Raw genomic sequence first — 72089 nt, 5'->3', positions numbered from 1 at the left:
TCTAACTATCCAGCTGGATTTGTAGCTCATAAATTGCCTCAATTGCAGACTAATATGTTTAAATAACGGTGCAATGTTTTCCCGAAGCCACAGAACACGACCTAAGATGACAGCGACAAACTCATGGGTTGAGTAAACATTGACAGACGGATTTGAAATTTGTTGAAATTTGTGCTTAAAATAAGACTGGGACCACTGCTTGCTTTCTTATACAGATCCCTGCTCATGCTGGCGAAGCATTGACGATGCAGCCAGAGTAATGCATTGTCCTGCAGGGGGATCTGCCGAAGACGAACGGGACACCAATGCAGCTTGCAACGCTGTAAACCATAATTCCGTCACACCTTCTCCAGTGATGAGAGAGAGTGTGGAAATTGTACGCAAGGACAGATGCAGATTTAAGTCATTTTTTAAGGGCATAATATCAATACTCTAGGAAATGTTTTGGAGAAATAAGGAAACTTCTTAACTTAATGAGCAGCTGGCATGGAAAGCTGTCTATATCATTCTGCATCAGGACAGTGACTGAACTGGTTTGCTGTGATTTCGACGACAGAGAGGCGCTTTCGGGACGGACTGTGGGTTATGAAGGCTTGCAACGACCAGATGACGTTCGAATCATCGAGTCCTTTTGTACTGAAAAAAACAAAGGAGGAATTGTGCAGCAGTCCCTTAAGGCAGAGTTGGGGCATGGTCCTTGTTTGATAATGTAGAAAAAGGTGGATTCTGGATACAACTCAACTTCAAATGAATTTTGGAGGTTGTGAACATTATTTGTCTTGAGGCTCAGGCATTGGGCAGTTCGGGGGGAAAGGGCATTGATGGGTAGGACACAATTGTCGTGACCGGAACTTTACAAAGTGCATCTGGTCTTCCCAAATAAAATGACAGAATCATTAAAAATATGCTATAATTAATGGAGGGATGCAACCACTTACCAGGGACGCCAACAATAGCGAGGATGGGATAGTAACCTGCCTGAATAATCAGCAATGCGAAATAGATCCGGATGTCGAATGACATCCAATAATAATATGTAGAAAGTTGGTAAAGAGCTCCAGATAAACCCCTGCTCATCGTTGGAACATTCAAATCTCTGATTTTCCAATTATGATCCATTGGTGTACAATTCCAATCTGTTGTGCTCATATTGGGGGTCATTGTTGAAACATTCAAATCCATTGTCCTCAGATTATGAGCCACTGTTTTAACATTCCAGTCTGTCAATCTGAGATTGCGATCTCTCATCACCCTCCGTCTCCAGGCGCTGATTCCAGATATATCCAGTGGTCTCCAACAGCCACTATGAGATAAGGGATTGAAAGGAGTCTCGTTTTAAAGAAGATGGAATCCCTCAAGGGGAAAAAAAATAGGATCTGTTTTCATTCTCTAAAAAAACAGATTGAGTTAACCCCTGCCGATGAGACAAGTTTTGCATCACAAACCGACTTCAATCTGTCAACCATTCTTGGATTTTGAAGTGACGCCAGGGGAATTGAGGAATGAACATGTTAGTGCATGACGAAAAGGGAGGCAAGGTGATACGCATTGTACAGCGCTGTACTGGCTTTGCAATGACACCGTGCTCAATTTCCAGACATCATTATTAAGGATAAAATTATTCGTTTCTTCGAAAATATAAATTAATAAATGGCGAGCAGTATGGCTTCATTCATGGAAAAATCATTTCTGACGAACCTAAAGGACATCAGATGAACTAATGGAAAGGGTTAACGGCCATCGTGTTGTTTCTTTCGGCGTGTGGGTTCAGGAAAGGCAGGTGGAGGATCTCTCGGTGGGTGAGCATCTTGGGGATAGCGATCATAATTCTATTCTCCCTAGAACCCAACTGTGCCTCTGGAGTGATTGCCACGTCTATTAACAGGTCGAAGAATGAGGTGTGGCTCAGAATCTGAGGGCAACCGACTCGTATTTTACAACATCGGCTGAGAATCTGAGAATAGTCGATCGAACGGTTCAACAGCGGATCAGAATCTTCTTCACTGTCCACTGTGCCACAGATTTTGGTGTCATCGGCAAACTTACAAACCATGCCTCCCAAATTCTCATCCAAATCATTAATATAAATGACAAACAACAGTGGACCCAGCAGCGATCCCAGAGGCAGACCGCTGGTTACAGGCCTCCAGTTTGACAATGAAACAATCCTCTACAGCCACCCTCTGTCTTCTGTCATCAAGCCTATTTTGTATCCATTTGGCTACCTCACCCTGGATCCCGTGAGAGTTAACCCAATCCTGTCTGCTTATGTTTTTAATTTTTTACATTTTTAAACACTGAAACCTCTTGCCCTTGTTGGGAATATCAGTGCGGTTTGAGAAAAGCAAACACTGATCCCACACCCAACACAGGACTGAGCAGAGTTTCTTGTAAGTTATACAGACAAAACATTCCGTACATAGAGTACATAGTGGTGGAGGAGAGGAAAGGGTGCAGAATATAGTGTTCTAGTTACCGATAGCGTGTAGAAAAAGATCAGCTTAATATATGGTAGGTCCATTGAAAAGTTGACATTCTCCCCAAGCACTAAAGCTTTCCACAAAGCAAGGCTCACAAATTCGACACCACTTTCCATTGTCCGCTCTCTTCCATCATGCTGTGTTCGGAGTCTCTGATCAATGGGGAGAGAGGGGGTAAATGGAGTTGAAATCAACCATGATTGAATGGTGGAGTGGACTCGATGGGCCGAATGGCCTTACTTCCGCTCCTATGTCTTATGGTCTTATGGTCTAATGCTAAGGGCCTAGTATTTGAGGATCTGAGCTGAACCCACAATCTGTCTGATTCTGACGGAAGATTACTGCCCACTCAGACTCAGCTGGCTGCAATATCCCCTTGAAATATATCTGTTGTGTAAAGAACAAAGAACAAACAAAGAACAAATAACAGTACAGCACAGGAACAGGCCCTTCGGCCCTCCAAGCCCGCGCCGCCCCCCGGTCCAGGATTGAATCCTGAATCCAGGATCCCCGCCCAATTTTCCAGCCTATCTACATCCTAATATCCTATCCACCGAGCTGTCCCTCACAGCTACGATGCTTTGTTCATCACAACCTATTAACTCACCCCCACCCCCCCCCCCATTCCAGACCATGTGATCTCCAGGGAGAGGCGAAAACCCAGAGTGAAAAACCCAGGGCCAATATGGGGGGAATAAAATCTGGGAAATTCCTCTCCGACCCCCTGTGGCGATCGAAACGAGTCCAGGAGATCACACTGGCCCTGATCAGAAAATGCTTCCCAACCCTATTCATTTCCACTTCTGCTTTACGAACACCATCTGAATTCCCTGCCCCCGAGACAGGTTCCCAACTATCCGCAGTCTCGCTCTGTACTGGCACCAGCAAGATGATCATAGAATGAAGCCTTGAAACGAGAAACAAAGAACAATTAGCCCGCGCCGCTCCCTGGTCCAAACTAGACCACTCTTTTGTATCCCTCCATTCCCACTCCGTTCATGTGGCTAACTAGATAAGTCTTAAACGTTCCCAGTGTGTCCGCCTCCACCACCTTGCCCGGCAACACATTCCAGGCCCCCACCACCCTCTGTGTAAAATATGTCCTTCTGATACCTGTGTTAAACCTCCCCCCTTCACCTTGAACCTATGACCCCTCGTGAACGTCACCACCGACCCGGGGAAAAGCTTCCCACCGTTCACCCTATCTATGCCTTTCATAATTTTATACACATCTATTAAGTCTCCCCTCATCCTCCGTCTTTCCAAGGAGAACAACCCCAGTTTCCCCAATCTCTCCTCATAACCAAGCCCCTCCATACCAGGCAACATCCTGGTAAACCTCCTCTGTACTCTCTCCAAAGCCTCCACGTCCTTCTGGTAGTGTGGCGACCAGAACTGGACGCAGTATTCCAAATGCGGCCGAACCAACGTTCTATACATCTGCAACAGCAGACCCCAACTTTTATACTCTATGCCCCGTCCTATAAAGGTAAGCATGCCATATGCCTTCTTCACCACCTTCTCCACCTGTGACGTCACCTTCAAAGATCTGTGGACTTGCACACCCAGGTCCCTCTGCGTCTCTACACCCTTTATGGTTCTTCCATTTATCGTGTAGCTCCTCCCTACATTATTCCCACCAAAATGCATCACTTCGCATTTATCAGGATTGAACTCTATCTGCCATTTCTTTGCCCAAATTTCCAGCCTATCTATATCCTTCTGTAGCCTCTGACAATGTTCCTCACTGCATGTTTTTCCCTGTGTCCCTTAAAGAACTATTGAATAATCTTTCAACATCTGCATTAATAATCACAGAACAGAGCCAACATGGTGGAATCTAGTATCAGGGAGGGCACAGTTTAAAATTCATGGAGCTCCCATTAAAGATGGAGATAAGGAGGAATAATTCATTCTCTCAGGGGGTGGTTAGTGTTTAGAATTCCCTTCCCAAGAGAGCAGTGGGCGTTGGGACATTGAATGTATTCAATGGAAACGAGTTAAAATGTGCTGCAAAATGGAGACCTTCTACACCTCTCTCAATCTGTGTTTCTCTCTCTTTCTCACTCTCTATGCCTGTGTCTTCTGTCCCTCTCTCCATCTCGCTCAGTTTCTGCCTCAATTTAATTTGTTTTTTTCATGGTCATTTTAAAACATGACTGCTGTGACAATGTTAAAGATATGTCCTGTGTCCAGTTTTAATGCCGCTTCTTGTAAACCATTTAAAAATATGTTTGTTGTGTCTGCTCAACTGTTCTTTTGTCCTTTTATGGACAATTGAATGAGAGTCTGTTGTGATAAGCTGTGACGATAAACAGCATGATCATTTTCAGAGTTGTTAGTTCTGTTCAGTTTTAGAGATATTTGCTTTGTACAACTGAAGTGATGTGTGCTGTGCCAATTCTAAATGACATTTGTGGTGCACATTTCAAACAATATCTGTTGTGTATATTTTAATTGAGAAGAACACTTTATTTTAAATGCTATTTAATTTTAAAATGTCTGACTGTTACTTTTCTGACGTTATTAATTTGTACTTGCATTCCCCATTTAGAATTCAATTTGTGTCCATGTTGTTATGAAGTTGCACATATACGGTTAAAACGTGGTGTTTGACAAATGTACACATTGAAAAGAAATGCTGAAACTAAAAGAAGAAATCATATAGCATTGTCTCTTTTAAAAGCATGTGTCTTTGTGCTGGGGGTTTAAACTGCAGAAAGCAGGCTGCAGAAGACAACATTGCAACATTTGTATCCAGAGCAGCATCCAGAGTCCCAGCAGAGCAAAACAGCTTCTGAATTTGGAGCAAGAAGCACTCAGAGACACGGAACCAATTGAATTCAAATCTGAGTGTTGTTGACAGCCTCAAGCCTATCTCACTGTATTTCTCTGTGTATCTGCGTGTCTCTCTGTATTTATACATACAGAGAAACAGGCAGATACAGTGCAAAACACAGAGAGACAGGCAGATACACAGAGAAATTCAGTGAACACGCAGATACACAGAGAAATACATAGAGACTGGAAGATACACAGAGAAATACGGTGAACAGACAGATACACAGAGAACTACAGAGAGACTGGAAGATACACAGCTTACCCAAATCACTGATGTATTTTGTGAAGAGCTAGGATCCAAGAACTGACCCCTACGGGACCCCACTAGTAACTGGCTGCCACTTACAAAAAAGATTAATTAATTCCAACTCACTGTTTCCTGCCTGCTAACCAAATCTCAATCTGTGCAATTATACTACCCCCAATCCTATGGACTTTAAGTGAGCGCACTAATCTCCTATGTGGCATTGGTCCATCCATTTGTGTGCAGTGTAGATTTATCAGAATGATCCCAGGATAGCAAGGGTTAAATCACAAGGTGGTGAAATAACACATCGAGGATGTTAGTCCCCGGACAGAGAGTTAACTTCAACGCTGAGAAATGTGATGCATTTTGGACAATAAGTTGAGGAGAGAAAATATAAACAAAATGGGAACAAGTTAAAATGTGCAGCAAAAGGGAGAACTTCTATACCTCTCTCAATCTGTGTCTCGCTCTTTTTCTCACTCTCTGTGTCTGTGTCTTCTGTCCCTCTCTCCATCTCGCTCTCCCTCTCTGGGAATCTTAAAAATATCCACAAACATCAGTCAGCCATTTGGCGTTTCTTCACAGTGGCCATTTTATGTGAACGCAGCACTGACATATTTCTGACAGAGTTGTCTCCTCACTAAGGTAACGTTAGGACGTTAAATGTGACAGAGAAGCAGCTTTAGAGACAAAAACGAGGTTTATGTATCTCTCTGAGTCTGTGTGTGACAGTGTATGTGTGTGTATCTCTGTCTAAGTCTGTATGTGTGTGTGTCTCTGTGCATGGTGTATCCGTGTGTCTGTGTAAGTGCCTTTGTCTCTCTGTGCATGTCTGTGTGTGTGTCTGTGTATTTGTGTGTCTCTGTGTGTGTGTCTCTGTGTATCTCCGTGTGTGTGTTACTTTGTGTCGCTGTGTCTGTGTACGTGTCCATATTTGTGCATGTCTCCGTTGTGTGACTGTGTGTGTGTGTGTGCGTGTGTGAGACTGTGTGTGTGTCTCTGTGTCTGCTCATTTGGTGCGTCATTCTAACTAAATTTTTTGTGGGGTGTTTTACTTGCAATCTTGTCTTCATTTGAATTCAGATTATCTGTGCGAGTTAATATGGCCGTTTAAGGCAATGTGCTCTGTGGTCATTTTAGATAATGTTTGCTGTGTTAGTTTCATATGAAAATGTAATTTTATTTTTCCCGTCGAAATCATAAGATGTGATCATTAATCATATTTTCTGTGTTCATGTTAATGGATATTTTGGTGGATTTCTGCATATTTTCTTTTTTGCCGTTTTGAATAATCATGTACACCTCGATCAGGTCGCCCCCTCAGTCTTCTCTGCTCCAACGAAAACAACCCAAGTCTATCCAACCTCTCTTCATAACTGAAATGCTCCGTCCCAGGCAGCATCCTGGTGAATCTCCTCTGCACCACCTCCAGTGCAATCACATCCTTCCGATAATGTGGCGACCAGAACTGCACACAGTGCTCCAGCTGTGGCCTCACCAAAGTTCTGTAGAACTCCAACATGACTTCCCTGCTTTTCAAATCTGTGCCACAATTGATAACTTCCTCTGTAAATTTAAAAACCCGACAGTGCTGAAGGAGGCCATTCGGCCCATTGTGCCTGCACCGACAACAATCCCACCCAGGCCCTATTCCTGTAACCTCACATACTTACCCTGCTAATCCCCCTGACACTAAGGGGCAATTTACCATGGCGACTCAATCTAAACTGCACATCTTTGGACTGTGGGAGGAAACCGGAGCACCCGGAGTAAACCCACTCAGACACGGGGATAATTCTCTCTGGACCCTCACCAGTGGTGACCACAGCTGTATACTCGATCCTAACTGTGGTCTACACTTTATATGTCCTGTTTTTATATGTGTCTCTATATGCCCTGTTTCTGAACTGAAATCCCACTCACCTGATGAAGGAGCAGCGCTCCGAAAGCTAGTGGCTTTTGCTACCAAATAAATCTGTTGGACTTTAACCTGGTGTTGTGAGACCTCTTAATGCATTCTATACATCAGCCAGTAAAGGGAAGTATTCCATCTGCCGGTCGAAACCACCTTATGGAGCTGTCCTGCTACCCTAAGGAATCAGTGGACACTCACTCTAAGATCCCTCTATTCACACACAGGGAGATCTTATTAGAGAGAGGGGGGGATTGTTATGGGAGATGAAAAGGCCCAATGTGTCATATGGTCTCAATCTGATGTCTCTCTGCCTCAGAATTATTCAATACTGGCTCGGAGTGTGTGCATCACCAGAATCAAACACACGCCGCTGTTCTTTACATCCAACTCTGTAGCTCGGCCTGGTGTCCCCTTTGCCACATCAGGGTGTGGTGTGAGTTTGGATCTCTCCATCATATTGGGAGTCACCGGTAATGTCCCATTTCAGAATAAACTTCAACTTTGTTCCAATGATGTTTACCCTTGGACTGAGCCATTGTTTTAATGTAGACCTGATCACCGACCATCACTGAGATTGACCTGAACATGTCAGTAAATGTTCCATTGTTTTGTAAATGAAGATTGCGACATTTGCAGCGTCTCTGCCTCTGGTTTGTGTCTCTGTTGGTTGTTCACAGTTGGCGATGGGGCAATGTTAAATGGACAGTTTAATGGGATTGGATCACCATTTGGATTTATAAAAGTGTTGCCCCGGGGCTGGGGAATGGCGGCGATGGGGAAAGATTGGATTGGCCAGGGTTGTGTTGCTGGGAACACAGGAGGCTGAGGGGTGAGTGAACTGAGGTGTCCAGAATGGTGCAGGTGGGAGACAGGGTGGAGAGGAAAGGGCAGTTTCCCCCGAGCAGAGAGAGGTGACTTACCCGGGGGGGGGGGGGGGGGGGGCAGTGGGGGGGGCTGCCACAGATTGAAGGGGATTGCTGGCAGCATTAGAGGGGACATTAGGAAGAAGCTTTTCACTCAGAGGCTGCTGCCTGTCTGCAATTCGCTGCCTAAACTGGAGCTTCAGATACAAAGCCCTCGGCTTCACTCCATCAGTAAGACGTTTCACAACACCAGGTTAAAGTCCAACAGGTTTATTTGGTAGCAAAAGCCACACAAGCTTTCGGAGCTCCAAGCCCCTTCTTCAGGTGAGTGGGAATTCTGTTCACAAACAGGGCTTATAAAGACACAGACTCAATTTGGGGAATGACAGAGCGGGGGGTGGGGGGGGGGGAGTGGGGTGCAGAGCCTGTCATTATGGCAACAGAACGGGCTGAAGAATATCTCTATTGCAGTAGAGATGGAATGCAGGCAAAATGATGGTAGCAGAGCAGGGCGGAGGATTGCCGCTAATCAAACAAAGCATGGAAGGTGCCAGCACTGTGCTGGCAGAGCATGGGTCAGAGCGCGATGTGTTTTCACAGAGCAGGGATGGGACCTATAACTAGGGTAACATGTTGATGAGCATCTGTTTGGGGGCACGTTTGGAATGATGTTAATCTCTTAGTAACGCAATACCATTTGTGCTGCCATTGTGGTGAAACGTGCAGCCGTGGGATATCTCTTTAGTTGCAGCGATGTGTTGTGGCAGTTTTCAGCTAGAATTGGAGGATCTGCTTATGTTGGTATGCGTTAATAATATTTCAGAGTCGAAGTTAGATTTTGTGTCTATTAGATTCAGGGCCCCCATTAGTTTCAGGGTCTTTGTCAGTATAAAGGTCTTTCAGTTGCAGCAAACTTAATTGCAGTCTTTCCGAAGAGCCCCCATTCCAGACCCCTCTCCCTTCATTCACTGCAAATCACAAACACTTTTAGAACAGTACAATTGCATCTAATGGGAACTCTCTGCTTGGACATTGTCATGTGAGTGTACATTAAAGCAAGTTATTTTTGTAAATGCCACGCAGCTTACAGCTTCAGTGATGTCATTGGGGGGCTGCAGCTAAGCTGTGGCAGTCGGGTGATCAGGTTTGTTTCCTTTGGGCTTTCAGCTACGTTTTTGGAAGCAGTTTATCAGCAAGCTAAGAAGCAGACTGCTTTTCTCCCTGTTTTTTTTTTCTCTTTGTTTGGTTCTGCCTTAAAGGATCTGTGTTTTGGGAAAATAGATTCGACTACAACCTCTTCGGACTTTCTTCACAAGGAAAACGTGGCAAATAGGAACAGGAGGAGACCATTCAGCCCATCGAGCCTGCACCAACAACAGTCCCACCTAATCCCGTAAAACCTCACACTTACCCTGCTAATGCCCCCGAAACTAGGGTCAATTTGTCATGGCCAATTCACCTAACCCTCTCATCTTTTGACTGTGGAAGGAACCGGAGCACCCGGAGGAAACCGTGACCAGCCATGATCACAATGGTTGGCACAATGGATCACCATTTATCACAGGCATTGAATTGAGGCCTAGTCACATCGGCCTTGAATTGAGGACTTGTCACATACTACTGGAATTGAGGCCTAGTCACTCAGGCCTTGAATTGAGGCTTAGTAACGCAGGCCTTGAATTGAGGCCGAGTAACACACAACTGCAGTTGAAGCCTGGTCATACAGGCCTTAAACTGAGGTCTAATCCGCAGGTCTTGTATTGAGGTCTAGTCACACAGAACTTGAATTGAGGCCTAGTCACACAGAAATTGAATTAAGAACAAGTCACACAGGCCTTGAATTGACGCCTGGTCACACAGACTTTGAATTGAGGCCCAGTCAGAAAGGCTGCATTAAACCTCAGGTACAAAGAACAAGTCCCTCTCCCACCGCCCCCCCACCGCCCCCCCCCCCGCCCCCCACCCCCAGTGAAACTGAACAACCCTTTCCATCCACAAATCCCACCACCCTGTCTAAAAACACAAGTAGTACTCTGCCTTTCCCCAGGCACAGGAATTTGATTTTCAGCTCCCTCTCCCTCCCGAGTACTTCGCAGTGAGAGAGGGAGACTGAGAATGTTATAAAGAGAAACTCAGTGAAAGTAGATTGAAGCTCTGCCCTGAGCTCTCACACAGCACCGTGACATTACTGAGAGTAAAACACAGGCAATGTCCAATTGGCCAATTAAACCGGGTCCCAATCGCAACCTTTTATATTCCAGGCCCTTGTAAGAACTCAATCGAAATGTCCTCTCTACAGCTCTGCCTTACCCTGTTCCTATCTATATCCCACCCTCATTTCCCTCAGTCTTTTATATTTAAAATATAGACACTGTTGTAGTGTGAGGAATATGGGGCGGGGATAAGGAGGCACAGAGCATGAACACACAGCAAGATCCCCCCCCCCCCCCACACACACACACAGTCTGAACATGTCCAGATACAACGTGATTTTAAGTGTGGATTTCGGCAAAGCGAGTGGGCAATGAGGGACCACACCTCTCCCTCTCTCTCTCTCCCTCCCTCCACCCCTCTTCCTTCCACCCCTCCCCAGTTAAAATAATGACAAGTCACTCCAGCTTTGGTGCTGTCTCTACATTTGACTTGAACAGGGAACCTTCCACTTCTAGCACAGTCACTCCTCTCTGTTTTTCTCTCTCTCATTCCCCCTCTCTCTTACCTCCACCATCTCTGTCCCTATCCACATCCTCCTCTCTCTCTCTCTCTCTCCTGCACTTGATGATCTATCTCTGTTCTCTCTCTCTCTCTGCCTGTTTATCTCCCCCTATCTCTGTACGTACCCATTGCCCTCCTCTCTCTCTCTCTCGCCTGTTCTGGATAATCTCTCTCTCTCTCTCTGACGATGAATCTGGATTGAAATGCTCTCTAAAAGGTGTCTGTCTGACCATTTTAAATCATGTCACCCTGTGACCACTGTTTGTGTTGATCACTGATTCACATCGAGAAATGAGGCTGGGGGCAGTGGTGGGAGATGGAAGCAATCACAGTCAGTTGTCAGTACACTGAACTTGCGGAGCGGAACCACAGTCTCCCAGCAGGATAGGCTGCAGGGAAAATACACACAGGAAGATCCCACAAGCAACTGCTCTGTTACCCTCCAGTTTCCCTCCGCCCCTCACTGTTACCCTCCATTTCTCATTTCTCTCTCTGATAACTCACAATCAAAGGAGAACGATGGGGGAGAGATAGAGGGAGAGAGAGAGAGAGAGAGCAGGAAAACCCACAATCACATCCTGAATTAAATGAATTATTTTTTTTAACCATCGAGTTCTCCCACTTCAGCACTGACACTGTTCAGGAATGAAGCAAATACAAAAGGACATTCTGAGGCCCCTCTGAGATTAGGCCTTGAATTGAGGCGTAGTCGCAGAGCCTGCATTAAACATTGGGGACAGAGAACAGTTTTCTCCCCCCTCCCGCAGTGAACCAGAACAATCCTCTCCAGTCCCGAAACTGCCCCAGGCACGACTGGAAGGAGTGAGGGGGAAAAGGGAGCCATAGAACCATAGAACATTACAGCTCAGAAACAGGCCTTTTGGCCCTTCTTGTCTGTGCCGAACCATTTTTTGCCGAGTCCCACTGACCTGCACTTGGACCATATCCCTCCACACCCCTCTCATCCATGAACCCGTCCAAGTTTTTCTTGAATGTTAAAAATGACCCCGCATTTACCACTTTATCCGGCAGCTCTTCCCACACTCCCACCACTCTCTGCGTGAAGAAGCCCCCCCTAATATTCCCTTTGAACTTTTCTCCTTTCACCCTTAACCCATGCCCTCTGGTTTTTTTCTCCCCTCGCCTCAGCGGAAAAAGCCTGCTTGCATTCACTCTATCTATACCCATCAAAATCTTATACACTGGGGAGCCAGTGATCCCCAGACCCTGCCCCTTCCACCCTCCCCCCACCATTAAAACAACAAATCACATTGGGATTTTCTCTGACATTTATACAAGATGCAACATCGAAACAAATGGGTGGAGCAGCGGGGAAGGACTGCAGGAAAGTGACTGGAAAAGAGACCCACATCTTTCTCCCCCATCCTCTCTCCCTCCTGTTCACTCCCCTTCCCTCTCTCCCATGCTTTCTCCCTCTCTCTCTCCTAACCTCTCCCTCCTCCTCCAACTCATTCTCTCCCCTCACTCTCTCTCAAAACCCTTCAATCTCTCTCCCTTCACTCGCTCCCCCTCACACTCTCTCCCCCCCCCTCACAATGGCTCTCCCTCACCTTCCCTCTCTCTCCCCTTCAATCTCTCCCCCTCACACTCTCTCCCCCCTCACACTCTCTCCCCCTCACACACTCTCCCCCCTCCCACCCTCACTCTCTCTATCACCCCTCAATCTGTGCCCTTCACACTCTCTCAATCCCCTCACTCTCTCACTCCCCCTCACTCACTGTCCACCTACTCTCCCCAATCTCCCTCACCCTCTCTCACTCTCCCTCCCCCTCTCTCACTCTCCGTCCCCCCTCTCTCACTCTCCCTCCCCCTCCCTCCCTCCCCCCTCTCTCACACTCCCTCCCCCTCCCTCCCTCCCCCCTCCCTCCCCCTCCCTCATTATCCCTCAACCCTCCCTCACTCTCCCCCCTCCCACCCTCACTCTCTCTATCACCCCTCAATCTGTGCCCTCCAAACTCTCTCAATCCCCTCACTCTCTCACTCCCCCTCACTCACTGTCCACCTACTCTCCCCAATCTCCCTCACCCCCTCTCACTCTCCCTCCCGCTCTCTCACTCTCCCTCCCCCTCTCTCACTCTCCCTCCCCCCTCCCTCCCTCCCCCCTCTCTCACTCTCCCTCCCCCCTCCCTCCCTCCCCCCTCCCTCCCCCTCCCTCATTCTCCCTCAACCCTCCATCACCCTCCCTCCCCCTCCCTCACTCTCCCTCCCCCCTCCCTCACTCTCTCTTCATCTACTTCTGCTCCCCTCACTCTATGTCCATCACTCTTTCCCCAACACTCTCTCTCCCCCTCGCTCTCTCCTCGACTATCTTTTACCGTCACTATCTCCCCTCATTCTCACTCCCCATTCACCCTCACTCATGTGGTGATATAAACAGGGCCTAGTTTTAAGGCTGATAAAATTGAATATCCTAAATTAAAGAATTGGGCACATTGAAATCAAACACAGTCAAACCGCAGGCAGGCCAATTGTACAAATACAGAAACGTGTCTGCGCCTGACCCATCAACCACCCATCAAAGGTTATTAAAATCTATCGCGACTTAGCAGGAGACCATTGCACCTCATTGAAATGCACCGGCCTATTGTTAGAAGCCCAGATCGGGCCAGACTTTCTGTCACCAAGAGTTCCTGTAGATACCTTATCTGATAACACGTTATACATCAGCAACAGCATGGAGATGGACACCTGGGGGCGGACCCTGGTGTCCTGTCAGGCAGACATCAAGAAACCCACTGGGTATTGGAACCCCCTCCTGGAACCTCATTGGCCGGAAGCCAGAGAAATTTCTGGAAAGGCAAGCAGGCCGGGGGATAAACGGACACACTCAGAGGCACACTGCAGCGAAGACTCGACAGGGGAGACGGCTGTGACCATTTGGAAGGCTGACCAGAGAAGGAAGGAAGGAAGAATCTGCCATCGAGATTGACCTTCGTGACGACGGACCAGAGGGACTCAGAGAATTGGGCCTGCAGTTTAACCAAACCATCTTTACGGGTAGTATACTTGAATCTGGGGTATCCTCTTGTTTTATGTGGGTAATTTAAGGGTTAATTGTGTTATTATTAATAAACTTGTTGAACCTTTACTTGTGTTTGTCCTTTGTCTATCTTGCAAATAAGGACACCGGGGTAAAACCTTAGATTAAGCAAACTGGTCGAAAGTATCTGAGAATTAACAGGTCCAACAATGGCACACCAGATGGGACTTCGATAAGAAGTAATACGTTGCTGCGAGGTCGAACCTTCAACCCGGTATTCTCCAACATTCCGTCTGAGCCTGAATTAAGAGGGCAGCTGTCCCACGTGACGGCCATCTTAAGTGAGTGAAGGACTAATACAGATTCAACCAGTAAATTGGGCCATAAACCCGGTGTCTGTAACACAAGGTGGACAAACTGTGTAGTTAGAACTAGAACAGTCTGGGGAATTTGGGTAAAATCTACGGGAGGGAATTTAGTGAAAACCGGACCCCTACCCTGATCCCTTACCTATACTCAAGTGACGAATCCTAAAAGGAAATAATCATGGCCAGTCATGCTGCATGGGAGGACCTCTGGGATTGGGGTTCAAATGTCCAAATCCACCCATGGGTCCGCATACTGTCACAACTGGCCGTAATTGGAATCCTACTTATGATAGTGTACCTCACCATCCTCACATTTAAGTTCGCCCGATGGTAGACCGAGCGCATACAACAATTGGAAGTGGAGGTAAACACACGAGAGGAAAGGAACCAAATCAACATGATACACATGAGCCAATTGCAGGCTCAATGTGATAAAGCCTACCTAAAGGCACAGCGCGCTGTCCGTGAGAGAGAGGCTGCGCTGCAACAGGTAGAGGAAGTTAAACGTAAATGCAGCGACCTGCAGGCTGCAGTAAAAGTTTTGCACCAAGCAGGAAAAGTAAATACAGCCCACGCAACAGACCACTCCAAATGCCTGCATGAGATTGAAGATTTAAAAGCACAACTAGCCATAAAAATGGGGGTAATGTGTGCATACACGACTGAAACAGGGGATAGTCACCCAGGGGTAGAGTGGGGGGATTTTGAAGAGGATGCCTGCCATTATGCAACAGCTAACGTCACTGGGGACCCCCACCTCCCTTCCCAGTAGTTGAACCAACGGCACCACCTAATCCGGCTCCCATCTGGGGAAACTCAGTCTCAGCTCCTAGTCCTTTTACCACACCAACAAACCACGATAACCCACACTCTGTACCCGAGTGCACCGCTGTAACTACATAGTCGGCTTGAACCTTCTCACTATACTTACAGAACACACCCCCATACAACTACTGCTGAACGGCCAAATTAAAGATGGGACGGTTAGTCAAAACCGTATTGCACGGTGGACACTCATGTTACAGGGTCGAGACATTGCGGTCAAACACACCCGCGTCCCCACATTCCTGGCAGACAACCTAACCTACGGCGGTGGAGCCCCATGAATGCCAGGTTCCAGCAATAAAAGACCACAAGGGGCCATTATTGCCAAAACAAAAGTGGGGAGGATCCAGGGGAATCAGCCAAACCCAGGCTCAGGACAGTTTTAAAATATTTGTAGATGGGTCATCCATGGTGGAAGAGGGAAACAGGAGGACACGATGTGGGATATACGTGGAAGACCAAGAAGGCAAGCCCCTGAGGGAGAGAGCCTTAAAACGTCCAGCACACATGAGTGCACAAGCTGCAGAACTGGCAGCGATAGCCTACGTAGTCAGCCATCCTGAGCTGTTCCCCACAGCCGCGGACATACACTCCGATAGTATGTATGTCTGCAACAGTTTAACAGACTTCATGCCCCTATTGGAAGCAAGGGGATTCATATCTGCAGATGGGAAACCTCTACCATCAGCCCCACTGTTAAGATATATTTTCCAGGCTGCCCAAGACCGGGAGTATGGCATAATTAAAGTAAAGGCCCACCGCCGCACCTCCCCACTTGGGAACATAAGGGCGGATGAATTAGCCAAACAGGGTGCTGGAGAGGGGGAACTTTGGCAACCAATAGTTACAGAGCGAATTGAAGCTGCGACAGTTAGCCGGACTAAGGTTGATGACCTAAAACAAGCCCAGAGCAGTGACCAGGACCTGAAACAAATTCAGGAAGGGGCAAACCCCGCCTCCTTTGGAAAATGGCGAGACGCAATATTGGTGCAGGATGGGCTTGTCCTTAAGGACGGCCTATATGTGGTCCCAACCAGGGACCGTAACCAAATCATTTTCCAAACCCACCATGTCCAGGGCCATCAAGGGGCATGAACCATAAGTGAGCGAATCAAAGGATTGTGTTGGTGGCCAAACCTGAAACAGGATGTGAGGCATTACGTTGATAATTGTATCATCTGTGCACAGAACAATCCTGATAAATATGCCCACAAAGGGGAACTGAGGCATACTCGCCCTGTGGAAGGTCCCTGCACAAATCTCCAGACTGACTATATTGGTCCCCTACTGCCCGGAGTGGGAGGTTACAAATACATCCTGGTCATCGCAGACACTTTTAGTAAATGGGTGGAAGCCTTTCCAACCCGCACTAACACAGCCAAGGTCACAGCTGACATCCTAGTGCAGCACATATTCATTAGGTGGGGCCTTCCCCACAGCATCGACTCAGACCAGGGCACGCACTTCACTGCCCAGGTAATGCAATGCGTAATGGAATTGTTCGGGATAAAGCAACAATTCCACATTGCTTACCACCCCCAATCTAGCGGTGTAGTAGAGAGGATCAACCGTACCCTCAAAGATATGATCCGTAAGACCATTCAGCAGAACAATCACTCCTGGAACAAAGTCCTTCCCTTCATATTAATAATAGTGCGCAATTCCGTATCTAGTTCCACCGGATTCACCCCCCATGTCCTGATGACTGGGCGACCTATGTCCATCTTGCAAATAAGGACACCGGGGTAAAACCTTAGAGTAAGCAAACTGGTCAAAAGTATCTGAGATTTAACAGGTACAATCCTTTTCTTCACCGATTCCCGCCTCACTCTCTCTCATCTCATGCTCTTTCGCCGGCACACTCTCCCATCTCTTGCTCTCTCCCCTCACTCTTTCTCCATTCACTTTCATCCCCCTCAGTCTCCCTTCACTCTCTGTCTCCCTCATTCTCTCTTCATCCACTCTCACCCTCCCACCCTCTCCCCTCACTCACCCTTCACCCTCCCTAACCTCACTCTCTCCCCTCACACTATCACCCGTTCAATCTCACCCCCTCATTCTATCCCCCCTCACTCTCTCCCCTTCACTATTCCACTCACTCTATCCCCCCCCACTATTTCCCCTTCACTCTCCCCCTCACTCTCTCTCCCCTCAACCTCTCTTCCTCTCACTCTCCCTCCCAAAGCTCTCCCCCTCACTCTTCCACTCACCCTCTCTCTTCCTCAGTACCTCCCCCTCATGCCCTCGCACACTCCCCCCTCACTGTCTCCTTCCCACTTAATTCCCCCTCGCCCTCTTTACCCCTTACTCCCTCCCCTTCATTCTCACCCCTCAATTCCTTCCCCTTCACTCTCTCCCCCTCAGTCTCTGCCCTCACACTCTCCCCTTTACTTTCCCTCCCTTAGCCTCTCTCCCCCACACTCTCTCCCCTCACACATTCCCCTCATTCTGTCCCCTCACTTTCTCCTCCTCAATCCCTTCCCTTCACTCTCTCCCCCTCAGTCTCTGCCCTCACACTCGTCCGCCTCATACTCTTTACTTTCCATCCCTTAGTTTCTCTCCCCCTCACTTTCCCCCTCATTCTCTTCCCCCTCACTATCTTCCCCCAGTCTCTCCCCTCACACTATCCCGCCTCAGACACTCCCCTTTACTCTCTGTCCCCTCAGCCTCTCTCCCCTTATTCTATCTCCCCGTCTCTCGCTTCCCCTCACTTTCTCCTTCTCAATCTCTCTCTCCTCCTCTCTCATTTCTCCTCACCTTCTCTCACTTCCCATCACCCACACCTCCTCAATCTATCTCCCCTCACTCTGTCTCCACTCACTCGCCCTCCCCTCTCCCCACTTGCTCTGTCCATCACTCTCTCCCCTCCCTATCTCTCCCTCACTCTCTCTCCACTCGCACTTCACCTACTCTCCCCCACTACCTCTCTCCTCACTCTATCTACCCTCACATCCTCCCCCTCACAATCACTCCCCTCACCCTCTCTACCCCCTCACAATCACTCCCCTCACCCTCTCTACCCCTCACAATATCTCCATCTCACTATTCCCCTAAATATCTTTCCCCCCTCTCTCTCCCCTACACCCTCCCACTCACCATCTCCCCCTCACCCTCTCACCCCTCAATCTACGTCTCATTCTCTTCTCCCTCGTCCCCTCACTCCCTCCCCCACTTTCTTCCCCCTCAATTATCCCTCACTCCCGCCCCTTGACTCTCCCCTCACTATCTCCACTCAACCTCTCTCCACCTTACTTTCTTCCCCTCACTCACCCCCCCTCACTCTCTCCCCTTGAGTCTCCTCTCACTCTCACTTCACCCTTTCTCCACCTCACTCCTTCCCCCTCACTCTCTCATCCCTCACTTTAGAATCATAGAAAATTACAGCTCAGAAACAGGCCTTTTGGCCCTTCTCGTCTGTGCCGAACCATTTTATGCCTAGTCCCACTGACCTGCACTTGGACCATATCCCTCCACACCCCTCTCATCCATGAACCCGTCCAAGTTTTTCTTAAATGTTAAAAGTGACCCCGCATTTACCACTTTATCCGGCAGCTCATTCCACACTCCCACCACTCTCTGCGTGAAGAAGCCCCCCCTAATATTTCCTTTAAACTTTTCTCCTTTTACCCTTAACCCATGCCCTCTGGTTCTTTCTCCCCAACCTCAGCGGAAAAAGCCTGCTTGCATTCACTCTATCTATACCCATCAAAATCTTATACACCTCGATCAAATCTCCCCTCAATCTTCTACGCTCCAGGGAATAAAGTCCCAACCTATTCAACCTCTCTCTGTAACTCAGCTTCTCAAGTCCCGGCAACATCCTTGTGCACCTTCTCTGCACTCTTTCAATCTTATTTACATCCTTCCTGTAACTAGGTGACCAAAACTGTACACAATACTCCAAATTCGGCCTCACCAATGCCTTATATAACCTTACCATAACACTCCAACTTTTAGACTGGATACTCCGATTTATAAAGGCCAATGTACCAAAGGCACTCTTTATGACCCTATCCACCTGTGACGTCACTTTTAGGGAATTCTGTACCTGTATTCCCAGATCCCTCTGTTCAACTGCACTCTTGAGAGTCCTACCATTTACCCTATACGTTCTACTTTGGTTTGTCCTTCCAAAGTGCAATATCTCACACTTGTCTGCGTTAAATTCCATTTGCCATTTTTCAGCCCATTTTTCTAGTTGGTCCAAATCCCTCTGCAAGCTTTGAAAACCTTCCTCACTGTCCACTACACCTCCAATCTTTGTATCATCAGCAAACTTGCTGATCCAATTTACCACATTATCATCCAGATCATTGATATAGATGACAAACAACAATGGACCCAACACCGATCCCTGCAGCACACCACTAGTCACAGGCCTCCACTCAGAGAAGCAATCCTCCACAACCACTCTCTGGCTTCTTCCATTGAGCCAGTGTCTAATCCAATTTACTACCTCCCCATGTATACCTAGCGACTGAACCTTCCTAACTAACCTCCCATGAGGGACCTTGTCAAAGGCCTTGCTGAAATCCAGGTAGACAACATCCACCGCCTTCCCTTCATCCATTTTCCTGGTAACGTCCTCGAAAAACTCTAATAGATTGGGCAAACATGACCTTCCACGCACAAAGCCATGTTGACTCTCCCTAATAAGTCCCTGTCTGTCCAACTATTTGTAGATCCTATCCCTTATCACACCTTCCAATAACTTGCCCTCCACCGACGTCAAACTTACTGGCCTATAATTTCCCGGATTTCTTTTGGAACCTTTTTTAAACAACGGAACAACATGAGCCACCCTCCAATCATCCGGTACCTCCCCCGTGAATACTGACATTTTAAATATGTCTGTCTCTTGCCCCTTCCTCCCTCCCTCCTCCTCATTCTCTCCCCCTTCATTCTCTTCCCCCTCAGTCTCTGCCCTCGCACTCTCCTGCCTCACCTTCCCCTTTACTTTCCCTCCCTTAGTCTCTCCCCCCTCAGACTTTTCCATCATACTATCCCGCCTCCGACACTCTCCTTTACCTTCCCTCCCCCCAGTCTCTCTCTTGCTCGCGCTTCCTCCCCTCACTCTTTTCCCGTCACTCTCTCTCACTTCCCCTCACTCTCTCTTCTTCAATCTATCTCCCCGTCACTCTGTCTCCCATCTCTTTTTTCCCTCACTCGCCCTCTGCTCTCCATATGCAGGAACACACTCCCTTACTCTCAGCCTGCTCCTGTCGAACAATGAGGCTGAAACCTCCAAGCTAAGCACTTTTTAAACCTTCCCAGGCTTTTCCTGGGCCTACTTCCTGTTTTGCAAAAAAACCCTCCGATTTTTAACACAAATTTTACTGAAAAATAAATAAATAAATCACATGCAGGAACACACTCCCTTACTCTCAGCCTGCTCCTGTGGAACAATGAGGACTTCAATGCCAGGAGCATCCGGAATAAGGTGGGTGAGCTTGCAGCATGGGTTGGTACCTGGGATTTCGCTATTGTGGCCATCTCGGAGACATGGATAGAGCAGGGACAGGAATGGTTGTTGCAGGTTACGGGGTTTAGATATTTCAGTCAGTGCAGGGAAGGTGGTAAAAGAGGGGGAGGTGTGGCATTGTTAGTCAAGGACAGTATTACGGTGGCAGAAAGGACGTTTGATGAGGACTCGTCTACTGAGGTAGTTTGGGCTGAGGTGAGAAACAGGAAAGGAGAGGTCACCCTGTTGGGAGTTTTTTATAGACCTCCGAAAAGTTCCAGAGATGTAGAGGAAAAGATTGCAAAGATGATTCTGGATAGGAGCGAAAGTAAAAGGGTAGTTGTACTGGGGGACTTTAACTTTATAAATATTGACTGGAAAAGCTATAGTTCGAGTCCTTTAGAGGGGTCGGTTTTTGTCCAGTGTGTGCAGGAAGGCTTCCTGACGCAGTATGTAGATAGACCAACATGAGGCGAGGCCACATTGGATTTGGTACTGGGTAATGAACGAGGCTAGGTGTTAGATTTGGAGGTAGGTGAGCACTTTGGTGACAGTGGCCACAATTCGATTACGTTTACTTTAGCAATGGAAAAGGATAGGTATATACCAAAGGACAAGAGTTATAGCTGGGGGAAAGGAAATTATGATGCAATTAGGCGAGATTTAGCTGGCATAGGTTGGGGAAGGAAACTGCAGGGGATGGGCACAATTGTAATGTGGAACTTGTTCAAGGAACACCTACTACACGTCCTTGATAAATATGTACCTGTCAGGCAGGGAGGAAGCAGACGTGTGAGGGAACCGTGGTTTACTAAGGAGGTTGAATCTCTTGTGAAGAGGAAGAAGGAGACTTATGTTAAGATGAGACATGAAGGCTCAGTTAGGGCGCTTGAGAGTTACAAGTTAGCCAGCAAGGACCTAAAGAAAGAGTTAAGATGAGCCAGGAGGGGACATGAGAAGTCTTTGGCGGGTAGGATCAAGGAAAACCCTAAAGATTTCTATAGGTATGTCAGGAGTAAAAGAATGACTAGGGTACGATTAGGGCCAGTCAAGGACAGGAGTGGGAAGTTGTGCGTGGAGTCTGAAGAAATAGGAGAGGCACTAAATGAATATGTTTCGTCGGTATTCACACTGGAGAGGGACAGTGTTGTTGAGGGGAATACGGGGATGCAGGCTGTTGGACTGGATGGGATTGATGTTCATAAGGAGGTGTCAGCAATTCTGGAAAGGGTAAAAATAGATAAGTCCCTGGGCCGGATGGGATTTATCCTAGGATTCTCTGGGAGGCTAGAGAGGAGATTGCAGAGCCTTTGACTTTGATCTTTGTGCCGTCATTGTCTCGAGGAACAGTGCCAGAAGACTAGAGGATAGCAAATGTTGTCCCCTTGTTCAAGAAGGGGAGTAGGGACAACCCTGGTAATTATAGACCGGTGAGCCTTACTTCTGTTGTGGGCAAAGTATTGGAAAGGATTATAAGAGATAGGATTTATAATCACCTAGAAAGGAATAATTTGATTAGGGATAGTCAGCACGTTTTTGTGAAGGGTAGGTCGTGCCTCACAAACCTTATTGAGTTCTTTGAGAAGGTGACCAAAGAGGTGGAGGAGGGTAAAGCGGTTGATGTGGTGGATATGGATTTCAGCAAAGCGTTTGATAAGGTACCCCATGGTAAGCTTTTGCAGAAAATACGGACACATGGGATTGAGGGTGATTTAGTGGTTTGGATCAGGAATTGGCGAGCTGTAAGAAAACAAAGGGTGGTGGTTGATGGGAAATATTCATCCTGGAGTTCAGTTACTAGTGGTGTAACGCAAGGCTGTGTTTTGGGGCTACTGCTGTTTGTCATTTTTATTAATGACTTGGATGAGGGCGTGGAAGGATGGATTAGTAAATTTGCGGATGACACACTAAAGTCGGTGGAAGTGTAGACAGTGCGGAGGGAAGTGGCAGGTTACAGAGGGACATAGATAAGCTGCAGAGCTGGGCTGAGAGGTGGCAAATGGAGTTTAATGCGGAAAAGTGTGAGGTGATTCACTTTGGAAGGAGTAACAGGCATACAGAGTACTGGGCTAATGGTAAGATACTTGGTAGTGTGGATGAACAGAGGGATCTGGGTGTCCATGTGCATAGATCCCTGAAAGTTGGCACCCAGGTTGATAGGGTTGTTAAGGCGTACGGTGTGTTAGCTTTTATTGGTAGAGGGATTGAGTTTCTGAGCCAGGAGCTCATGCTGCAACTGTACAAAACTCTGGTGCGGCCGCACAGTTCTGGTCGCTGCATTATAGGAAGGATGTGGAAGTGTTGGAAAGGGTGCAGAGGAGATTTACCAGGATGTTGCCTGGTATGGTGGGAAAATCGTATGAGGAAAGGCTGAGGGGCTTGAGGTTGTTTTCGTGAGAGAGAAGAAGGTTGAGAGGTGACTTAACAGAGGCATACAAGATGATCAGAGGATTAGATAGGGTGGATAGTGAGAGCCTTTTTCCACGGATGGTGTTGGCTAGCACGAGGGGACATAGCTTTAAATTGAGGGGTGAGAGATATAGGACAGATGTTAGAGGTAGGTTCTTTACTCAGAGAGTAGTAAGGGCGTGAAATGCCCTGCCTGCAGCAGTGGTGGACTCGTCAATGTTGAGAGCTTTCAAGAGGTTATTGGATAAACATATGGATGATATTGGAATAGTGTAGATTAGAGGGGCTTTAGATTGGTACCACTGGTCGGTGCAACATCGAGGGCCGAAGGGCCTGTACTGCGCTGTAATGTTCTATGCTGTCGGTTTCAGAGCAAATGTTATCACTGTTGTCCAACTTAAATCATTTGGTTATGGGGTGCTGAGAATTCATTAACCGCTGTAATGCATGGGTTTGTGATGTGTGCTTCTGTGGGTGTATGGCTGCGTGTTGTGTGTATTTAAGAGAGATTCTGTGTTTCTCTCTGTGTGTCAGTACGTGGGTAAGAGTGTGGAAGTGTCTGGGTTGTGTGTGTTTGTGAGAGTGTGTATCTGTGCCCGAGAGCATGTGTGTGAGTTTGTCAGTGTGTGAATGAGTGTGGGGGTGTCAGTTTGTGTCTGTGTGTATCTGTGTGTGTGTCTGGAGGGATGTGTGTAGGATGCACAGATGTGTGTGTGTGGATGATTGTGTGTCTGTATGTCTGTTTCCATGATTGTGGGTCTGTGTGTTGCTCTGTGTGTCTCTCTGTGTGAGCGTGTGTGTGAGATTGTGCTTGTGATTGTGTGTTTTTATGTGGGAATGTCAGTACCTCTGTGTGATTGAGATTATAAATCAGAAACACATTCCACCTTTGGATTGGAATCACTTTAATCAATCTGTGCATTCTGGATTTTAACAGTTCCAGAAATAATTGCAGTAACATTTACCGTGTGTGTGTGTTGTAGGTTAAGGAATGGTCACCCTGCTTCACCAGAGTCAACACTGAAACTGTCCCAGATAAATATGTGGGAACTTTTGTTGAGGTTGATAATTGGCAGGGTAAACGGGGGGCGAGAATGGAATGAGAGCATTTGGATTCCAATGGAGCTGCTCTCTGTATCACCGAAACCTGTGGAATTGCAAAGCAAGAGCTGCAAAAGGGGAATAGTTTGTTTGGAAATTATTTTCTGTTCGAACACGGACAAAATGTGATTAAAGGTTGTAATTGTGTCTCAAAATGTTTGTATTTCCAATTTTCAAAGAACCAGTCTGTGAGATTGAGACAATTATCTTGGAAACATTAAAAGAACCGTTAGCAAGATCCCCTGTGGAAGATTAAACACTGACAATGTCTGACACAGGAATTACAGAGTGCAGCAGAGTTTACCCACTCCCATTCTGAATGGGATTAGTGTCTGATAACTGCACCAAATGTACACATTACAGTCTGAGATCATCCCCAACTACAATCTCCAGACAATATCTCCCATAGGGAATGAGGGAACAGAGTTCATGTACAGTGTCTGGTGATGAAAGGGTTAATTCACCAGCCGGGGTTCCTGCTGCAAACTCCAATCCCTCTCAATATTGTTCAATATTCACACTGCAGTAACCGGTTCCCAGGTGCAGACATGGGACATACTGAATTTGTCTGAGGCTCACAGAGAGCAGTGCCTGCAGTAGCTGTGAGCCACCAGCAGATGGTGGCATTGTGTCACTTTAATCACCAGATAGTGAAAGAGGTTTTGAGGAGAGGCTGGTGGAGTCTTTAATTCATTCACAGAGACCGAGAGGAAACTCTGACAAGATTGACCAATCTGCCCTCTGCTGGGTACTGTCAGAATCACACACACTGTTCTCTCTCTGGAGAATTATCTCTGCTGCTCCCTTTTGAAAGGAGGTTGAAGACTCTGTTGCTGAGAACACTGACAACACATTGCTGCTTAAACAATGGTTTGCAGCAATCTTTCCTTCAATGTGGAGACTAAAACTACAACAGTTTTCCAGCTGGGAAACCAGGTAAGCAGGGAAATCACTGCCAGGCTGGAGGGGCTGATGGAATAGGGAGGGAGAGGGGCAGGAATGAAGGGTTTGGAAGGAGCTGTCGAAGATCTTCACAATTCAGGATTTCACTGTAACCGGTGGAGCAGCAATGTTTATAGATTGAAATGTTCACACTGTCACTGTCAGTCCCCGTCTTGATCCCCGCAGCGACTCCAGCTGTCTCTTTCCATTTGAACTGAACTGATTCCACTCCAGCCTGAAACAGATTAAAGATGAAACAGGAAATAAACAGATTGAACAACAGAGTAAATAACAGGAGACTGGAGTTAATGGGACAAATCTTCTGGTCTCTGGATCGCCACTGATCTACCTGGGAATTGTCCCAGAGGTATTAACTACTATTGGGGAACTCCCCTGCTGCAGTTAGAGTCAGATACTTGGGACAGATCCACAAAATTTACCTGGATAGTTACTCAGGTAATGTTAGACAGCTCACCACCTGGGCTAATACCTGAATAGCACAACCGAGTCCTCCAATCACTTCCCACTGATCCCCATACTACACCTCCCACAATCTGACTAGACCCACTCATAGGGTCACAGAGGTTTACAGCATGGAAACAGGCCCTTTGGCCCAACTTGTCCATGCCACACTTTTTTTTAAAAACCCTAATCTAATCCCAATTACCCGCATTTGGCCCATATCCCTCTTTACCCATCGTACCCTTGTAACTATCTAACTGCTTTTTAAAAGATAAAATTGTACCCGCCTCTACTACTACCTCTGGCAGCTTGTTCCAGACACTCATCACCCTCTGAGAACAAATTGCCCCTCTGGACCCTTTTGTATCTCTGTCCTCTCAACTTAAACCGATGCCCTCTAGTTTTAGACTCCCCTACCTTTGGGAAAATATCTTGACTATCTAGCTGATCTAAGCCCCTCATTATTTTATAGACCTCTATAAGGTCACCCCTCAGCCGACCAACGCTCCAAGGAAAAAAGTCCCAGTCTATTAGCCTCTCCTTATAACTCAATCCATCAAGTCCCAGTAGCATCCTAGTGAACCTTTTCTGCACTCTTTCTAGTTTAATAATATCCTTTCTATAATAGGGTGACCAGAATTGCACACAGCATTCCAAGTGTGGCCTTACCAATGTCTTGTACAACTTTAACAAGATGTCCCAACTCCTGTATTCAATGTTCTGACCGATGAAACCAAGCATGCCGAATGCCTTCTGTCCACCTGTGACTCCACTTTCAAGGAGCTATAAACATATACCCCTAGATCTTTTTATTCTGCAACTCTCCCCAACGCCCTACCATCAACTGAGTAAGTCCTGCCCTTGCTCAATCTACCAAAATGCATCACCTCGCATTTGTCTAAATTAAACTCCATCTGCCATTCATCAGCCAACTGGCCCAATTGATCAAGATCCCGCTGCAATTGGAGATAACCTTCCTCACTGTCCACCATGCCACCAATCTTGGTGTCATCTGCAAACTTACTAACCATGCCTCCTATATTCTCATCCAAACCATGAATATAAATGACAAATAACAGTGGGCCCAGCACTGATCCCTGAGGCACAACGCTGGTCACAGGCCTCCAGTTTGAAAAACAACTCTCGACAACCACCCTCTGGCTTCTGTCAAGGAGCAAAATTTGTCTCCATTTCGATACCTCACCCTGGAACGCGTGAAATTTAACTTTATGCAACAAACTACCATGCGGTACCTTGTCAAAGGCCTTGCTAAAGTCCATGTAGACAACATCAACTGCACTGCCCTCATCTATCTTCTTGGTTACCCCTTCAAAAAACTCAATCAAATTTGTGAGACATGATTTTCCACTCACAAAGCCATGCTGACTGTCCCTAATCAGTCCTTGCATCTCTAAATGCCTGTGGATCCTGTCCTTCAAAAAACCTTCCAACAATTTACCCACCACAGATGTGAGGCTCACTGGCCTGCAGTTTCCAGACTTTTCCCTGCAGCCCTTTTTAAACAAAGGCACAACATTTGCTACTCTCAATCTTCAGGCAGTTCACCCATGACTACCGATGATTCAAATATCTCAGCTCGGGGACCCACAATTTCCTCCCTAGCCTCCCACAACGTCCTGGGATATACCTCATCAGATCCCGGAGATTTATCTACCTTGATGCGCGTTAAGACTTCCAGCACCTCCTTCTCTGTAATATGTACACTCCTCAAGACATCAATATTTATTTCCCCAAGTTCCCTAACATCCATGCTTTTCTCAACAGCAAATACTGATGAGAAATATTCATTTAGGATCTCACCCATCTCTTGTGGATCCACACATAGATGACCTTGTTGATCCTTAAGAGGCCCTACTCTCTCCCTTGTTACTCTTTTGCCCTTTATGTATTTGTAGAAGCTCTTTGGATTCTCCTTTGCCTTATCTGCCAAAACAATTTCGTGTCCCCTTTTTGCCCTCCTTATTTCTCTCTGAACTCTACTCCTAAACCCCCTATACTCTTCAAGAGATTCACTTGATCCCAGCTGCCAATGCACATCATGTGCCTCATTCTTCTTCTTGACCAGGGCCTCAATATCCCGAGTCATCCAGGGTTCCCGACTTCTGCCAGCCTTGCCCTTCACTCTCAGAGAAATGTGTTTACCCTGAACCCTGGTTAATGCACTTTTGAAAGCCTGCCACTTACCAGACGTCCCTCTTCATTCCCACAGACTCCCCCAATTAACTTTTGAAAGTTCCTGCCTGATACCATCAAAATTGGCCTTGTCCCAGTTTAGAGTATTAACTTTTGGGACAGACCTATCATTCTCCATAGATATCTTAAAACTAATAGAATTATGGTCACTGGTCCCAAAGTGATCCCTCACTCACACTTCTGTCACCTGCCCTTCCTTATTTCGCAAGAGCTGGTCAAGTTTTGGCCCCTCTCTAGTCGGGCCATCCACATACTGAATGAGAAATTCCTCCTGAATACACAACAAATTTCTCTCCATCCAACCCTCTAATACTATGGCTGTCCCAGTTAACGTTGGGAAATTTAAAATCTCCGACTATTACCGCCCTATTTTTCTTGGAGCTATCTGTCATCTCCTTACATATTTGCTCCTCAATTTCCCGCTGACTATTTGGGGGCCTATAGTACAACCCTATCAAAGTAATTTCCCCCTTCTTATTTCTCAGTTCTACCCATATAGACTCAGTGGCCGAACCCTCGGATATATCCTCTCCTCAGCTCCCTGACGAACCATTCATCCAGCGACACACCAACCCATTCACTCCCACAATCAACTAACACTTATGGAGCTCCCCGGGGTCTCTTCCTCGACTCTAGTCTGCTCTGATGGAGCTCCCCGAGGTCACTGTGCTGTAAATGGGGTGTGTGCTGTCTCTTCCCCGACTCTGCTCTGATGGAGCTCCCAGAGGTCACTGTGCTGTAAATAGGGGGTGTGCTCTCTCTCTTCCCTGACTCTACTCTGATGGAGCTCCCCGGGGTCACTGTGCTGTAAATAGGGTGTGTGCTCTCTCTTCCCCGACTCTAGTCTGCTCTGATGGAGCTCCCCGAGGTCACTGCGCTGTAAATGGGGTGTGTGCTGTCTCTTCCCCGACTCTGCTCTGATGGAGCTCCCCGGGGTCACTGTGCTGTAAATAGGGTGTGTGCTGTCTCTTCCCCGACTCTTGTCTGCTCTGATGGAGCTCCCCGGGGTCACTGTGCTGTAAATAGGGTGTGTGCTGTCTCTTCCCCGACTCTTGTCTGCTCTGATGGAGCTCCCGGTGTCGCAGTGCTGAAGATTCTGGGAGAAATATGCAGCACTTTGAGGTTGGGAGAATTTTTAAACATACCGGCAATCTGCTTACCATTGCTGCTGCATGGAAGATTCAGGCCCATTTATATTTTAAATCCATTTATATTTTAATTGTTATACTAAAAATTAACACAAACACTCACCAGATCTCCTCCAGACTCCTGCAGGTCAGTATGAGGCGGCGGAGAGCAGGGACAGATTGATCTGTGAAGGAGTTTAATCCCAGGTTCAGAATCCTCAGTGTCTGGTTTGTACAGAGAGCGGAGGCGAGATCCTCAGCACAAGAATCTGTGAGAGCGGTATTAGCCAGACTGGAGACCAGAGAGAGGAATAACAGGAATCAGGCTCAATCCCCAGTGTTTTAAATAATACTGTTAATAACAATAATAATGTATTGTATCAGACATTCCAAAAACACAACCTGCATTTCTGTAGAATGAGGAAATACTCAATGCTGAAAATGAAATATAAATATAATAAACTGGAAATGCTCAGCAGGTTAGCTAAATATATGTGAAGAGAGAAACAGGGGTAAAGTTTGAGCTTCCATTGGAACTGGGAACGGGCAGTGAATTGACAGGTTTGAAGTGACAGCGGTGGGTGGCTGGGGAAGAAACAAAGAAAGGACAAACTGGAATTACAGGAGTGATTAAATGATAAAAGTGACGATGGGACAGGACCATAATCACAGGATCCCCGTGTCCTTACTCGGAGTGGCTCGGGAGGGACATGGGATGGTCAGTGGTTTGGGAATGCAGTTTGTGGTGAGGTCGAAGAGAATGGCTGTGATTTTACCAGAAGCTCTGAAGTCCCAACATGGGGATTGGAAATGGGTGGTGTGTCCGTGTGGGCAGGATAGGCAGAGTTATGAAGGTGATATTGTCAGAGGCGGACAATTAACGGCTGGCAGGCAGGGGGAGGTGCCCACTGAGGCAGCCCGGGCACGGGGCAGTCCCGGTTCAGGGAATGCTGGCACCACCTCCAAAGCCAGCAGGACTTTCAAACACAGCAGCTCTGGAGGGAGCAGCGAGGGAGCTCTGCTTATTGAATGAAGGACTGAAATGTCAGAAAGCAGAGCAAGGCTTGCACCCCCCCCCCTCCCTGGAGGGGCTCCTCCCGGCTGCTCAGGCTCAGAGGGAGGTCCTGTTCCCTCAGGATGGGAGGAGATTATCCCATCGGTACAAGCCAGTCTGGATGGAGATTGCTGGGAGGTGAGCAGGTTTCAGACACGTGGTTACAGAGTGGAAAAGGATCAATGTCCTGATGTGTTCTGCCACGGTGAGTGCAGCACAGCCTGATATGTGAATAAGGATGAGGAGGAAATTGTGGAAAGAACATCTCCACCCAGACAGTGGCAATGCAAAGGACGTGCAGAATGCCATTGGCTGTCCTGTCTGGAGACAATACACATCTCTGTAACCTGTGCTTAATGCTCCCTTCTCTCACATTATCTGTCTCTTTAAGACCTGGTTGGCTGTAGGGATTCGCATTCTAATCAGTATTCTGGAACTTGATTTTGTGCGTCTGTGTCCCGTTTGAGAGCAGATTTCCACTCCATCTGACGAAGGAGCAGCGCTCTGAAAGCTAATGGTATTTGCGACCAAATAAACCTGTTGGACTTTAACCTGGTGTTAAAACTCTTACAATGCAAATGCAGCAGCATTGACTGTCAGAGACATGTCCGTTAGGCTGACACCAGCATAGGCTCGAGCAGGGGTGACCAACATATTCACTGGGCAAACACACGTCAATGTTTTTCTCACTCAAGCGGCCGGTGAGTAAATTTCAGAATGATAAAGTTTGGCACAGCAGAAATTTCAATTAAAAACTAAACTGAGATATGAAAAGAAACAACTTGCTGAGCACAATAATGAGTAATAATTAAAGATGATTATTAGAGTTTAATTCTCATCAATCACAAATTGTTTCTCTCCCACATTTGCTGCAGATTGGCTCAAAAACCTATCAGCAGCAAACATGGGAAAGAAACGGGATGTGATTGGAGGCGCAGCTCCATGCAGATTCTTCCATTCAAACTGAACTGTGTGACTGAGATTCTGGAAACTCGCTCCGGGGGCCGCATTGAGGGGCTTCGAGGGTCACATTCACCCCTTGGTCCACACGTTGGACAACCCTGGGCTACTGCATGTGTTTGATGGGTGAGTAATAATTTATGTGTTTGGAAAGAGAGCAAACATCATCAGGGAATGAGTGAAGAAGAGTGGAGACATCCAGGTCTTGCCATCCTTACGCCAATGGAAGATGAAGTGCTGGATCAGGAAGGCCTGGGGGCAGAGTGGGTAATTACTGCTGGTGAGATGGGTTGAGTGGGTGGCCGAATGAATGGTCACAGGAGAGCGTCTGGTGAGGACAAAACATAGAGCTTGTTTATCCATCACAGGTCACAGAGAGCAGTCTGAAGGACGTATTCGGATAAGAACAAAATACCTAGGAACAGGAGAAGGCCATTCAGCCCCTCGAGCATACTCCATCACAGCTGGTCTAATTATAGTCTCAACTCTTTTCCCCGTAACCCTTGATTCGCTTCTCAATCCAAAATCATTCTTAACTCAGCCTTGAATATATTCAATGATTCTGCCGCCACTGGTCTCCAGGGAAGAGAATTCCACTGACCAGCCACCATCTAAAAAAATAAATTTCTCCTCATCTCAGTCTTAAGGGACTGACAATTACATTTTAAAATCTGTCCCCTTGTTCTGGTCTCTCTTACAAGAAACAGCCTCTCAGCAACCACCCTGTCTCATCCCCTCAATGCGATCACCTTTTAATCTTCTGAACATTCATCGATATTGCTCCAATCTGCTCAAATTTCCCTCGTAAAATAAACCTCTCCATCCCAGGAATCAGCCGAGTGAACTTTCTCTGAACTGGTTCCAATACAATTCTATCCTTTTTTAAGTAAAGAGCTCAACACTGTACACATTACTCCAGTTGTGGAGCCTCCCTGAGCCTCTCCACATCCCCTTGAAACATCTTTGCATCCTCCTCACAATTCAGATTTTCACCTAGTTTTCCATTATTTGCAAATTTGGAAATATTATATTTGATCCCCACATCCATATCATTCATGTAGATTCTGAATAGCTGAGACCCAAACACTGATCCCTGCCGTACTCCAATAGTTAGAGGCTGTCAACCCAAAAGAACCCCATGTATTCCAACTCCTTGTTTCTGTCCATTAATCAGTTCTCAATCCATGCTGGTATATTCCTCCCAATCCCACGTGCTCCAATTTTATTTAATAACCTCTTGTGTGTGAATCATGCAACTATAGAATCCCTAGTGTAGGAATCGTCATTCGGCCCATCGAGACACACTGACAGAGTAACTTACCACGGTCCGCTCCCCATAAACTCACAAATTTACTAGGGCTAATCCACCTAACCTACATATCTTGGGACATTAAGGGCAATTTTACCATGGCCACTCCATCTACCATCCATATCTTTGGAGTGTGGGAGGAAACCGGAGCACCCAGAGGAAACACACGTAGACACGGGGAGAATGTAGGAACTCCACACAGTCACCCAAGGCTGGAATTGAACCCGGGCCCCTGGCTGGGATGCAACAATGTTAACCACTGTGTCACCGTGCCAGCCTTTCATAAATCCATGTTGGCCCTGTCTAATCCTGCCATTAATTTCGAAGTGTTCTGTTATCACTTCCTTTATTATGGATTATTATAGGATTTCCATACCATCAATGTCAGACTAATAGATCTGCAGTTGCCCAGTTTCCCGTAACCCCACATATTTACTCTGTTAATCCCCCAAACCGACACACCTTGGACACTAACGGGCAATTTAGCATGGCCAATCCACCCAACCTGCACAGTTTTTTTGGACTATGGGAGGAAACAGGAGCAGCCGGAGGAAACCCACACAGACACGGGGAGAACGTGAGAACTCCACAGACAGTCGTCCAAAGCTGGAATGAATCCGGGAATCTGACACTGTGCGGCAGCAGTGCCAACCCCGGTGCCACATCTTCGCTTAATCTAATACAGTCCTTGAATTAGCAACGGCTAGAACACTTCTGCTGCTCTTCTCCAAATGGAAGGAATCTATTTTTGTTGGAAACGCCACACATTTGCACATCACCATGTCTAAAACAGCTGAGAAAACATAGAAACCCTACAGTGCAGAAGGAGGCCATTCGGCCCATCGAGTCTGCACCGACCACAATCCCACCCACATATTTTACCCACTAATCCCTCTAACCTACGCATCCCAGGACTCTAAGGGGCAATTTTTAACCTGGCCAATCAACCTAACCCGCACATCTTTGGACTGTGGGAGGAAACCGGAGCACCCGGAGGAAACCCACGCAGACACGAGGAGAATGTGCAAACTCCACACAGACAGTGACCCGAGCCGGGAATCGAACCCTGGACCCTAGAGCTGTGAAGCAGCAGTGCTAACCACTGCGCTACCGTGCCGCCCTGCGATTGGCACTGGAACGTGCTTCTCCAAGAAATTGCTTGAATACATTCTGTGAACGGATCTTCTATTCAACTTTTGACAATCCGAGCGATTTATACAGTAAATGGAAGAAGCCACAGGAGCATTGACCTACAGAGGGATCTGTGTGTACAAGTCTATAGATCCCTGAAAGTGGCAACACAGGTGGATGAGGTGGTCAAGAAGGCAGACATCATGCTTGTCTTCATCGACCGGGGCATCGAGTATAAAAGTTGTCAAGTTATGTTACAGCTGTATGAAACTTCAGTTCGCCACATTTGAATATTGCTTGCAGTTCCGTTCGCGACACTACCAGAATGATGTGGATGCTTTGGAGAGGGTGCAAGGAAGGTTTACCAGAATGTTGCCTGGTCAAGGACGGTTAAGTTATGAGGAGACGTTGTATGAACACAGATTGTTTTACTACAAAAAGGGAGGCTGAGGGGTGACCTGATGGAGGTGTACACAATTATGAGAAGCATCAATATGGTGGATAGTCAGAGACTTTTCTCCAGGGTGGAATGATCAACTACAAGAGGGCACAGGATGAAGATGAGAGGAGCAAAGTTTGGAGGGAGGTGTGTGGGGTAGGTTTTCACCCAGAGAGTGGTGGGTGCCTGGAAGGCACTGCCAATGGAGGTGGCAGAAGCAGGCACGTTTCCAATGTCCAAGGTGCATCTTGGTAGACACATGAACAAGAGACACACAGAGGAATAGAAACCGCAAATTGGCAGTAAGTTCTGGGTCTGAATAAGCGTTAGGAGGCGCCACAGGCTTGGTGGGCTGAAGGGCCTGTTCCTGTGCTGTGCGGTTCTTTGTTCTTCTTTGTATATGAAGATTAAAATCACCCGTGGTTATTGCAATATGTTTTTACAAGGCCCCATTATTTTTCCTGTGTATTGTGTCAGAGATTGTGACTGTTGTTAGGAGCCTATAAATGATTCCCACAAGTGACCTTTTAACTTTGTTAAATCTTATCTCTATCCAAACTGATTCTGCATCTTGAACTAAGTTCAGCTCTTGCTGCTGTACTGACATCTGTTACTAACAGTGAGACTCCACCACCATGTCCTGTCCTCCATTAACTGTTATCTATTCACTCTCCCCCTTTTCACAGATCAATGGATGCTGTGTCCCGGGACAGCTGTGCACATCTGAAGAGGAGAGAACCTCAGAGGGTGAACCATAACATTATTCCCCCACTCCCTCAACATAAGGATTTGTGGGACTGACATCTCATTGCTCAGGGATCAGAGAGAGAAGCAACAGGAGTCAGAGGAAAAGCAGTTTTCCTTATTCATAACTGACGCCAATAGTATTGGGCAGAGTTTATTATACAAATACCAGTGGTGAAATTACATTGTTGAATATTCAGTTATTATAAACACAATCTCACACAGTCTGCTACTTACTCCAGTTTCTGTATTTTACATTCCGGATTCCTCAGAGCCACAAACAGCAGTTTCACTCCGGAATCTCCCAGTTTATTGCCACCCAGATTCAGATCTATCAGTGAGCGGTTTGTACTGAGAGCAGAGGCCAGGTCCTCAGCACAAGAATCTGTGAGACCATTAAAATTCAGACTGGAGATCAGAGAGAGAAAAATAACAGGAATCAGGATAAATCCACAGTGTTTTTAAGAATAAGAGCATTAACAATAATAATGTACAAAGCGGGACATTCAAGAAACACAACTTCAGTTGATACAGAAGGCATAATTCTATTGATGCTGTAAATCTGAAATATGAATAAAATATGTTGGAGACTCTGATCAGGTCAGGCAATATCTGTGAAGATAGAAACAGATTGAGTTTCAGTTCAATTAGCTAAACATAGAAATTGGAAATAGCAGTGAGTTAAATTGTTTTAAGTGACAGGGAGCTGGGGATGGGCGGGTGACAAGGAAAGAACAAAATGGAAGTGCCGGAGTGATTAAATGACAAAAAGGATGATGGTGAAAGGGAAGAGCACAGGATTCCCATGTCCTTACCCTGAGTCACAGGGAGGGACATGGGATGGTCAGTGGCTCAGGAATGGAGTGTGTGGTGGGGTTGAAGATGATGAGAGAGAAACCTTTTTCATGATGCCAGTGGTACGGGTCTGGAATGTACAGTCTGGAAGTGTGGTGGGGGCAGGCTGATTCGAGGCATCACAGAGGGCAATCGATGAACAATCGAATGAAACAATGTGCAAAGATACGAGGAGAAGGCAGTAGAATGAGACAAATTCCTAATCCTAGTTTGGTGAGCCGGTGCAGACACATTTTGCCTCGTGGTGCTCCACAATAATTCTGTGAAGATAATGGTTGGAAATGTATCGACATTTTAACTGGAAGCTGGTGATTTCAAATTACCCAACAGGGTTAGGTAATTTCGCCAGTGTCCACAAAGGGCCATTGGTATCTCTCTAAGGTAGAATCAGAGAATTGTTTTTTTATATACTTTTCCAATTCAATCAAATCAAATCCAATTCAGAGTCTCAACAAGTTGAGACATTTCCGATCCAGGCTGACAAGACAGGGCAGGCGACCAAACCACCCTGTCCTGGGCCCGATCTACATGAGCCAAGCTGATTGGAGAAGGGGGAGGTTCCTCCTCCAAGACTTGGGCTCATTTGTATCCTAGCAAAAAGGCCGAGATGCCGCTTTTAAAAATTGCTTCATATGAAACATATGAAGCCTCAGCGTAACCTAATGACCTCAACCAAGTGCAGCATCCTCTCCATGCTACACTTGATCTTAGCCAAAAGGCCGAGAAGCGATATTACAGAGCAGAAGGAGACCATTCGGCCCATGCTCTCTGCACTGACTCTCTGAATGAGCAATTTACTAAGTGTCATTCCCCCAAATTCTCCCCGTAACCCTGCACAATCTTCCTTTTCAGATCATAATCCAATTCCCTTTGGAAACTTTCAACTGAACGTGTCTCCACCACACTCCCAGACAGTGAACTCCAGCCCTTAACCACTCGCTGCAGAGGAAGTCCCCGTTCAGGCAATGCTGGCACGGGCAGCACTTTGATAGGCAGCAGCCCTGGAGAGACCAGTGAGGAAGACCTGGTTAAGAACACAGGGCGGGAATGGGAGGAGAAAGGTTAAACTCAATTCAATGATGCACTTGGCAACACTTGGTACTCTTCCCCAAGGCTACGTGAGTTTGGAGCAAATTTCTGTTCTCTCAGGACTGGACAGTATCTGCCACATCAATCCAAGTATATCGGGATGGAGATTACTGGAGAACTGAGTAGGCGTGGGTTATATGGTTGCAGTGAGGCAAAAGGATGAATAACTTGCCAAGTTCTGACAAGGTGGTGAAGCATTTTATAGCATATAATCTGAGGCATATGGGGTCGAATGAGAATGAAAGTGAAATGGTAGAAAGGTCATCCCCACACAGACACAGGCAATGCCCAGAAAGCAGCATCAACTGTCAGAGACATGTCAGCCTCTCTCTGCAGGGTTCTAGTTAGTCAGATAACTCTAGCACTGTGAGAATGGGATGGTCACAGGCAAGAGGCTTTCCCTGTGTAGACATGATGGTCAGTCAGGTTCTCACCAGCATAGGCTTGTGTCTTTGATGGGAGAGTAACAATGGAACTTTATGTGCCTGTAGAAGAGAGCACGAAACATCAGGGAATGAAGTAAAAATGCTGACAGCGTCCAGATCTTGTAATCCTTACACGTAGAATTAGCAGCGCTGGAGCTGGGAGAACAGCAGATAGTGTGGGAAATCGCTGATTGTGATACTGGTTGTGGAGCTGAGAGTGTGTGGTCGACTGGATGGACACAGGAGACTCTCTGGTGCCTGCAACACATAGAACTTGTGTGCCCATCACCGGTCACATGGAACCGGCTGAAGGACGTGTTGGAATGTACATTTTGTTACAAACTATGTCTTGAAGAAATATACTGAATATTGAAGGATATTGAATTCGATGATCAGCCATGAACAAAACGAATGGTGGAGCAGGCTCGAAGGGCCGAATGGCCGACTCCTGCTTCTAGTTTCTATTTTAATCATGTTTCTCTGCAGGTTATGTTGTCGGCACCGTGCTATCTGTAGCCGGTTTCCTTTATTGTTACTGAAGCAGTATAATTGACATCATGTTGATTTTAATCTGAACTAATGCAGTGTTCTGTTGTTTCAGTGTTTTCCCTGGGATGGCAGAGTAGAGCTTGATTGCGGGTGATTGACAGGTTATGTCATGTGACTGAGGGACAGCTATTTTTCACAGAACATTCTAGTTTCAATTCTGCTTTCAGAAGCTGCTTGAAGTGAAGACAAACAGCAGTGCTGTTTCCCTCTCTGAAGTTGGAGTTTTTGCTGTTTAAGTGTTGCTGTGTTGGAAGCTGTCAGAGACTGGGGTTACCTCTCTGCGGTTGGGCTGTTCGCAGGCGACATCCGTCTCTGAAAACAATTGTCTGTTGGCTGTCCAGGAGTGTTAAAAAGCTGGAAATCGGCATCACGTGAGCTTACTTGTTTTTGTGCTAACTAACGTTGGAGAAGGCTGTATGTCTGTGGGTATTGCTTTATATTGGAACAACAGAGATAGCTAGCTGTTAAGAGTTACACTGTGTCATGTTTAAGTCTTGCAATTGGTAAAGGTTATGCTAATTCTTGTTGTTATATTCTAACTGCATTCTTAAATAAACAGTGTTTGATAAAAGCATCCTAGTGGGTCACTTGATTCATACCTGGAGTGAAACACCTCATGCTCATCAATGCCAAAATCAAATGTAAAACCAAGAGTCCAGGCGAAGTTCACAAAACACCTTGGAGTTTCTGGTCTGCATCTTAACAATTGCCTCCATTCACTCTTTACTCTTCCTCACAAATCAAGGGCTGTGTGACTGGGTGACGTGTGTCCCCCTGTAAGCATGTGAAAGGGTCCTCATAGAGTCACCGTCACATTATTCCCCTACACCCAGGGCACAAAAATCAATGTGATTGACATTCCACTGCATTGGGATCAGAGAGAGAGAAATCACAGGAATCAGTGGAAATTCAGGTTCTGGTTCATAACTTCCAACCCCTGGGCCTTTATAGAGTTTTTCAGCACAGAAAGAGGCCCTTCGGCCCATCGTGTCTGTGTCAGCCATCAAGCACCAATCTATTCTAATCCATTTCCACCACTTGCTCCATAGCCTTGTCTGCTGCGGCATTTCAAGTGCTTGTCTGAATGCTTTTTACATGTTGCGAGTGTTCCTGACTCCACCACCCTTTCAGACAGTGAGATCCAGATTCCCACCACCCTCTGGGTGAAATAACTTTTCCACAGAACCATAGAATCCCCATTGTGCAGAAGGTGCCCAATCGCCTCATCGACTCTGCACTGACTGTCCGAAAAAGCCAGGCCCACACAACTGCTTATCACTGGACATTTACCATGGCAAATCCACTGAAACTACATATCTTTGGACACGAAATGATGATTTAGCATGGTCGATCCACCTAACCTACACATCTTTGGACTGTGGGAGGAAACCAGAGTACCTGACGGAAACACGCGCACATGGGGGGAACATGCAAGCTCCACACAGGCAGTCACCCGAGGCCAGAATTAAACAAAGGTCCCTGACGTTGTGAGGCAGCAATGCTAACCACTGTGCCATCTTCAATTTTCCTCTGAAACTCCTGCCCAATGCCTTAAATCTATGCCCCTGGATATTGTCTCCTAAAACAAAGGGGAAAGGCTTATTTCTATAATTTGATACAACTCCACATGATCGTTCCCCCAGCCTTCCCTGTCTGAAAAAAATAACAGGAGCATTGACATACAGATGGATCTGTGCGTACTTGTCCACTGATCCCTGAAAGTGGATAACATAGTCAACAATGCATGCAGCATGCTTGCTTCATTGGCCAGGGAATCGAGTATAAAAGTTGGCAAGTTATATTACAGCTGTATTAAACATTAGTTAGGCCCAATATGGAATATTGCGTGCAGTTCTGATCGCCAGACAACCAGAAGGATGTGGCTGCTTTGGAGAAGGTGCAAAGAAGGTTTACAAGGATGTTGCCTGGTCTGGTTAAGGTATGAAGAGAAGTTGAATAAACTCGGATTGTTTTCACTGGAAAGACGGAGGCTGAGGGGCGACCTGATAGAGGCAGATATATGGTTGATAGTTGGAGTCTTTTCCCCAGGGTGGAAAGATCAAGTGTAAGACAGGACAGTTTGAAGGCAAGAGGGGGAAAGTTTAGAGGAGACGTGCGGGGAAAGTTCTCACATAGAGAGTGGTGGGTGCCTCGAATGCGCAGCCAGTGAAGTTGACGGAAGCAGGCACGTTCCCAATATTCAAGGTTTATTTTGATAGAAACATGAACAGAGGAATAGAAACTGCGTATGAGCAATAAGTACTGGGTCTGAATAAGAATGAGGAGTCGCCGCAGGCTTGGTGGGCCAAAGGGCCTGTTACTGTGCTGCATGGCTCTTTGTTCTTCTTTGTACATGAATGTTAAAATCACCCGTGATTATTGCAGTTTGTTTTTACAAGACCCCATTAATATTCCTGTGTCCTGTGTCGAAGATTCTGAATATTGTTAGGAGCCTATAAATGATTCCCACAAGTGATCTTTTAACTTTGTTAAATCTTATCTCTACCCAAACTGATTCTGCATCTTGATCATTTGAATCAAGTTCACCTCTCGCTACTGTACTGACATCTGTTACTAACAGCGAGACTCCACCACCATGTCCTGTCCTCCATTTACTGTCATCCACTCACTCTCTCCCTTTTCACAAATCAATGGATGCCGTGTCCCGGGAGAGCCAGGCACATCTGAGGAGGAGGACAACCTCAGAGGGTGAACCATAACATTATTCCCCCAAACTCTCAACATAAGGATTTGTGGGACTGACATCCCATTGCTCAGGGATCAGAGAGAGAAGCAACAGGAGTCAGAGTAAAAGCAGTTTTCCTTATTCATAACTGACGCCAATAGTAATGGGCAGTGTTTTTTATACAAATACCAGTGGTGAAATTATATTGTTGAATATTCAGTTATTATAAACACAATCTCTCACAGTCTGCTACTTACTCCAGTTTCTGTATTTTACAGTCCGGATTCCTCAGAGCCACAGACAGCAGTTTCACTCCGGAATCTCCCAGTTTATTTTCATCCAGATTCAGATCGATCAGTGAGCGGTTTGTACTGAGAGAAGAGGCCAGGTCCTCGGCACAAGAATCAGTGAGATTGTTACCATGGAGACTGGAGATCAGAGAGAGAAAAATAACAGAAATCAGGGTAAATCCAGTGTTTGTAAGAATAAGATCATTAACAATAATAATGTACAGCGCGGGACATTCGAGAAACACAACTTCAGTTGATGCAGAAGGCAAAATTTTATTGATGCTGTAAATCTGAAATATGAATAAAATATGCTGGAAACTCTCATCAGGTCAGGCAATATCTGTGAAGATAGGAACAGATTTAGTTTCAGTTCAATTAGCTAAAATTAAAACTTGGGAGTAGCAGTGAATTAAATTGTTTTAAGTGGCAGGGAGCTGGGGATGGGCGGGTGACAAGGAAATAACAAAATGGAAGTGCCGGAGTGATTAAATGACAAAAAGGATGATGGTGAAAGGGAAGAGCACAGGATTCCCATGTCCTTACCCTGAGTCACAGGGAGGGACATGGGATGGTCAGTGGCTCAGGAATGGAGTGTGTGGTGGGGTTGAAAATGATGAGAGAGAAGCCTTTCTCACACTGCCAGTGGTTCGGGTCTGGAATTACAGCCGGGAAGTGTGGTGGAGGTCGGCTGAATCCAAGCAGTCGAAAAGGAATTAGATGATTATTTGAATATAGAATGAGCTAGGATACGAGAAAAACGCTGGAGAATGACTCAAATTCCTAATGCTAATTTGGTGAGCTGGTGCAGACACGATGGGCCAAATGGCCTCATTGTGCACCGTAAGAATTCTGTGAAGACAATGGTTGGAAATGTATCAATATTTCAACTGGAAGTTGGTGATGTTGCAGTGTGGACAGTGTTAGTAGCCACAGTCCTCAATAAAATGTTAATACTGATAGGCAAAGGGATCTGGGTGTACAGGTCCACAGATCACTGAAAGTGGCAATGCAGGTGGAGAAGGTAGTCAAGAAGGCATACGGCATGCTTGCCTTCATCGGCCGGGGCATTGAGTTAAAAAGTTGGCAAATCATGTTGCAGCTTTATAGAACCTTCGTTCAGCCGCACTGAGAATATAGTGTTCAATTCTGGTCACCACACTACCAGAAGGATGTGGAGGCTTTGGAGAGGGTACAGAAAAGATTTACCAGGATGTTGCCTGGTATGGAGGGCATTAGCTATGAGGAGAGGTTGGAGAAACTTGGTTTGTTCTCACTGGAGCGACGGAGGTTGAGGGGAGACCTGATATATGTCTACAAGATTATGAGAGGCATGGACAGAGTGGATAGTCGGAAGCTTTTTCACAGGGTGGAAGAGTCAATTACGAGGGGGCATAGGTTTAAGGTGCGAGGGGCAAGGTTTAAAGGAGATGTACAAGGCAGATTTTTTACACAGAGTAGTGGGCGCCTGGAACTCGTTGCCGGGGGAGGTAGTAGAAGCGGATATGGTGGTGACGTTTAAGGGGCTTCTTGACAAGTACATGAATAGGATGGGAATAGAGGGATATGGTCCCCGGAAGGGGAGGGGGTATTAGTTAAGTCAGGCAGCATGGTCGGTGCAGTCTTGGAGGGCCGAAGGGCCTGTTCCTGTCCTGTAATTTTCTTTGTATTTCTCTCCAATAGAGAGAGACAATTTGTTACATGTTACAATTTGCTTCCGGGATACAACTTAATAAACGTGCGGCAATGGGAGGAGATGGGACTCCATGAACCCCACAGCCGGTAAGAGGACCAAACCCTCAAATTTAGCATCATCCTACATCACACTCTAAACACCAAACCAAATGAACGAACCAACTCCACATATAACCAAACAGGCACATTAATATCTGACATGTTAGGGGAATCCGTCCACTCAGGCAGCACAGGCAGAATCACTGAATTGTTACAGAGCAGGAGGAGGCCATTTGGCCCATTGTGTGTGCACTGACTCTCCGAATGAGCAACTCACTCCGTGTCATCCCCCTACCTTCCCCCAAAACCCTGTGCATTCCAGAGCTTAACCACTGGCTGTAGGGGAAGACCCCATTCAGGCAAAGCTGGCACCAGATTTAAAGGCAGCCAGCAGCACTTTTAAAGGCTCTGATGGGAGCAGTGAGGGAGCCCTGGTTAATGAACAAAGGGCTGAAATGGCAGAAGGCAGATTAAACCCAATTCGCTGACACTTCCCTGGAAATTCTCAAGGCTATTTCGGTTTGGAGGGAGGTTCTGTTCCCTCAGGAGTGGAGGAGGAGTCCTGTAACATCAACCCAAGCAAGTCTGGATAGAAACTGCCGAGGGCCAGAGCAGGCAGCACGTGGCTGCAGTGAGGCAAAAGGATCAATAACCTGATACAGGCTGATATGTGAATAAGGATGAAAGAGAAATTGTGGAAAGAACATCTCCAACCAGACACTGGCAATGTCCAGACAGCAGCATCAATCTTCAGGAACATGTCAGCCTCTCTGTGAAGGGTTCCGGTCAGTCAGAGATGACTGCTACACTGCCGACACTGAGTGACCATCCTGGTGGTCCCATGATGGGCAGTCTGGCAGCATCATAGGCTTGTGTGTGTCTTTGATGGGTGAGTATCAATGGAAATTTTTGTGCTTGTAGAAGAGGGCACACAGCGTCAGAGAAGGAGCCAAGAGTGACAGTGTCTGGATTGAGTCATCCTTCTGTCAATGAAAGATGGAGTGCTGGAGCTGGGAGACCTGGAGGCTGGGTGGGCAATCGCTGATGGTGAGATGGGTTGTGGATCCAGAGAGAGTGAGTGAGTGAATGGATGGGCACAGAAGAGACTCTGCTGCTGAGTCCATAACTTGGAGCTTGTGTGTTCATCATTGGTCACATGGAGCTCTGGGTTAGGAACAGTCAGAAGTTTAACAGCATCAGGTTAAAGTCCAACAGGTTTATTTGGTAGCAAATGCCACTAGCTTTCAGAGCGCTGCCCCTTCGTCAGGTGGAGTGTAGAAATGCTCACAAACAGTGCATACAGAGACACAAACTCAATTTACAGAATAATGATTGGAATGCAGTCTTTACAGATAATCAAGTCTTAAAGGTACAAACAGTGTGAATGGAGGAAGCATTAAGCACAGGTTAAAGAGATGTGTATTGTCTCCAGACAGGACAGCCAGTGAGATTTTGCAAGCCCAGACAAGCTGTGGGAGTTACAGATAGTGTGACATGAACCCAAGATCCCGGTTGAGGCCGTCCTCATGTGTGCGGAACTTGGCTATAAGAACATAAGAAATAGCAGCAGGAGTAGACCATCTCGCCCCTCGAGCCTGCCCCGCCATTCAATAAGATCATGGCTGGTCTGATAGTGGTTTAGTTCCACTTACCCGCCCGCTCTCCATAACCCTTAATTCCCTTATTGATCAGAAATCTATCTACCTGTGACTTAAACATATTTAACGAGGTCGCCTCCACTGCTTCAATGGGCAGAGAATTCCAGAGATTCACTACCCTCCAAGAGAAGAGGTTCCTCCTCAACTCTGTCCTAAACTGACTCCCCCTTATTTTGAGGCTGTGTCCTCTAGTTCTTATTTCCTTTCTAAGTGGAAAGAATCTCTCTGCCCCTACCCTGTCCAGCCCCTTCATTATCTTATATGTCTCTATAAGATCTCCCCTCAGCCTTCTAAACTCCAACAAGTACAGGCCCAATCTACTCAATTCTCATCATAAGCCAACCCCCTCATCTCCGGTATCAACCTGGTGAACCTTCTCTGTACTCCCTCCAAGGCCAATACATCCTTCCGCAAATAAGGGGACCAAAATTGCACACAGTACTCCAGTTGCGGCCTCACCAGTACCTTGTACAATTGCAGCAAGACCTCCCTGCTTTTATACTCCATCCCCCTCGCGATAAAGGCCAACATTCCATTTGCCTTCTTGATCACCTGCTGCACCTGCAAACTGAGTTTGTGCGATTCATGCACAAGGTTCTGTTCTCTCAGTTTCTGCTCAGCGACTCTGCACTGTCGTGTCTTGTGAAGGCCGCCTTGGAGAGCACTTAAGCGAATATCAGAGGCCAAATATCCGTGACCGCTGAAGTGCTCCCCAACAGGAAGAGAACAGTCTTGTGATTGTTGAGCGGTGTTCAGTCATCCGTTGTCGTAGTGTCTGCACGGTTTCCCCAGTGTACCATGCCTCGGGACATTGGTACATTGGGGAAACCAAAGGGGAAACTTTAAACTAGGACTTTAACCTGGTGTTGTTAAACTTCTTACTGTGTTCAGCCCAGTCCAACGCCGGCATCTCCACATTAGGAACAGTCTCCAGGACATGCTGAAATGTGCATTACCCTCTAACATTCTTCACTCTCTCACACAAAACAACAGCTGCGGTGAGCGGGAGACATGCGTGCAGCTGTGAAGATGAGGAGGGTACGTCAGACAATGAACTGTCATATTATTCCCCATGACCTCCACCAGAGCAGATACTGTCTCACACGAGGAGCAAAGCGGTTATAATCTGGCAGCACAGGAGAGCACACACAAACCCGAGCAGCTGATGGAGGCAGGAATAGCTGAGTTCACTCACACTCTCGAGGGGACAGGTCATTGTCAGCTTCAGGGAGATGAAATGTGACTGGAGTCTTTAACAATGCAGCAGATACTGGAGCTGCAGCGTAAGATATTTTAACATCCGGTGGAGTTTCCAAAGGCTGTGTGTATCCATACACAAAGGATGGAGGAGTCAATCCAGGCCAGCAGTGTTACCATATCTCAGGTATGAGCACAAATAGCATCCTCCACAGAGAGATGACCTTCATGGAGAGTCACATCCAGCCTATCACCCACAGGAAATACACATGAACCTGCATGTTCTCACCACCTCCATGAGCTCTGTGGAACACGGGCTGCAGGAGGGGTGGGAAAATGTGGCTGGAGTCACTGTCAGGACTTTCCAGCTGAGCAGGGAGGGTCCAGTTTGCCCTGAATGGATAGAGGAGCGGCTCCCCGCAGCATTTGGGAGCTCCTTTTAGGATGCCCCTGGTGTGGGCAGTGGGTCCTCTTCTGATCCGACTGTGACACCAGCACCCCACGAAGCTATGATGACAGAGACAACTCCAGCATCTGTGCAAAGGACCCGCAGTTGGCCGGATTCTTCCAGGACTCAGGAAATCCGAGGTCAAAGGCCACGGTCATCGAAATTCTCAAAGGAGAGGGGAAAGATGCTGCCTGCAGCTCAGCGGAAAGTGCGGGGATGGGGGTGGTTGTCATGGTGGGGTTGATCCTTGGGTTTCACAGGGTTATACTTTGTTGTTACTGGTCACTTTGTTATAAAACCATAGAACCCCTACAGTGCAGAAAGAGGCCATTCGGCCCATCGAGTCTGCACCGACAACAATCCCACCCAGGCCCTATCCCCATGTATGTATTTTCAGTAAATTCAGAGATGGAGCACCACTAAAAACAATCCCTCACCATATTACTGGGTCTTTAACAGTTCACTGGGAATGGGAGATGGGAAATACAGCACTGAATGAGGTCAATACAATTCCAATGCCTTTGTTTCATGTAGTGACGGCTCCAGGCAAATTATAAAACATTCACAGAAACAGCAACAGTGCTGGAGATGGTGAAGATTTATTACACTGAATGGTTGTGTGAGTTAAGGTTCATGGAAAACATGCCTGTATCACTGAATCTCCGTCCTCCCTGACACATATCCCATGTCCCTGGCCTGTGGACTATGGGGTTCCTCATCATGAAGCATCTGGTCAACATTGTATTGCATCATACTTTGGTCAAAGCTTCTCCACTCTAACTCCAGGTTGTATGGAACACAGCACAACACCAGGACATTTGAGACCCTCGCTGAGTATATTGAATAGTTCCACCAGATCTATCTTTAGAATTCCTCTGGCCTGTGCAATGGTCACACAATTTGTCCTGTCACAGCTGTTTTTTCTCTCTTCTGTGACTGTGTTTGGGTTACACACAGGCACAATTACCCACCCCTACAGTGGGTAGCGCTTGTCTTTATTAATTCTTTCATGGGATGATGGGATCACTGGCAATGCAAACACTTGCAGCCCATCCCCAATTGCCCTTGAGAAGGAGGTGGTGAGCCATCTTCTTAAATTCTGCAGAGCATCTGGTACAACACCACGAGGAAGGGACATCCGGGATTATGATCCCGCATCAGTGGTGGAAAAGCAATATATTCCAAGTCAGAATGGTGTGTGGTTTGGAAAGAAATCTGAAGCTGGTTGATGTTCCATCCTTCTGATCTCCTTGCCCATCTCGGTGATGGAGAGTGCCTGTTTGGATGATGCTGTCTCAGAAACCTTGGTGAGCTGCTACATTCCACCTTGTATGTGGTAAAATACTGCCACTGTGCGTCAGTGGTAGAGACAGTCAATGTTTAGTTTGGTGAATGGCCAGCTGATCCAGTGGGCTCCTTTTCCATGGATGAGCTTCTTCAGTGTTTTTGAAGCTGCAGTCAATCCAGCAAGATGAGCGGATTCCATCACACTGCTGACTTGTGCCTTGGAGATGGTGGGAGAAATTTGGGAGACAGGAGGCGAGTTCCTCATCTCCGAATTCCCAGACTGTGATCTACCCTTGGAGCCATAGTGTTTACAGTTCAGTGTCTGTTCAAGTGCGCCCCCACCACTCAGGATGTTGATGGTCGAGGATTCAGCGATGGTGCTGCCATTCAATGTAAAGGGAATATGGTTAGATTCCCGTCTGTTGGAGATGGTCCTTGCCTGGCATTTGTGTCGTGAAACATTACTTGCCATTTATCAGGTTAAGCCTGAAAGTTCTTCAGACCTTAAGACGCCAGCTCTGTCGAAGAGTCATCCAGACTCGAAGGGTTAGCTGTTCTCTCTCCACAGAAGCCGTCAGACATGCTGAGCCTTTCCAGCATTTTCTGTTTTGTTCAGGTCTTGCTGTTTATGGACATGGACTGCTTCAGTCTCTGAGGAATTGTGAACAGTACTGAGCATTGTGCAATCATTCGTGAGCATCCTCACTTCTGACATTATAATGGAAGGCAGGACATTGATAAAGCAATTGAAGGTGGTTGGGATTTGGACATCACCCTGAGGAATTCCTGCAGTGACGTTCATGAGGCACTGGAAGGATGACATTTTTCTGATGATCAAGAGCAGACTGATGGAGCAGCAATTCATCAGATTGGATTTGCCCTGTTTTTTTCCACATTGTCCAGTAGATCCAGTGTTGTCGCTGTACTGGAACAGCTTGGCTAGGGGATTGGCTAGTTATGGAGCACAATTCTTCAGTGCAATTGCTGGGGTACTGCCAGGCTGACAGAGTTTGCAGTATGCAGTGCCTTCAGTCATTTCTTTACCTCACATGCAGTGAATCAAATTGTCATCTGTAATGTTGGGGACCTCAGGAGGAGGCTGAGATTAATCATTCTACTCAGCACTTCTGGCTGAAGATGCGCTGATGCTCTGGGTTCCCTCATCAGTAATGATGGAATTCTTGTGGCATGTTTATAGAATCATAGAATTCCCACAGTGTAGAAGGAGGCCCTTTGGCCCATCGAGTTTTCACCAATTCTTTGAAAGAATATCATATCCAGGCCCTATCTCTGAAACTCCACATATATGGCTCACTCATCCCCGTAACCTACACACCCTGAGACACCAAGGGACAACTTAGTATAGCCAATCAACTGAACCTGCACATCTTTGGACTGTGGGAGAAAATTGGAGTACCCAGAGGAAACCCACACAGACACTGGGAGAATGTGCAAACTCTACACATAAAGTCACCCAAGGCCGGAATTGAACCCTGGTCCCTGGCGCTGTGAGGCAGCAGTGCTGACCACTGTGCCACCTTGTCGCCTAATGTAACCGGCATGTCCAACATTTTGTGGCATGTCTAACACTATTTATGACTGGATACAGCAGATCTCTGATTTGATCCATTGGTTTTGGTGTGATTGAGCTCGGTCTATCATATGCTGCGTCCGCTCTGTGGTCTGGTGGCCGTGTGCTGGAGCTTCATATCTCATCTTCAGATAAACCCAAGTCTCATTTGGTAGTATATGCAAAGAAAATTAGTCGTAGTAACACAGTACTGGTTGCTGGGGAAAGCCACTGTCAGCTTCCTATAAATGAAAAGGTACAGTTCACCTCTCCTGCCTGTTTCCTGTCACTCAGATAACTTCATATCCAGGCTGCCTTTGCCTCTTGTATTTCATGGTCTCCAGCTTTGCTCCCAAACTTATTTTGTGTCTACTAATAGCGGATAGTGTTTTTAATAACACTAATACTGAGAGCAATGGTATATTTAGTATCATTATTTGTGTTCTTAAAAACAATGTCCATTATTAATAGGGACATCATTCACACTATTCTGCACTGTGATTATTGCCATTGCCAGCTGAGCTGCGCCTTGAACTGCTGGGCTGTAAGCTCTGGAATTCTCTTCATAACCCTCCCCACCTCCATCTCTGCATTCTCTTTTCAGATGCTCCTTAAGCTCCGCTTAACATAAATTTGAGTGGATCCCTCGGCATAAAACTCATCAGAATTCAATGTAGTTTGTAATCTGCCTTACCGATATACTGCAGTTTTCTATGTTTAATCAAATTGAGAAGCCGACAGACATAAACATCTATAATCTGAATGACAAATTAAACTAAATTGAACATGTGACCAGCCATATCTGGTAATTCTATAAACATTTAATTGTTTTGTCCATCTTTTTTATTCTCATGAATGGATTTGAGAATAATCATAAATGATTAGTTAAATCTTTCACTCCTGAATCTCGCAGTTTATTGTAACTCAGGTTCAGACACATCACTGACTGGTTTGTACTGAGAGCAGAGGTGAGAATATCTGAGGCTGTTACTCTCCAAATTGGAGGTCATAGAGAGAAAGATTTCAGGAATCAGAGTAAATCCGTGGTGTTTAACACGAATACTGACAGGAATGACATGGAATGGTTATTAATGACACGATTACTGACACTGATAATAATTTACAATGTCAGACCATCCACTGATTATTAACACAATCTCACACAGTTTGATACTTACTCCAGTTTCTGTATTTTACATTCTGGATTCCTCAGAGCCGTAGACAATAGTTTCACTCCTGAATCTCCCACTTTATTGAGACCCAGACTAAATGGAGAAAGTGAGAAACACATTAAATTCAGATTAATGTTCAGCAGGAAAAATAGCTGGATCTATTTTTGTGTCAGAAACTTAGCATGAGTGGTGAACTGATTCAAGTTACGACATTATATCTCATCCAAGTTGATCTTTCTCTGCACCCCAGCTGTGACTGTGACACTGCATTCTGGACTCTTTCCTTGCCTTCCCTATGTACGGTATGCTTTGGTACTAATAAATGTGACAACAAAAAATCAAATATCAAATCCTTTCTGTTGAATGGAAAAGGCAATAGTCAGCATTGAAACAATTGAACAATTAACTCCCACTGGTTTGCCGACTGGGGGAAACCACTTTTACACCTCTCAAAATGTATATTTTGTTTAATTGTCCATGGGATATGGGTGTCGCTGGCTAGACCAGCATTTATTTCCCACTGCTAATGGCTCCTAGAGGAGGTTATGACCACATCCTGTGAACAAGCAAGTCATTTTTAAACATGTCCCACATTCTGGTCTCATTTCCAGATCATCAGAATTACCCTCCTGAATCTCACTGACCCTGCTAAGTTTCCAAAAATTCAAATCTTAGAATCTGAGAATCCCTACAGCACAGAAAGAGGCCATGTGGCCCATCGAGTCTGCACCGACCACAATCCCACCCAGGCCCTACCCCCATATCCCTGCATATTTACCCACTAATCCCTCTAACCTATGCATCCCAGGACACCAAGGGCAATTTTAGCTTGGCCAATCAACCTAACCCGCACGTCTTTGGACTGTGGGAGGAAACCGGAGCACCCGGAGGAAACCCACGCAGACACGAGGAGAATGTGCAAACTCCACACAGACAATGACCCAAGCCGGGAATCGAACCCAGGTCCCTGGAGCTGTGAAGCAGCAGTGCTAATCACTGTGCTACAGTGCCGCCAGCAGAAAAATAATTTCTGCTGCTACATAAATCCAGGATTTAATGAGAATTGTACATTTTACTGAGAGTTAAATGATAAAGCTGTGAGAGTGGATCCCTCGGGATTCCCTGTGCTTCTTAACTACTGACATTATAACATCTGCATAATATCTCAGGGCAAGTTAAAGTTTGAAACTGTGCTAACTGTTGCTTTAAGGTCCATCCCCTAGATTTGATACAACCAGGAAAGATTATTCTCCCATTAGAAAGCTGAAATGTTTCTGTTTAATTAGTTTATAGGGGAGGGGTGTCTCCCGCTACATTCCACAGTAAACAGGCTCCACATTTTCTGCAGGTATGGCTAGCGTTCTGTCTCCGGGAATTACCGGGAGTTCCCTCTTCCCGGTAGATCCTCACATAGGAAAAGGATTATCCGAAAATCCTGTTTCATATCACTGACAGTTTGACTGGAGATTTTCCAGCAGCAGGTTTCCTCATTCAGGAAATTCAGGTTTCCTCGGCTCAGATGTAAGCTCTGCAGTCCTGCCACATTTAGTTGTGAATGATAATGGATGATGAAACAACAGAAGGAGGAGACTCCACAAATATCCCATCCTCATGATGGAGGAGACTCGCACATCAGTGCAAAAGATATGGCTCAAATATTAGTAACTAACTTCAGTGGCTGAACCATCCAGAGGGCCCCAACATCACAGATATCAGCTCATTCCATTCACTCCACATGATGTCAAGAAATACCTAAAGATAATGGATACTGCAAAGACGACAGATCTTGACAATATTCCAGTAACTGTACTGAAGATTACTGCTCCAGAAGTTGCTCTGTTCCTCGCCAAGCTGTTCCAGTAGAGCTACAATACTGATGTTCACCCAAAATAGTGGGAAATTGTCCAGATATGGCCGCAAACAAAAAGGAGAGAACAAATCCAATCTGTCCATTTACCACCCCATCAGTCTACTCTCGATCATCAGCACAGTAATGGAAGGCTAACAAGACTAACAAGTGACACTTAATTAGCAATGACCTGCTATCTGACTTGAAGCTTGTGTTTACTCAGGGACACTCAGCCCCCTACCTCATTACAGCCTTGGTGCAAACACGGAAAACAGAGCTGAACTCAAGATGAGAGGGGAAGAGTGTCTGCCCTTGACATCAAGGCACCATATGGCTACATGTAGCAAAAAGGAGCCAGAGGAAAACTGAAGTCAATAGAAATGAGAAATGGGCAGCACGCTAGCATAGTGGTTAGCACTGCTGCTTCACAGCTCCAGGGACCTGGGTTCGATTCCCGGCTCGGGTCACTGTCTGTGCGGAGTTTGCACATTCTCCTCGTGTCTGCATGGGTTTCCTCCGGGTACTCCGGTTTCCTCCCACAGTCCAAAGATGTGCGGGTTAGTTTGATTGGCTATGCTAAAAAAATTGCCCCTTAGTGTCCCGAGATGCGTAGATTAGAGGGATTAGTGGGTAAATATGTAAGGATATGGAGTTGGGCCTGGGTGTAATTGTGGTCAGTGCAGACTCGATGGGCCGAGTGGCCTCTTTCTGCACTGTAGGGTTTCTATGATTTCTTTCTATGAATACTATCTGCCAAATAGAGTAATAGAAGGACAAGGGCAGCAGATGGATGGAAACATCATCGCCTGGAAGTTCCCTTCCAAGATACACACCATCCTGACTTGGAAATATAGCATCGTTCCTTCACAGTGACTGGGTCAAAATCCTGGAACTCTCTTTCTCACAGCGCTGTGGGTGCACCTACACCACAGGAGTCACGAAATGCAATGACAGATATATAATTGTGAGCATAGTTGCTTTCCAAGCAGTTGATACAGGTTTAATTCCCAGCTATCTCAGTTTATTGGAGTGGGTGAAGAGAGGGTCATCTCATCTCCAGGAAATCACAGCAGGAATTTCTCAGGGGAGTGCCCTCGGCCCCACCATCTTCAGCTGCTTCATCAATTACACTTCCTCCATTATCAGGTCAGAAGTGGAGATGTTTGCTGACGTCTGCACAACGTTCAGCACCATCCTCAACTCCGCAAGACAGTGATGCAGGACCTGTCCATATTTAGCAAGGCTTGAACAAGGGAAGGGCTGAGAAGTCCCAGGCGATGACTATTTCCACCAAGAGAGAATACAGTCATTTCCCTTCACATTCAATGGGATTATCATCCCCATGAATCCCCAACTGTCAACACCTTGGGTGTTACCATTGATCAGAAACAGATGAGCCAGATCAATACTGTGGCTGTAAGAGAAGGTTAAAGGCCAGGATTTCTGCACAGAGTAACTCACCTCCTGACTTCCCAAAACATTTCCACCATCGACAAGACACGTCAGGAATTTGATTGAATACCATCCACTTGTCTGCATGAGCGCAGCTCAAGATTCAGGAAGCTCGCCACCATCCAGGATAACTCTGCTTGTTGACTGGTTCTCCACCCATCACCCATCACCTTCAATATTCATTCCATCCACCACAGAGGTACAGAGCTGGCAGTGTGTACCATCTACAAGATGCAGTGCAACTCGTTACACAGCACCTTCCAATCTTGTGATTTCTATCCCGAGAAGGACAAGCAGATAAATGGAAACATCTCCACCTGGAATTTCCCTTCAAGATACACATCATCCTGACTTGGAAAGATATCGCTGTTCCTTCACAGTGACTGGGTCAAAGTCCTGGGATTCTCTTTTTCACAGCACAGTGGGTGCACCTACACCACAGGAGTCCCTAAATGCAATGATGGTGATATCATAGCGAGCATAGTTGCTTTCCAAGCAGTTGATACAGGTTTAATTCCCAGCTATCTCAGTTTGTTGGAGTGGGTGAAGAGGGGGCCAGGAGGTAGTAACCACAACCGAAAAGAGTGGGTCAATCCAATTTAGTCAAATCTGCGGCTCTAGCCTGGAGCAGTAGTGTTAAACTTAGCTGAGGGTCGGAGGGTCAGTTGATCATTCAGCTACTCTGAGCCGGCCCACGCTGAGTTCAAAAGGGAAATGGTAAATCTAATAGTGACACAGAGGAAACTAAATTCATTGGTTGGTTAAAAAAATGGCGTTTTCGACTGGCTTTATGTTGCTGTGAATTGGAGGAAGCAACAGAAAGGGTCAATGATGGTTCTGCTGTTGATGTGGTGTACATGGATATTCAAAAAGCATCTGATGCAGTGACACAACAGACTTGTGGCATAAGCTCATAAAATAAATGGGAAAGTAGCAACGTGGATACAAAATTGGATGAACAAAGAGTAATGGATATTTTTAAGGCTGGAGGATGTCGGTAATGGAGAACCCTAGCGGTTGGTATTGGGATGCTTGCTTTTCCCTGATATAGATGAATGATCTGGGTGTTTGGGCGGCACGGTAGCACAGTGGTTAGCACTGCTGCTTCACAGCTCTAGGGGCCTGGGTTCGATTCCCGGCTTGGGTCACTGTGTGGAGTTTGCACATTCTCCTCGTGTCTGCGTGGATTTCCTCCGGGTGCTCCGGTTTCCTCCCAGTCTAAAGATGTGCAGGTTAGGTTGATTGGCCATGCTAAAATTGCTCGTTAGTGTCCGGAGATGTGTAGGTTTGAGGGATTAGAGGGTAAAATATGTAGGGATATGGGGGTAGGGCCTGAGGTGGGATTGTGGTCGGTGCAGACTCGATGGGCCGAATGGCCTCTTCCTGCACTGTCGGGTTTCTATGGTTTGCTGTCTCGAGGAAAATTTCAAAGTTTGAGGCATTGTAAACTGTGAGAAGAGCTTGGGACTGATAAACAGACCATGGTGGAGTGTACAGACAGGTGGCAGATTAAGTTCAATGCAGAGACGGGTGAGGTGATACTTTCAGGAAACATGCACATGAGGAAGCAATATAAAATAATCGGTAGAATTGTTAACGGATTGCAGGATCAGAGGGACTGAACACATATGTGCATCGATCATTGCCGTTGGCAGGGCAAGTGTAGGTAGCAATTAATAAAGAATACAGCATCTTGGGCTTACTGTTATATAATAATTTGTGTTTGTGGGCATTATACAGTAATTCATGAGTTTAAGTTTAATTTGTGTTTCTGTGCTTGTGAGCTCAGAAAGGGCCAAAACTTTAATTTCACTTCATGTTAAACAAAGCTACCCGCCTGCGGGTTTTTGGTTTCAATTTAAACTGTCCCTACATTTTAATTTAAGGTTTACGACGTTGTAAGAGTTATGGAGGTTTAAAAGAATGGTTGCTTCTATTCAGAGGCCCACAATGAATGATAGAAGCACTGAGTTTCAGTTACAACCAGTTAATCCAAGAAGCAAGACGGAGTTCACAGAGGCTGCCAGTAGAGGCAGCGCAATGCAGGCATTCAGAAAGCAACCCGAACTGATGATGTCACCAGTGATCACGTGACTTATAAAGGGACATTGTCCCAATATAACACACACCGACTGTAATACATAACAGAGGTAGAGGGCAGTAAAATAATCCTGATCATAATTAAACACAAACTGTAAGCTGCACCGAACAAGAGAAACTAATTTCTGTATAGCATCATACAGAATCAGATGGTTTCTGTTGGGAGAGGGAATGATCCTTTTTCAGATTTTGGAGGGAGGCCTTTACAGCTCTAATTATTTAAAACTCATCCCAATAATGTTTTTATTCATTCAAGGAATGTGGGCATCGCTGGTTATGCCAACATTTATTGCCCACGCCTATTCCACGAGAATCTGCCTTCTTGAAATGATGTAGTTTTATCAGAGAATCTAGATCTATTACAGGTTCAGACGGAGGCCAATCGGCCCATCATATCTGCATCTGCTCTCAAATAAGCATTATTACTTTGTGCCATTCTCCCACACTTTGTGACCATGGGACATTGTTTCTCTCTTGACGTCCTCGAACGAACATGCCTCTGTTTTATTAGAACAAAGGAAATGGCTTCTCAACAATGAAAATATCCGCTATGAGACCAAACAGTTACCTCAACTCCTGACACTTGTGCAGAATGGGTCCCAGCCGCTGGAACCCTTCACACAGAATGTCGCATCCCCATAGATCGAGGTGTTTTATTGTATCACAGTGTCCAATGACATGAGACAGGACCGCACAGTCAATCGGGGTCAGTCGCAATCCGCTAAATGAAAGTGTTTTCTCAGATCCCACTGTGTTCCGAGCCAGTGCTCTATTCTGAGACTCAAACAGGTAGTGGAATGTGTTCAGGAGCTTCCTCCTCCCAGTTTTAGTCTCTGCGTCTCCAATCTGCCCTTCAACCTTCTCCTTCACCCAGTCAATCACTCGGCAGGTTGTTTGATGAAGAAATGGACCCAGAAACTCCACCAGGGGTCGAGCTGACTGTGGGGAGGACAGACCAGCAACAAAACGGAGAAATATCTCAAATCGCCCATCTTCCTTGCTGTGGGCTTCACTGAGGAGTTTCCCGATCTCCCCGGGATCTGGAGTCAGGAATTGTGTGAGTGCAGCTGCAAACTCTTGGATGGTGAGGTGTGGGAATGTGTAAACCACACTCTGGGCAGAATCATCTTTCTCCAAAAGTTCCATCAGGAACCCAGACAGGAACTGGGAAGGTTGTAGATTGTACTCAATCAAATCTCCATTTCTAAACACAATCTTCTTCTTGGAGACTCCTGTGAAGGCCATCTCACCAAGCTTCAGTAACACATCACGGGGGTTTTCAATCTCTCGGCCATGGTTTTTCAGAATGTTGTAAATATAGTAGGAATATAGTTGGGTGATAGTCTTGGGAACTTGCTGCCGTTTCCTGTCTCTTTGTGTAAAGAAGGGACCCAGTGACAGACCGAGGATCCAGCAGTAGGAAGGGTTGTAACACATGGTGTACAGGATCTCGTTCTCCTCCACGTGTTTGAAAAGAGCTGCTGCCACCGTCTGATCTTCAAAAAACTTGTTGAAATATTCCTTCCGTTCATCACCAACAAATCCCAGGATTTCAGCCCGGACACTGATGTCAGCCTTTTCCAATAAATGTAATGCAATGGGGCGGCTGGTCACTAGCACTGAACATCCTGGGAGCAGCTTGTGCTGTATTAAACTGTACACAATGTCAGACACTTCACACCAGCATTCGGGATCTGTGCACATGTACTGAGGTTCTGTATTTCTCCGATTGTCAGCAAAATCAATCCTGTCCTTGAATTCATCCAAACCATCGAATATAAACAGCAATCCTTCTGGGTTCTTCCAGAGCTCTCCCAGAATATTCCCAAAGTAGGGATATTGATCCAATATCAGATTCTTCAGGTTTATTCTACAGTTAATAGTGTTCATTTCCCGGAATTTAAAATTGAAAACAAACTGAAAGTATGGGTATATTTTCCCAGTGGCCCAGTCATAAACAATCTTTTGTACCATTGTTGTTTTTCCAATTCCCGGCACTCCGCTCACTGCTGCTGAATTCCCAGATATGGATTTTCTCTGGGAAAAGCTGCTCTGAAACAATTGATCAGTTCGGATTTTTTCCAGTTCTCTCCGGAGATGTTCCTCTCTCCATTCTTCATGGTCTCGGCCTCTTGCCAGCAGTTCATGTTCGACAAGTGTCCGATCTCGAACAGTAGAAATAACCGTGAGCTCAGCGTATCGATCAGCCAGCTGGAAAATCTTAACCTTCTCCTTTATGAGGATAGTGTTCACTCTCAGTGTTTCAGTTTGTACCCGGAGTGTCTCCTTGTGTTTCTGTTGGAGATCTTCAATTAGAACAGAGAGAAAATGTTAGTTGCATTAAGACCCTGTCTTTGCTGATTTGAGAGATTTATTTTACAGTGTCAGTCAAGGTTTGAGTAGGATATAAAATTTATTTATTGAAAACCTCATTTGACAATGATTAATTTCCACTTAAAGTTTCAGGTCGTCACTTACTTCCAATATTTCCATCACATGTTGGGGGCGATTCTCCCGAAAAGGAATCGCGGTGTCGAATTTGTGTAAAAACTGGAGTAAATCATGCTGGACTTTTCAGCAGGAGTTTCAAAATGAATCTCCCACAATCTCTGCAGAGCAGATTGCACGAGCGTGAATCAGGTTGAAAATCAGTGGGTGGGGCCTATTCCGGCTGGAGGGGCCGGCAGCATTGCACTGAGCGGCCACTGTGCGTGCGATGATCTGTCAGTGCAGAGATCGGCGCATGCGTAGTGGCCCCACAATGCCGGCGGCCAACACTTCTCCCCCTCCTACACAGTCCCAACGCCCCCTCCCCCCCACCCCAACGGACTGACCCCGCCGTAATCTTGACACTCCCCCCAGAAGGCCGATCCCCTCTACCCACCCTGATGGCCAGCCCCAATCGCTGTCCTCCCTCCCTCCGTCACTCAGCCCGAATGCAGAGTGGAAGCGGGACTCCCCACCCCCACTGCTCACCCCCACAGGCCTGATCCCCATTAGGTCCTGTACTCTTGGCACTGCTCAATGCCCAGTAGGCAGTGCCAAGGTGTCCTGGACATTAGCACTTTGCCCCTTTGGAAGTTCCAGGGGCCCAGGCTGGCAATGCCCAGGGTACCCCAGCCACCTCCAACCTCCTGGCTGCCTCGATGACATCCCCTTCACTCCAGTGGGGTCTGGTCGCCAGCTCCCTGCAAATGGGAAGTTGTACAAAACCCCGTTGGAGTGAACCACTCCTGACGTGAGCGGGTGGCGGGGCGAGAGGCTCGTGGGCCCGGAAATTTCAGTGCTGGGCCCGCTAATGACTTTTAAGCAGATTCAAATGTGCATTGTAATAATTTATACAGCTCCGCGCGGATCTCTGGCACGGAGCTGACGGCGCCCGAAATCCAGCTGCCGGAGACGCAGGCAGGCTATGGCCCCCAGCGGGAAGCCTGTGAAACGGCTCTGCACCAGTCTCCTGGTCTGCTGTACTACCAAAGCAGCACAGCCGGCCTGGGAGAATCGCCCCCATTGATTTTACAAAGGTGATATTTTAACTCTGATGGTTAATACTTTCCTCCCTGCCCTTATTATAGACATCTCATTGGTCGATCTTGATTATATAGCAGTCCACATAGTTTGTGAACTGGTCAGAGCTCCCAATCTGCTGCAGAAATGGTAAGTGGGATATTAGACACTGCGTAGGAGCGGGAGAGACTGTAATTGTTCAGGAGTCGCACTGTTACTGTGCGTAAACTTCAGTAGGTTCTCTGTCATATTGTGTGCATTGGAAAAGCAACAGTTTTGAACATGGAAAGTTCTGCTATTCTATCAGGCTGTTACCACATTAAGCGAGTTATTGCGGAGCCGTTTGGATCAGTTGGGTGGACGCTTTATGTAGTTTATGTTATAACAACAGCCTGGCGATCGATCCCTGTTCTTTCTAAGGTGAATTCAGGACCTCACTCGTTGCCCTGCCCATGGTGGAGATATAACCTGCCTTTAGACAGAGAACCAAAAAAAAACCCTTCCCCTATAAAACACTTTTATAGTGTTTCAGTAATCACTAATTATATTTCAGGGGTTGTACACGTAGATTCAACAATTCTGCTTTGATAACAGTCGTGCCATGACAGCAACAAGAAAGAGAACATCAAGCCACTTTACGAAGTGTAATATGAAAGCAGACAGCATTCAAAGTTCATTTGAACTGTTTACCAATAATTATGTTTAGATTAATTCTGTCTCTTGTTTCTTTATAATGCAAAAATTTCACTTTCTTAGTTCTGACACTGACTTCAAACATAACCTCTGAATTAAAGGATTGCTGAGTGGAACAGTGTGCTCTCTTTCACTGCTATTCAGAAACAACCAGTAGTTTGGCATCAAGCCCAGATATTCTCTTTTCCTCAGATTTCTGCTTCAGATCAATGTTCAATTGTGTCAACATCAGCAGTTAGTCTTATTTATCAAATATTTTCTGACGGCAAATTCTGTTCCATGAAATGGTAAAGTTCAATATTTATCATTTCATCACCCCCCCCTCCCCTCCCCCCCCCCCGGACCAAGCGTTTAGCTCTACATGGGGTAAATCGGAGCGAGCAACCTACACGCTTATCAGCCTGATGTATATTGTCTGGTGGATGATGCAATGGAAAATATAAGATATTATTTTTGATCACTGGGAAAAGGGAGAGACGACTAGATATTGACAACTCACATTCTACAGTAAATAGATTGTGCTGCAGTTTATTGAGAAATTGAGTCTACCAGTGGATTTGGGAATCCGGTGGGCATTATCATTCTAGACTAATACGATTCCTCACACAAGGTCACTGTGAGACAGTGTTGTTGTATAAGTGGAAATGAGAAAGTCTGGATTTGGAATTGTCTTCAATATAATGATTAAAACTGAAGTGATTAAAAGATGTGGTTCAGTTTGAAGATATGTTACAAACGACCTTCCCTGAGAATTAGTCCGACACACATTACTCTGAACGATCCGCATTCATGAGGTGAACGAGATTGAACAAGCTCGGAGCAATAGTAGAGTATTAGGGGTACAGTAAATTTGCCAATGAAAATAATAGGATGATTAACGCCGTAGATAACAATCATATGAAAAAATATGCATATCAGTGAGTGTAGTGAGAACACATGGGCAAACAGTGTTCCATTCAGGTAAATGTGTCTCAAATGGAGTTGTCGAGGCAATGTTGAATAGGGGCATCATTTATCGGGAATAATACAGAGACAGAGTGGGAGGGGAACAGAGCTTGGTGTTACTGGGGGCAGCACAGTGGTTAGCAATTCTGTTTCTCAGCACCAGGGACCCGGGTTCAATTCTGGTGCTCAGATGACTCTTTGTGGAATCTGCAGTTCTCCCCGTATCTGTGTGGGCTTCCTCCGGGTACTTCAGTTTCCTCCCACAGTCCAAAGGTGTGCAGGCTTGGTTGATTGGCCATGGACTAATGTTTGCATACATCGGGCAGTTGTTTTACTTTGCATTCTGTAAAAAATATATGTTCCTTTTCGATCTGGCTTCCCGAGTCATTACATTAAGCCAGCATTTATTGTCCATCCCTAATTCCCGTGAAAATGTGCTTGTCAGCTGCCTTCTGGAGCCGCTGCAGTCCACGTGGTGCAGTTACACCCACAATACTGATCCGGAGAGAGTTCCAGGGTTCTGATCCAGTGACAATGATAGGTTTAAGGTACGGGATCAGAGGAGAGCTGGCTGGATGGATACGGAACTGGCTGGGCCAGAGAAGACAGGGGGTAGCAGTAGAGGGGTGCTTTTTTGAATGGAAGTCTGGGACTAGCGATATTCCACAGGGATCAGATTTGCGACCTTTGTTATTCATAGTATCTATCAATGATTTGGAGGATAATGTAGCTGGCCTGATTAGTAAGTTCACAGAGGACACAAAAATTGGTGGAGTTGAGGATAGTGAAGAGGATTTTCAGAGGATACAGCAAAATATAGTCCTGTTGGGAGACTTGGGTGGAGAAATGGCAGATGGAGTTTAATCCGGATAAGTAATAGATAATGCATTTTGGAAGGTCCAATGCATGCCGGAATTATACAGTAAATGGTAGAACCTTTGGAATACTGACAGGCAGAGAGATCTAGGTTTACATGTCCACCGATCACTAAAGGTGGCAAAGCAGAGGAATAAGATAGTCAATAAAGCGTATTGCATGCTCGTCTTTATTTTTCGGGACATTGAGCATAAAAATTGACAGGTTATGCTGCAGCTGTACAGAAACTTAGGCCTCATTTAGAATATTGTGTACAATTCTGGTTGCCACACTACCAGAAGGATGTGGATGCTTTGGAAAGGGTACAGAAGAGGTTGACCAGGATGTCGACTGGTCAGGAGGGTTTTAGTTATGAGGAGAGGTTGGCTAAACTGGTTTCTCCTCACTGGAACGACGGAGGTTGAGCGGTGGCCTGATCGAGGTTTACAAGATTATGAGTGGCATGGACAGAGTACATAGTCAGATGCTCTTTCCTAGGGTAGAAATATCAAGTACGAGGGGACATAGGTTTAAGGTGCGTGGGGAGAAGCTTAGAGCAGATGTGCGAGACAAGTTTTTTACACAGAGGGTGGTGAATGTCTGGGACGTGCTGTCTGGGGAGGTGGTGGGAACAGGTACAATAGCAGCATTTAAGGGGTAACTAGATGAATACATGAATTGGATGAGAATGGAAGGATACGGACTCCCTATGTGCATACGGTTTCAGTTTAAGCAGGTATCATGATTGACGCAGGCTTGGAGAGCCAAAGATGCCTGTTCCTGTGCTGGACTTTACTTTGTTCTTTGTTTTTGAACGGACAGAGATATTTCCAAGTCGGGATGGTGAGTGACTTGCAGGAAAACATAGTGGTGTGCCCCTGTGGCTGCTGCCCTTGATCTTCTGGATGGCAGCAGCCATGAGTTTGGAAAGTGCTATCTCAGCAGCCTTGCTGTGTTCGGCAGTGCATCTTGTAGATGGTAAACACTGCTGCCATTTTTCGTCGGTGGTGGAGGGGATAATTTTTGTGGGTGGGTATTAATCAAATAGTCTACTTTAAACTGGTATGTGAGGAATTCCATGCGTGTCGTTGAGCTGCACTTACCCAGGTGAGGGCAGAGAATTCCATCACACTTCTGACTTGTGCCTTGTGGATGGTGGAAAGTTTTCGGGGAGTAAGAGATGACTTTCACACTGTAGAATTCTTAGCAGTTGACCTGTTCTTGTAGTCACACTATTTATATATCGAGTCCAGTTCAGTTTCTGGTTAATGGTAACCCTCAGGTTGTTGATAGTGGGGGATACAGCAAACAGTGATGCCATCGATTGTCAAGGGGTGATGGTTGAATCCACTCTTGTTGGAGATAGTTATAGCTTGGTACGTGTGTGGTGTGAAATTTTCATGCAACCTTGTCAGATCAAACCTAGATTTTGCTGCATTTGGACCTGAACTGCTTCAGTATCTGAGGAGTCATGAATGTTATGGAACATTGTACAGTCATCAGTGGACTGGGTTTGGCTTAATGAGCCATCTGGATTTTGCTACTCACTAATTTGATATGTTTACAGTGGGAATGATTTCTCAGGTGCAGCGAACCCTTTACATCTGGCTCAAGGCCCGACTCTTTCATGTGAACCCAGAACACAAGAACTAGGGGCAGGAATAGGCCATCTGGCCCCTCGAGCCTGCTCCGCCATTCAATAAGATCATGGTTGATCTTTTCGTGGACTCAGCTCCACTTACCCAACTGCTCATCATAACCCTTAATTCCTTCACTGTTCAAAAATGTATCTATCCTTGCCTTAAAAACATTCAATGTGGTAGCCTCAACTGCTTCATTCGGCAGGGAATTCCACAGAATCACAACCCTTTGTGTGAAGAAGTTGCTCCTCAACTCAGTCCTAAATCTGCTCCCTCTTATTTTGAGGCCATGCTCCTGAGTTCTAGTTTCACCTGCCAGTGGAAGCAACTTCCCTGCTTCTATCTTATCTATTTCCTTCATAATATTATATGTTTCTATAAGATCTCCCCTCAATCTTCTGAATTCCAATAAGTATCTTCACAGTCCACTCAGTCTCTCCTCAAAAGCCAACCCCCTCAACTCCGGAATCAACCTAGTGAATCTCCTCTGCACCCCCTCCAGTGCCAGTATATCCTTTCTCAAGTAAGGAAACCAAATCTGTGCACAGTACATGAGAACATAAGAAATAGGAGCAGGAGTAGGCCATCGAGCCCCTCGAGCCTGCCCCGCCATTCAATAAGATCATGGCTGATCTGAAGTGGAACAGTTCCACTTACCCGCCTGATCCCCGTAACCCCTAATTCCCTTACCGATCAGGAATCCATCTATCCGTGATTTAAACATATTCAACGAGGTAGCCTCCACCACTTCAGTGGGCAGAGAATTCCAGAGATTCACCACCCTCAGAGAAGAGATTCCTCCTCAACTCTGTCCGAAACTGACCCCCCTTTATTTTGAGGCTGTGCCCTCTAGTTCTAGCTTCCTTTCTAAGTGGAAAGAATCTCTCCATCTCTACCCTATCCAGCCCCTTCATTATCTTATAGGTCTCTATAAGATCCCCCCTCAGCCTTCTAAATTCCAACGAGTACAAACCCAATCTGCTCAGTCTCTCCTCATAATCAACACACCTCATCTCTGGTATCATCCTGGTGAACCTTCTCTGCACTCCCTCCAAGGCCAATATATCCTTCCGCAAGTAATGGGACCAATACTGCACACAGTATTCCAGCTGCGGCCTCACCAATGCCCTGTACAGATGCAGCAAGACATCTCTGCTTTTATATTCTATCCCCCTTGCGATATAGGCCAACATCACATTTGCCTTCTTGATCACCTGTTGCACCTGCAGACTGGGTTTTTGTGTCTCATGCACAAGGACCCCCAGGTCACTCTGCACAGCAGCATGTTGTAATTTTTTTCCATTTAGATAATAATCCAATTTGCTATTATTTCCTCCAAAGTGAATAACCTCACATTTGTCAACGTTTTACTCCATCTGCCAGATCCTCGCCCACTCACTCAGCCTGTCCAAATCTCTCTGCAAACCTTCTCTGCCCTCCACACGATTCACTTTTCCACTTATCTTTGTGTCGTCTGCAAACTTTGTTACCCTACACTCAGTCCCCTCCTCCAGATCATCTATATAAATGGCAAATAGTTGAGGCCCCAGTACCGATCCCTGTGGCACGCCACTAGTTACTATCTGCCAACCAGAAAAGCACCCATTTATTCCGACTCTCTGCTTCCTGTCGGATAGCCAATCCCCAATCCACGCTAACACCCTACCCCCAACTCCGTGTGACCCAATCTTCTTCAGCAACCTTTTGTGAGGCACCTTATCAAACGCCTTTTGGAAATCCAAAAACACCGCATCCACCGGTTCCCCTCCGTCAACCACATTAGTCACATCTTCATAAAAATCCAACAGGTTCGTCAAGCACGACTTTCCCCTCATGAATCCATGCTGCGTCTGCTTAATCGAACCATTCTTATCCAGATGGCCTGCTATTTCTTCTTTAATGATGGATTCCAGCATTTTCCCAACTACAGACGTTAAGCCAACCGGCCTGTAGTTACCCGCCTTTTGTCTATTTCCTTTTTTAAACAGCAGCGTAACATTAGCAGTTTTCCAATCCGCCGGCACTACCCCAGAATCCAACGAATTTTGATAAATAACCACTAACGCATCCGCTATTACCTCGGACATTTCTTTCAGTACCCTGGGATGCATTCCATCCGGGCCCGGGGACTTGCCCACCTTCAGTCCCGTTAGTCTACCAAGCACTACCTCCCTGGTAACAGTACTCCAGGTGTGGCCTCACCAGCACCCTATACAGCTGCAACATAACCTCGCTGTTTTTATACTCCATCCGTCTATCAGTGAAGGACAACATTCCATTTGTCTTCTTAATTCCCTGCTGCACTTACAAACAAACTCGTGATTCTTGCACAATGACACCCAGGTCCCTCTGCACAGCAGCATGCTGCAATTTTTTACTATTTAAATAAAAGTCAATTTTGCTGTTACTCATACCAAAATGGATGACCTCATATTTACCAACATTGTACTCCATCTGCCAGACCCTCGTCCACTCACAGACTATCTATATCCCTTTCTAGACTTTCAGTGTCCTCCGCACACTTTGCTCTGTCACTCATCTTAGTGTCATCTGCGAATTTTGACACACTACACTTGGTCTCCAACTCCAAATCATCTATGTAAATCGTAAACAATTGCGGTCCCAACACTGATCCCTGAGGCACACCGCTAGTCACTGGTCACCAACCAGAAAAACACCCATTTACACCAACTCTTTGCTTTCTGTTAGTTAGAAAACCCAGGCACGCAGGAGCTCTGTACTGAGATTCACATGGTACCGGGTTTCAGCCAGGTGTGTATAAGACTTCAGAATTAATAGCAATTAACAGCTGGGTTAGGTGAAAAGATGCAATGGTCACACATTTTTTGGGATAAAAAACGACAGATCATCTGAATTGTAATTTGAAGCTATGTCTGGTCGAGCATTAATGACAAAACCGAATCATGCTCTACCCAATTTCCAGAGTCTTGAATTTTCAGTATCCCAGATTTTCACAATCTCTTAAAAAGGCTCCAATCAGTCATTCAGATTCTCAGAAGTGAAATAGTTTATAATCTCCATTTCCTCTCTTACCTTTCAGGTTAGTGGGTAATTCAGCTAAACCATGTGCGATGTTGATATAATCAAACGAATCAGCACCTGTTTAAATAAATGAACTTCCATGAAATCAGCTCAGTGTAATATTACAGTGATATCGACAGTGTTTAAATGGGAAATTGAATTCACTGTGATTTTACCGTACCAAACTCCTGTGTTTCTTTCAGTATTTTATCCAGCTTTGGGACTCCGTGACGCATTCTCACAAAGGATTCCCACATCACCCTTCGAGCCTGAGATCCTTTTTCCATCACCAGATTGAGGAGAAGTTTGGAACTGTCCGCCCGGTTTCCCTTATCCACGAGCTCAGTGACTTTCTACGAAGAATAGTGATGAAGAATAATGAGACGCAGAGTGAAAGATAAACACTGAGAATGAGAAGGAAAGGATCTGCTCAGTGATGGGATTTCCCAGTTGTTTTCAGCTCAGAAATCAGTCATTGGACCAGATCCTGATCCATAATAAACACGGACTGAAAATTCTCTTGAAATCTCGTTCCAATCATTAACAATAAACAAATGTGAATCAACTGAAAAAGAAATCAAAAACAAATTTCAACTCGTGTGAGGAATCGCTGAGAATCTGCCATATTTTCATGTGAATAGTTGTCGGTCCTTCAGTGTCCAACATGATGGGGCGGCACGGTAGCACAGTGGTTAGCACTGCTGCTTCACAGCCCCAAGGACCTGGGTTCGATTCCCGGGGGGCACGGTAGCACAGTGGTTAGCACTGCTGCTTCACAGCTCCAGGGACCTGGATTCGGTTCTCGGCTCGGGTCACTGCCTGTGTGGAGTTTGCACATTCTTCCGGTGTCTGCGTGGGTTTCCTCCGGGTGCTCCGGTTTCCTCCCACAGTCTAAAGATGTGCGGGTTAGGTTGATTGGCTATGCTAAAATTGCCCCTGAGTGTCCTGAGATGCGTAGGTTAAAGGGATTAGCAGGTAAATGTTTAGGGATTTGGGGGGGCCTGGGTGGGATTATGGTCGGTGCAGACTCGATGGGCCAGATGGCCTCTTTCTGCACTGTGGGGTATCTCTGATTCTATGACATTCGATGACTGATTGACAACATGATGCACTTTTTCCACACAAATCCTGATGAGATGTGGCTATGTTTTTTTCTCCCCGAAAGGGTAGTGCGTCTTTGAAACGCTCTTTCTGAAACGGCGGAAGGAACGGAGAGGTGGATGGCGTCTTGGTCAGCAAGAAGTTATGGGTATCGTGGATCGGCAGTCTGCAGATTGGAGGCTACAATCAAATCAGACATGATGTTATTAAAGAGCGGGGCAGACTCGAGGGGCTGAACGGCCTACTCCTCGCCGCACAGTGGTTACCATTGCTGTCTCACAGGTTTGATCCCGGCCTTGGGTGACTGGCTGTGTGGAGTTGGCACATTCTTCCCATGTCTGTGTGGGTTTCCTGCAGGTGCTACTGTTTCCATTGTCTAAAGATGGGCCTGGGTAAGTTGCTCTTTCAAAGAGTTGGTGCAGAATGATGGGCCTCCTTATGGACTGTAGGGAATACTGCTCTCCATGTGTAAGAAAACTGAATAGCAGCGAATCAGAACTCAAATGGCAGGGAAATAATGAGTCTGATCCTTAAGTTATTTAAACTAGAAAGGTTGGGGGGAGGGAATCGAAATGAGGGGACTGAGAGCGAGGAGGTTAGCTCGCAAATGGATAAGGAATGTAAACAGGGTAAGAGGGAGGTTAGACGAGTGATGGAGAAGGGAAGTGCTCAGGCTGAAGGTCTGAGATGTGTCTATTTTAATGCCAGGAGTGTAGTGAATAAAGTGGATGAGCTTAGAGCGTGGATTGCTGCTTCGAATTGTGATGTGGTGGCCATTACGGAGACTTGGATGTCTCAGGGACAGGACTGGGTGCTTCAGGTGCCGGGTTTTAGATGTTTCAGGAAGGACAGGGAGGGAGGCAAGAGAGGGGGGGGAGTGGCACTGTTGATCAGGGATAGTGTCACGGCTGTAGAGAAGGTGAACGCCGTGGAGGGATTGACTACGGAGTCTCTGTGGGTGGAGGTTAGGAACAGGAAGGGGTCGGTAACGTTGCTGGGTGTTTTCTATAGGCCGCCCAATAGTAACAGAGATGTTGAGGAGCAGATGGGGAAACAGATCCTGGAGAGATGTAGGAATAACAGAGTTGTCGTGATGGGAGATTTTAATTTCCCAAACATAGATTGGAATATCCCTAGGGCTAGGGGTTTGGATGGAGAGGAGTTTGTTAGGTGTGTCCAGGAGAGTTTCCTGACACAGTATGTGGATAAGCCTACTAGAGGAGAGGCTGCACTTGATCTGGTGCTGGCTAATGAACCTGGACAGGTGGAGGATCTCTCGGTGGGTGAGCATCTTGGGGATAGCGATCATAATTCTATCTCCTTCACGATAGCATTGGAAAGAGATAGGATCAGGCACGCTAGGAAAGTGTTTCTCTGGAGTAAAGGGAAATACAGTGTCATCAGGGAGGAAATTAGACGGGTAAATTGGAAGGAGGCATTCTTGGGGAAAAGTACCGAAGGCAAGTGGAGGATTTTCAAGGAATATTTGTCTGGAGCTCTGCATGACAACGTTCCGATGAGACAGGGGGGTGTTGGTAGGGTACGGGAACCGTGGTGCACGAAGGTTGTGATGAACATGGTGAATAAGAAAAGAGAGGCGTACAGAAGGTTCAGAGAGCTAGGAGGTGTTAAGGATTTAGAGGAGTATACGGGATGTAGGAAGGAGCTTAAGAAGGAAATTAGGAGAGCGAGAAGGGGTCATGAGAAGGCCTTGGCGGGTAAGATTAAGGAGAATCCCAAGGCTTTCTACAAATATGTCAAGAGTAAAAGGATGAGATGTGAAGGCATAGGACCCTTAAAAGGTGAAGGGGGAAAAGTTTGTGCGGAACCGTTAGAAATGGCGGAGCTGCTTAATGAATACTTTACCTCGGTATTCACGGTGGAAAGGGATCTGGGTGGTTGTACTGCTGGTTTGCGGTGGACAGAAATGATCGAGCATGTGGACATAAGAAAGAGGATGTGTTGGAACTATTGAATGGCATCAAGGTTGGTAAGTCGCCGGGACCGGATGGGATGTACCCCAGGTTACTGTGGGAGGCGAGGGAGGAGATTGCGGAGCCTTTGGCGATGATCTTTGCATCGTCGATGGAGACGGGAGAGGTTCCGGAGGATTGGAGGATTGCAGATGTGGTCCCTATATTCAAGAAAGGGAACAGGGACAGCCCGGGAAATTACCGACCGGTGAGTCTAACCTCAGTGGTTGGTAAGTTGATGGAGAGGATCCTGAGAGACAGGATTTATGATCATCTAGAGAAGTTTAGTATGATCAAAAGTAGTCAGCACGGCTTTGTCAAGGGCAGGTCGTGCCTTACGAGCCTGGTTGAGTTCTTTGAAAATGTGACCAAACACATTGACGAAGGAAGAGCGGTGGATGTGGTCTATATGGACTTCAGCAAGGCGTTCGATAAGGTCCCCCATGCAAGACTTCTTGAGAAAGTGAGAGGGCATGGGATCCAAGGGGCTGTTGCCTTGTGGATCCAGAACTGGCTTGCCTGCAGAAGGCAGAGAGTGGCTGTGGAGGGGTCTTTCTCTGCATGGAGGTCAGTGACCAGTGGAGTGCCCCAGGGATCTGTTCTGGGACCCTTGCTGTTTGTCATTTTCATAAATGACCTGGATGAGGAAGTGGAGGGATGGGTTGGTAAGTTTGCTGACGACACCAAGGTAGGTGGTGTTGTGGATAGTTTGGAGGGATGTCAGAAGTTGCAGCGAGACATAGATAGAATGCAAGACTGGGCGGAGAAGTGGCAGATGGACTTCAACCCGGATAAGTGTGTGGTGATCCATTTTTGCAGATCCAATGGGATGAAGCAGCAGTATAATATGAAGGGTACCATTCTTAGCAGTGTAGAGGATCAGAAGGACCTTGGGGTCCGGGTCCATAGGACTCTTAAATCGGCCTCGCAGGTGGAGGATGCGGTCAAGAAGGCGTACGGCGTACTGGCCTTCATTAATCGAGGGATTGAGTTTAGGAGTCGGGAGATAATGCTGCAGCTTTATAGGACCCTGGTTAGACCCCACTTGGAGTACTGCGCGCAGTTCTGGTCACCTCATTACAGGAAAGATGTTGAAGCCATTGAAAGGGTGCAGAGGAGATTTACAAGGATGTTGCCTGGATTGGGGGGCATGCCTTATGAGGATAGGTTGAGGGAGCTTGGTCTCTTCTCCCTGGAGAGACGAAGGATGAGAGGTGACCTGATAGAGGTTTACAAGATGTTGAGAGGTCTGGATAGGGTAGACTCTCAGAGGCTATTTCCAAGGGCTGAAATGGTTGCTACGAGAGGACACAGGTTTAAGGTGCTGGGGGGTAGGTACAGAGGAGATGTCAGGGGTAAGTTTTTCACTCAGAGGGTGGTGGGTGAGTGGAATCGGCTGACGTCGGTGGTGGTGGAGGCAAACTCGTTGGGGTCTTTTAAGAGACTTCTGGATGAGTACATGGGATTTAATGGGATTGAGGGCTATAGATAGGCCTAGAGGTGGGGATGTGATCGGCGCAACTTGTGGGCCGAAGGGCCTGTTTGTGCTGTGGCTTTCTATGTTCTATGTTCTAAATGGAAGCAAAGTTAAAATTAAATTTGACTGACAAATTGCCATTGACTAATCCAAATACCAACTGCTAATTTAGGTCAGGAGAATGAGCCATTGACAATGGTGAAAAATCTAATGTAATCTTTAGCGCTCAGTCACTCAAATTCCAGAAACAAAACATTTTTCGTTTTCAAATTACTAGTATGAAATCTCGGTGAAGAGGAGAGGGGAGTGATATAGGATTCGAGAGATATTAACACAGTTACAAGTGGGGCGTTAAGGAGGGGCTGCGGAAGATGTCAGAGTCATGCTAATGGAGAATTTCAGACTGGAGTTTACAGGAATGGTTCAAACTCATTGACTCATAAACTAGAAGAATGGGAATTTTAAATTGAAGACATCTGAGGACTGGGGGCCATTGTGAGCACAAAGTGATATCTGGAGTCTGACGGGGAACACAGTAAAGGCAGCAGAATCGGAGTAGCTGAAGATAAAGGGCAATGTGGGAGGCCCAACAGGAGAACATTGGAACAGACGAATCTGGGGGTAACGAAAATATAGATTTGGATTCAGCAGGAGCTGTGCTGAGGTGGGAGTAGAAATTTGCAGTGTTACATTCAGAGAATAAGGATATTTCTGCACTGACAATTATGCAGGAAATGGAGTTCAGCTTGATTCTGAACACTGAAGTCACAGATAGTCTGGCCAGGTCTCAGTCAGCGGCTGGGAATGGAATACAATCAGGTGGTGAGGAGATGGAGTTTGTGTTGGGGGTAGCAGACAATGGAGTTATTTTTTCAATGTTTAAGAGAGGGAGTAAATTACTTTCCCAGAGCACAGGGGCAGAAAATCACAAAGTGAATGAATTCAATTATGTTATATTCCCCCGTGAAGACTGACTTTCCACAATGAAAAAAATAGGGACAGCATTCTTTTTAACACTATTCCAGCTTCTATTCTGTAAGATTCTGAGACTACAAGGGTCTACAATTGATACGAGTCAGTGTCAGTTGCAGTAAACTAAGCGTTGTGGTGGATTATGAGGACAATATTGAGTCAAAGTGAGATAATCCAGCTCATTCCTAAAATCATTGCTGAGACCACATTTAGAATATTGTATCCAGTTGTGATTCCCTCAGTGCAACAAAATTATTGCAGCTTCTGAAAACAACTGGAATGGTTGAGATGATTGTGTGGTTGGACGAGGACCCATTGTGGAAAGTGGATCTGTCTTCACTGAAAACAAGTGTCAGAGGCAATATGATTACGGATTTCCATTGACTCCAGTTTTGCCGGAAGGTTTTTGATGCTAATTGAGTTAAAATGCTGTCTTGATGTGAATGACAGACCCTTTCACCTCTCCCCTGTAATTCTTTTAGCCATGTCTAAACCAAAGGAGCTCTGCAGCAGAGTGGTCCTGGCAGAACGCAAACTAAGTATCTGTGAGCAGGTTATTGCTGAGCAAGTCCCACTGCAAGAACTGTTGATGATCCCTTCCATCATTTTGATGACTGTGAATAGATTAATAGAATGGTAATTCCTGGAGTGGGTTTGTCCTGTTTATCATGGACAGGCTGTTGCTGGCAATATTTCCATATTGTCGGGTAGATGCCAGTGTTGTAGCTGCACTGAACAGCTTGGCTCACAGTGCAGCCTGTGCTGGAGCACAAAGCTTCAGTATCACAGCCAGGATGTTGTCAGTGTTCCTGCACACCAAGCACTAAGTTATTCCTTTAGATCATGTGGAGGGAATTGAATTGTTTTTTCTGTGATGATGGGGATCCCATGAAGAGGCTGAAATGAACTCAGTAACAT

At 46.3% G+C, this 72089-nt stretch overlaps 1 protein-coding gene across 1 annotated transcript; it reads right to left on the bottom strand.

Annotated features, from left to right (window-relative positions):
* Positions 1-23520: 23520 nt before the first annotated feature.
* Positions 23521-56856, bottom strand: LOC144482094 (NACHT, LRR and PYD domains-containing protein 3-like). The gene is made up of 6 exons (XM_078201325.1): positions 55535-56856; positions 49572-49658; positions 40470-40640; positions 34846-35016; positions 29096-29263; positions 23521-25403 (listed from the first exon to the last, which is right to left on the bottom strand). Exons 1-6 carry the CDS (start codon positions 56854-56856, stop codon positions 25316-25318), a joined length of 2007 nt encoding a protein of 668 aa, XP_078057451.1. The 3' UTR covers positions 23521-25315.
* Positions 56857-72089: the final 15233 nt, after the last annotated feature.

This window comes from Mustelus asterias (assembly GCF_964213995.1).
Source record: "Mustelus asterias chromosome 26 unlocalized genomic scaffold, sMusAst1.hap1.1 SUPER_26_unloc_12, whole genome shotgun sequence".
Lineage (NCBI taxonomy): Eukaryota > Metazoa > Chordata > Chondrichthyes > Carcharhiniformes > Triakidae > Mustelus > Mustelus asterias.
This window is presented reverse-complemented; position numbering and strand designations above follow the sequence as displayed.

What these genes read in the sequence shown, in the direction of transcription:
- LOC144482094 (XM_078201325.1), bottom strand. Translation starts at nt 56,856, where the DNA reads ATGAACACTATTAACTGTAGAATAAACCTGAAGAATCTGATATTGGAT. An exon ending in CACAAGTGTCAGGAGTTGAG is followed by an intron (nt 49,659 to 55,534) that starts GTAACTGTTTGG and finishes TTCTCCATTTAG; the next exon opens with TCTGGGTCTCAATAAAGTGG. An exon ending in TGTAAAATACAGAAACTGGA is followed by an intron (nt 29,264 to 34,845) that starts GTAAGTAGCAGA and finishes TCTGGTCTCCAG; the next exon opens with TCTGGCTAATACCGCTCTCA.